General features: G+C 46.3%; 1 protein-coding gene, 1 long non-coding RNA gene and 1 pseudogene across 2 annotated transcripts; 2 read left to right on the plus strand and 1 right to left on the minus strand.

Moving 5' to 3' along the window:
- The first annotated feature begins 13539 nt into the window (after positions 1–13539).
- On the plus strand, positions 13540–20283 carry LOC146342876 (uncharacterized). The gene is made up of 4 exons (XR_014784150.1): positions 13540–13683; positions 15366–15443; positions 16074–16218; positions 19369–20283. It is a non-coding gene; the product is annotated as an uncharacterized LOC146342876 (long non-coding RNA).
- Positions 20284–28619: 8336 nt separating this feature from the next.
- On the plus strand, positions 28620–32231 carry LOC146342877 (Ig heavy chain V region 914 pseudogene; annotated as a pseudogene).
- Positions 32232–44166: 11935 nt separating this feature from the next.
- LOC146342878 (vomeronasal type-2 receptor 26-like) lies at positions 44167–58048 on the minus strand. The gene is made up of 6 exons (XM_084808055.1): positions 57783–58048; positions 53660–53951; positions 51473–52339; positions 50786–51013; positions 46763–46889; positions 44167–45068 (listed from the first exon to the last, which is right to left on the minus strand). Exons 1-6 carry the CDS (start codon positions 58046–58048, stop codon positions 44167–44169), a joined length of 2682 nt encoding a protein of 893 aa, XP_084664181.1.
- Positions 58049–72089: the final 14041 nt, after the last annotated feature.

Here is a 72089-nt window from a genome sequence, read left to right on the forward strand (position 1 = left end):
CGCCCTGGACATTCTTCTCCATTGGGAAACACAGCTCCGTATTCCAGGCTACCTGCCTGGACCCCCTAAGCTATCCTGTTCTCCTCAGGCAACGTGGAGGTCACCCAGCCCCACCTTAAAGGTAAAATTCAGCTGCCACTCCTTTCACTTTCCGTATGTGGAATGGGAGTGGAGTCAGCTTGTCCTTCACCCTAGGCAGCAAAATGCATTAAGTCAGCCCTTTCAAGTGCACTTTTTCATTCACGAGGGAATTGTTGGGAATATTGCAACCTGATCTGCAACAGAGCTGTGCATCATGGACCCCCCACCCCAATCCACTTTGGATGCGGCTTCAGATCCTCAGAAGCGACCCCTACCAGCCTCTTACTGGTTTGGACCCGGTCCATTCCGACTCGGATAGGAAAGCGAAGCAAGATTTGGATATCCTGACCACCGATTTTTGGCGTCTTCCCTCTGATTTGCATAGGAGAACACAAATGGGTATAACGTTTTTAATTTTTAGGATACACGTATGATATTTGGGGAACTCTTGACACCCCAGAGAGGAGGCCCCCTGCAAATTTTCAAACAGTTTGGGAAAGCGGGTTTTGTGTGTGTGTGTATGCTACATGGAGTTATATATGATGTTTCCCACAGAAACCTCAAAGCAAAGAGCTGTAACTTCTCCCTGTTTCCACACGCGCACATGACACCTGGGTCCCTCCCAGCCCCCCTCGAGGGCATTGCACCCCCAAACCCGAGGCAGATTGGCCCAGTGCCTTCTGTGCTAGGTGCAGGTGAAAATTGAGTTTTTCCAGGAAAAAAATCCCAAAACAGCGAACTGTCACTTCTCCTCACTTCTGTATATCTACCTGTTTCCTCCACCACTCTCTTTGATTGGAGACTGCTGGTGTTGGTACTGGCTGAGAGTTCCTATTCGCGAACGCACACTCCCTCCCCCTTCTGTTTTCACCTTCCCTCCTTCCCATGTCTGCTCACCTCCCCCCTCCCTCCTCTTCCTCCTCATGCCCCTCCACATGAGATTTCAAAATTTGCCCGATTTTGTGCAAACTGTAGTTCTATCTGAAATTTTGTGCAAATCAGCATCTGTGTGTGTGTGTGTGTGTTTACCCCCTGAACACACACACACACACACACACACACACATACAACATACACACATACATATTAGCGGAAAACCACAAGCTGGCCCGACATGTCATGAAATTAGGGATGGCAGAGAATTCCGCCACGGATCTCAGTGAGGCCGAATGCCATTGCATTCTCCCCCCCCAAATCTGTTGCAGAATGGCATGCCACACACCCACCACTCCGCGGATCCCCCCCGGGATGAGACTTACCTGGGGCAGATCTTCCGGGGGGTGGTGTCTCCGGCGGCCATGTTGGTGGCAGCAGCGGCGGCGGCTGGTCTTCCAACCGGCTGCCGCCGCCACCATTTGCAGTCTTGTCTAGGGATGTACAAAAGTTCTGCCACAGATCTCGGGGATGCCGAATGCCAGAGCATTCAGCCCCCTGAAATCGGTGGTGGAATGGCTCGCCCCCCGCCCCCCCCCGGTATGGGACTTACCTTGGGCTGATCTTCCTGGTGGCGGCAGCTCCGGTGAAGGCTCCGGCGGCGGTTCGGCGGCGGCGGCCAGTCTTCCGACTGGCTGCCACTGCCTCCATTTTCAGGCTAAAAACCCAAACAAAACAAAAAAAGTGATAGGCTATGTAAAGATTTACGTAGCCTATCATGGCTAGATTTTAAAAAAACACCGTGATAGGCTACGTAAATGTTTACATAGCCTATCACGGCTGACTTAAAAAAAACAAAAACAAAAAACGCTATTTTCATTCCCCTTATTTTCTCCGTCTTAGTCTATGTAAATGTTTATGTAGACTAAGATGTGCCAAAATAAGGAACGCAAATGGTGGCAGCCATGGCCGCCGCCATTTGCGTCCCTGCTAGCCAGCGGCCGGATGTCCGGCTGCTGGTGGAGCCGGCTGGTGGCTCCGCAGAACCGCTGCGGAGAACAGCCGGCCGGCCAGGATTCCAGGGGGGAGGAATGGAGCGCCTCGCCCCAGGTGAGGATTCCGGGGGGAGGGATGGAATGCCTCCCCCCCCACCATCAGCATAATCCCCAAAAGGTAAGTGATTTTCATATATCCCTAGTCTTGTCGGGGTTTTTTTTTTTTTACAAGACGTGATAGGCTACGTAAAGACTTAAAAAAAAAAAATGTGTACGCAAATGGACCCAGCTACGGTCGCTGCCATTTGCGTTCCTTATTTTTGTCTGTCTTAGTCTACGTAAATATTTACATAGACTAAGACGGCGAAAATAAGGGGAACGCAAATAGCGTAGTGGACGCTATTTGCGTTCCCCCTTATTTTGGCCATCTTAGTCTACGTAAATATTTACATAGACTAAGATGGCCAAAAATAAGGAACGCAAATTGCTGCGGCCATAGCCGCTGACATTTGCGTACGTGTGTTTTTTTGTGTTTTTTTAAGCCAGACATAATAGGCTATGTAAGTCTTTACGTAGCCTATCACGGCTGACTACAGGGACGCAAACGGCGGCGGCTACGGCTGCCGCCACTTGTGTCCCTGCTAGCCAGCGGCCGGATGTCCGGCTGCTGGTGGAGCTGGCCAGCGGCTCTGCGGAATCCCCATGGAGCGGAGCTGGCCAGCCAGGATTCCTGGGGGAGGGACGGAGCGCCTCCCACCCACAGCGGAACCCGGCGGAGCCAGGTAAGGGGAGTTTCGTACATCCCTACTGATGAAATGACATGGGCAAGCTGAGGGATGTGTGTGCCGGAGTCCGGGGGCTGAGCTAGTGAAAAGCCACCGAGTTCTACCCCACCCACAGATTCCTCTGAGTTCTCTAGGTACGAACCCTGCTTTTGAAACTGTAAGCGGTGCCTCTGTATTGCAATGCAAGGAGGTGTGAATTAACCATTTTTCCTTCACTTAAAGGAAGGTGTGGTCTCTTTTTATTGAGAGAACCTTCTGTGTGCGTGTGGACTGGTATACACTCATTCTGCTTTGCCTTTCTCTGCTAAATTGCCGTTCTAACAAGAGGTGGAAATACCATATAAAACCCAACAAGCATGAAATGTCTCATTTCAATGTCTGAGCTGAGATTCCAGGAATGCTGAGTTCTTTTCTTTATCAGAAATAATATTCACCGTGGATCCTTTGTGTTTGTACATTTTTAATACAAGCCTTCATGTATTCAAGCAGAAGAATAAAGTTCAGCCCCTCCAGCCCTCCGCACTACATCCCAGTCGGCCACCTAACGTCCTCCAAGCGGTCTCTGCTGCGGTTGCCTAATGTGAGATTGGCAGCCACAACCAAGAGGACCTTTTCCTTTGCTGCCCCTCAGTTGTGGAATGACCTGCCTGTTGAAATGTTCCTCCTGACCTCTTTGTAGGTTTTAAGCAGTCTTAAATGGCTCCATTATTCCGGCAGGCCTTCCCTTTTTTGGACTCTTGTTCCTTTTGCCATCTTTTGTATAATGTTTTTCAGTTGTGTTGTTTTATTGTTGGATTTTTTTAAAAAATAATGTTTTTAGTTCAAAGTTGTTTTAGATATATGTTGTTTGTATATACTGACCTTATGCTTTTATGTAAACGGTTTTAAACTTTGCATACTGTACTTTAATGTTTTCACTTTTGTTAACCATCCAGAGAGCTTCAGCTGTGGAGCAGTTTAGAAAGGTAAGAAACAACAACAATAATAGCTATACCCTCCAAATTTGCGGGTATATCTATGGAAATTGTGATTTGCACAAAATGGCGGCCATAAATAGTGCAAGTAGCAGTATGGAACGTGTGTCCCTCCTGATATTGTTTCAATCCCAGTCCCATCAGCCACAGCCAAAATGGCCAATGGTCTGAGTGATGGGAGCTGTAGTCCACTACATCAAGGGTAGACATACCCATGACTGACACTATATTGATTAGATACCTTTTGCTTTGCTATTGCATGGCTGAAGCTGGACGGGATGTATACCATGGATGTAGAAATGGCAGGGATGTACAAAAGTCACTTACCTTTTCGAAGGGTGACATTCATTGGGGGGGGAGGTGCTATGTCCCTCCCCCCAAAATTCTGGCCACTGGCTAGCGGACATCCGGCTGCTGGCTAGCAGGGATGCAAATGGCGGTGGCCATAGCCGCCGCCGTTTGCGTCCCTGCAGTCAGCCGTGATAGACTACGTAAATGTTTATGTAGACTAAGACCTGCCAAAATAAGGAACGCAAGTGGTGGCACCCATGGGCGCCACCATTTGCGTACGTGCATTTTTTTCTTTTAAATCAGCCGTGATAGGCTACATAAACATTTATGTAGCCTATCACAGTGTTTTTTTAAAAATCTAGCCGTGATAGGTACGTAAATCTTTATGTAGCCTATCACGTTTTTTTTTTTTTAAACTGGAAATGGTGGCAGTGCCGGTTGGAAGACCGGCCGCCGCAGCCGTCGCCGCCGAACCGCCACCAGAGCCGCTGCCAGAGCCACCACCTCCAGGAAGATCCGCCCAAGGTAAGTCCCGTCCCGGGGGGGGGCGGGGGGGCAGACCGTTCCGCCACCGATTTCGGGGGGCCGAATGCGCTGGCTTTCAGCCTCCCCGAGATCTGTGGTGGAATTCTCTGACATCCCTAAGAAATGGTGCAGTTAGGGGTGGACGAAAGTCACTTACCTTTTCTCGCAGCTTGTGAATCGTCACGTAGCCTATCACGGGTGACTTTAAAAAAAAAAAAGCGCGTACGCGAATGGCGGCCCCCATAGGGAGCCGCCATTCGCGTTCCTTATTTAGTTGCTGTAGTCTACGTAAATGTTTACATAGACTACGGTGAAAATAAGGGCAACGCAAATAGCGTTGCCCTTATTTTCGCCGTAGTCTACGTAAACATTGATGTAGACTACAGCGACCAAATAAGGAAGGGGAATGGCGGCTCCCTATGTGGGCCGCCATTATCCGTACACACTTTTTTCTTTTTTTTTTAAAGTCACCCGTGATAGGCTACGTGACGATTCACGTAGCCTATCACGGCTAACTTTGCAAATCTAGCCGTGATAGGCTACGTGTATCGTCACGTAGCCTATCAGGGGACGGTTTTTTTTTTTTTTTCTTTCATTGCAATGGCAGGGGCGGCAGCCGGTTGAAAGACCGGCTGCCGCTCCCGCCCCGCTCGAACACTGGATGAACCGCCAGCTGGACCCGCTGCCCGGGAGGGACATTCAGGGAAGGTAAGTCCCATCCTGGGGGGGGGGGCAGGGGTGGGGGGGTGCAGAGGATTTCTCCCCGAAACTTGTTTGGGGGGCCGAACACGTTGGCGCTCGGCCCCCCGAAGTTTTGGGGAGAAATTCTCCGCCATCCCTAGGTGCAGTTGAACAAATCTGCTGATCTTTCTTTATGCATGAAATCTCGAATACAAAGTCATACTGCAACATACATAACGACTTTCAATGGTAATTAGATGGCAAGACAGAGCCAGTGTCACAATAGTACTCAAACTTCAAATGTATATTTCATTTACTGGATATTCAGTGCACTGCACTGCATTGGCTTCCATTGAAGAGGGCAGAAAAACAGAACACGATGATGAGATGGGCAGAGGCACAGAGAACATGTGGGATTGCTGCTCTCAAGTGAAGCCACACAGAGATGATCTCTCTTCAGTTTGAGGCTGTGATTGTCCTATATCGTCATGCCTGTGGAATCATGCCAAATGTTTCTGGTGTGGCCTCCTTTCAAGGGAGGTTCAAGGGAACCTTTCAAGGGAAGCTGTCCAATGAATTTAAAATAAGTAATAGAAACTGTAGGGCCTGAAAAGTACTGCAGTATAATGTTGTGCTTCAAAAATCTAATGAAGTTTCTCTTGTAAGATTTTCCCTTATATACAATAAGATATGCAAATAGTGGGACAGTCCATTCTTTAAACTCCTCCATCTACTTCCCCTGTACTCAAGTTGATCTTGCAGAGGGATCCATCCCTGGTAACCACCAGCTAACCTGCAGGAGAGTTTCCCTTCAACATCCAACAGAAATGCTTCTTTGGATACACTTATTTTTCACCTTCTCCATTTTCAAAGGTATTTCATTCCTCTGCAATTACTGACCCTTAACAGGAGGAAGCCGTTATATTTATTTAGTTATTATTTAGTTATTTATTTCATTTCTATACCGCCCAATAGCCGAAGCTCTCTTATAAGCCACCCCAGTATTTCTAATATAAGTTGTCTCACTTCTTAGGTGTCCAGTCAGACATTTCTCTGGTGGAATCTGGAGGGGCTATCAAAAGGCCTGAAGAGTCCATTCAATGACATGTACAACCTCAGGATTCAACATGGGTAGCTACTGGATAATCTGGTTCCGCCAGGCTGCTGGAAAGGGACTGGAGTGGTTCTCAATGGTTTATGGGAGCACCACATATTATGCCAACTCTGTGAAAGGCCGATTCACCACCTCCATGGATACTTCAAAACAACAGGCCTATCTGCAGATGGGAGGACTGAGAGTTGAAGACACTGCCATGTATTACTGTGCAAGACACAGTGACAGAAAGTGGAGCTGAGCTTGAAAAAAACCACACAGAGGCCCGCACAGAGGGGAAGAATCTGGTGGTTCACAGGACAGGAGCATCTGTTCAGATTTCAGTTGAGCAACTGAGCACATCGCATTGGAAACCCCAAATGGACATCTGAGGTAGTTTCAGAATTTGTTTACACAGCCCATTTGTTCCTTGGCTAATAGAAATTCACGGTGAATAATGATATTTTCAGTGGGGGCAGCCATCTTTCTTTCTTTCTTTCTTTCTTTCTTTCTTTCTTTCTTTCTTTCTTTCTTGTAAACAAGGCTTCCGGTGGGAACAATGCTGCTGTGTGACTTAAGGTCATTCCTATTGGGCCATTCTCAGTAAGGAATATTTTGTGGATGCTCCTGCTTTTTTTTTTTGCTTTTTTTTTTTGTCAAATGAAAAAAAAAAAATGACTACAACTCTTTGTGGATTCCTGCCTGTTTGGTAAGTCCACCACAGAAAATATAAGAAATTTCTAAATACACCTGCACCACACACAAACACACACACAAACACACACACACACACACACACACACACTCCCTCTCTTTTGGATTTCCTCTGTTGACTTCTTTGGCTGTTCCTCACTCCCCAAAACACCTGGAAAGGAAGTGTTGGACAAATATCTCAGCTGAGCACTACTATAGATCAAAGGTACTCCATGACTGAAGCAAAGGGAGTCACAAGATATAGAAGATGGTCATAGATTCCCAAGGTTTGACATTTGCACTCTCTGGAAGAACTCTCTGTGCATTATTGTAATATGTTTTACCTGGGGCTGCCTTTAAAGATAAAGTCAGCATGAGAGATGTAACCGGCGGGGGGGGGGGTAGTATTTCTACTAGCAATTTACTCTGAGCTGGCTGCATGTTGAGTTCATTAGGGATAGATGATGTCATGGCCATCCAGCAGCCACCCTGGAGCTTATCAGGGAAAAACAAAAATGGGATTTCCTGAGACTGCTTAAAGTCCAATACTTTTCCTCAAGTCAGCTCCTCCTGGTATACTTGCTGAGTCCCCCAGTCCCCACATTTACCTTGGGTATGCTAGCCCTGCTGAGAGGTGTGCCTTTCACTGTCACCCTGTTCAAGGGGTGTTTCCTCCCATTGTGCTGAATGAGGCTTGCCCTCTTAATGCCCACAGAATGTACATCATGCCCCCCTCAACTGACAAAGCACTGTGCAATCTCGAGGCTTTGATTCACCTTTGTGTGGTTTATTGCCTTAGGAAGAAACTACTCCCACCCTTCGTTATAGAGATCTTGCAGGTTAAAATGGGGGCTGGTCTCTGCCTTTGTGTTTAACTGCTCACTTTCCCAGCACAAGCATATGTGTGTCTACCCGGACGTAACTCCCATTCTGTTCAGTGAGTCCTGCTCCTGAAATGCAGGTGCATCTGGACTTTCAGGGGAAAGGAGAAAGGGGGGAGGGGGGAGCCTCTCTTATTGGTTGAGCAGGCCCTGCCAGTCAGATGACATTCACTCCAACCTCCACCCCCAGCAGGAAGTATGTTCTGTGAAGCAATTTTTAGTGCTCCAGAGAACCTGCTCATGGAGCCTTGATCTCAGCAGAGCTGAGTCCTTAAAAAAAAAAAAAAAATCCAGTACTTCTCCATTACCTTCTCCTCCCATTGTTGTAGAAACAGGACCAGGGACCAGGCATTATGATCATACTATGCTTGTCCTTTCTCCTTATATCTGTGTCCCGAATGACACTGTTCACACCCAGCTGTTGGTTCTGCAGCCTGTTTGGTCACAGTGAAGAACAGCTTGGACCATGAAAGGAGTTTGAAACTTCAGGCAGACATATACTCACGTGTTCCACTGGCACTTGGCATTGAAAACTCCATCTCCCTTTCAACCAAACACACATCGATATGGAATGCTGGGACTTATTTTTCTGTTTGCCATCAGATTGCAATAAATGATGAGTAGAAAGATGGATGAACAGAGATTCAAATCAATCCGCTCATTGTGTGTCAGTACAATTTTTTATGAAATCCCAAATGAAAATATTTCTACCCCCCCATATCAATAGCTTTTAGGAATGCATACAATCAATCAAATAATAATAATTCTGCTATTTTGTATGATCTATGGATTTGTGAATCATCCTTTAAAATACGTTGCATAGTATTCGGTGCTCCGCATAATCATAGAGAGACACTCTAGATGTTTCCAGGAGAATGATGGACCCAGATCATCCAGGTCTGATCTATGTTGAATCCTGAGGTAGTACTTGTGAGTTGAATGGACCCTTCAGGCCTTTTCACACCCCTCCAGATTCTACCAGACAAATGTTGACTGGAAACCTACGAAGTGAGACAAGTGACACTATAATTGCTGCTGTGGATGATAATGGCTTCCTGACAAGTGTCAGTAATTGCACCCTAGCAGAGGAATGAAGAACCATTGAAGATGGAGAAGGTCAACGTCTAATGAATCCAAAGAAACATCAATTAAAACCACATTAATCCAAACATTTGGTTGGTGATTACAAGGCATGGATCCCGCTGCACGATGTACATTGACACAGAGCAGAGGGAAGCAACATTTGTGGGTTCCGAGGCTCATTGTAGGGATGTTGGAGAATTTCGCCATGGATTCAAGGGAGGCTGAATGCCAGCGCATGTTTAGAGCTACGAGCTACATGAGAGCTAGAGGAGGGGGGTAGAAGGGTAACAGGGTATAAACACCTGTGGCCCATTCTACTTTGATGCCCCAACCCCCTCCTCCTACCGTATCTCCTTCTGCCACAAGTCACTGGAATAGTGGTGCCTCCTCCATAGGTCCCCACATTAGAGTCTCCTAGGAACATCCTTACCACCGTAAAATACCCACACACTCTCCACAGCCACCCACCATTCAAATAATGAATCAACCAGTCAACTAATCACTCATCCAACAATCACTCCCAACCAAACTAATACAGTCACACTTTGTCATTCTGGTTGTAACCAGCTGCTGGGCACAGTTAGGACATCAGGCTTGTTACCCAACCAAATAAAGTAGAGAACAGGTAAAGTGCTATTTCCTAGCCATGGAACCGTCCTCCATTGGTTCATGCACATTCTATCTTACCTGGAAGGTGGCAAAGCAGTTCTCCCTCGCTAGGGATGTACGAAAATCACTTACCTTTCGGGGATTATGCTGATGGTGTGGGGGGAGGCGTTCCGTCCCTCCCCCCAGAATCCTCGCCGGGGGGGAGGCGCTCCGTTCCTCCCCCCCCCCAGAATCCTGGCCGGCCGGCTGTGCTCCACAGCGATTCTGCGGAGCCGCCGGCCGGCTCTGCCAGCAGCCAGACATCCGGCCGCTGGCTAGCAGGGACGCAAATGGTGGCGGCCGTAGCCGCCGCCGTTTGCGTCCCTGTAGTCAGCCGTGATAGGCTACGTAAATGTTTACGTAGCCTATCACGGCTGAGTAAAAAAAACCAACGTGCGTACACAAATAGCGACGGCTATGGCTGCCGCCATTTGTGTTCCTTATTTTGGCACGTCTTAGTCTACGTAAACATTTACGTAGACTAAGACGGCGAAAATAAGGGGAACGCAAATAGCGTAGATGCTACGCTATTTGCGTTCCTCTTATTTTTGCCATCTTAGTCTACGTAAATGTTTACGTAGACTAAGACGTGCCAAAATAAGGAACACAAATGGCGGCAGCCATAGCCGCCGCTATTTGCGTACGCACGTTGGTTTTTTTTACTCAGCCGTGATAGGCTACGTAAACATTTACGTAGCCTATCATGGTGGTTTTTTAAAAATCTACCTGTGATAGGCTACGTAAATCTTTACGTAGCCTATGACTTTTTTTTTTAAGTGAAATGGTGGCAGCTGCAGCTGGTCGGAAGACCGGCTGTCGCCGCTGCCGAACCACCGCCGGAGCCACCGCCGGAGCTGCCGCTGCCAGGAAGATCAGCCCCAGGTAAGTCTTGTCCCGGGGGAGCAGGGGGGGCAGACCGTTCCGCCATCGATTTCAGGGGGCCGAATGCGCTGGCATTCGGCCTCCCCGAGATCTGTGGCGGACTTCTCTGACATCCCTATCCCCCACACCCCCTGGCTCTCACCCTGGGTAAGCCCCATTTCAAGCTCCCACAGGCTCCCACCCTGGGAAGAGAAGTAGTTGTGGGATATGAAGCCTCTAACCCCTGTCTCTCAGGGTGGGCAACAATAACATAAGAAGAACTACTGTTAGCAGAGGGTCGCTGCTGTCACTCAGGGACACCTCACTTCACACAGCTCACTACACACAGCACAGGCAATCAACAGATGACCAAGATGTAAGTAATTGAAAAGGAAGAGAAGATGGAAGGCACCTTCACCCTCATGGCAAACCAAAGGGGCAAACCAAAGGGGCACATCCCCTTTGGTTTCGCCCCCTTCAGTGGCAGCCCACCACCTCATAGCAGGGCATATTTTAAGTCTCCATGATGCCTGGAGGTCTCGAGGCTCAGAGATAGCACTCTGCTCCAGTTGGCTGGAGAAAACTTCGGCAGGTGTTCCTGCTCACTCTGCAATCAGCGCAGGCTGATGCAAGGCAGGACACTGGGGGGGGGGCGGTTACAGGCAGCAAGCAACCAGCCAGCTGTAAATGGTGGACAATCCGCTCCCCGCAGTTCTTTCCTCTCACCAGTCCAGCAGTGCAGAGTGGCCAGAATATTGCAACCTCATCTGCAACAGAGCTGTGCATGGACCCCCCAATCCACTTTGGATGCCGCTTCGGATCCTGAGAAGCGACCCCTACCAGCCTCTTACTGGTTTGAACCTGCTCCATTCCGACTCGGATCAGAAAGCAAAGCAAGATTTGGATATCCAGATCACCCATTTTTGGCGTCTTCCCATTGATTTGCTTGGACAGAACTGGACAGAACGTTTTTAGTTTTTAGGATACAGGTATGATAGTTGTGGACCTCTTGACCCACCTGGAGAGGAGGGCCCCTGCACAATTTCAGACAGCTTGGCAAAGTAGGTTTTTTTGTGTTACACCGAGTTATATATGATGTTTCCCACAGAAACTCTCAAAGCAAAGAGCTGTAACTTCTCCGTTTCCACACACACACATGACACCTTGGCCCCTCCCAGCCCCCCTCAAGGGCATCGTAGCCCAGTGCCTTCTGTACTAGGTGCAGGTGAAAACTGAGTTTTTCCAGGAAAAAAACCCAAAACAAAGAACTGTCGCTTCTCCTCACTTTTGTATATCTACCCCCTTCCTCCACCACTCCCTCTGATTGGAAACTACTGGCAAGACACACAGTGTGGAAAGTGTAGGAGAGGCAGGACAAAAGCTTCACTTCCTGAAAAGAGGCATGAGTCATTCATGGGTTTGTCAGCAACAGCTTGAAAATTCCACAATGCCGGCGCCAGCTCGTCTGGCTGGGGGGGGGGATATTGCAGGCGGGTGGGGAGAGGTGACGTTGCTGCCAGTCATCGGTGCACCCCCTGGGGAACAGTCACGGAATGTTCTGAATTTGGAGGGGCACAGGGACCCCATTTTCTATCCGATGGATCCCTCTTATTCTGGCTCTACTCCCCTGACTTCAAGAATGTTTGGCACTAAGCCAACAGAGATAACTCCCATCCCAGCTACTTTGCTGGCCACAAGTGGCCTAACTTTGGGATCTCGCCAGACTAGGGATGTCAGAGAATTCTGCCACGGACTGAAATGGGATCGAATTCCCTTCAGTCTGTGCCACAGAAACCTCTGTGGAACAGCACCACAAGGTCCTGTGGAGCCAGCAGGCATGCAGCTTTTTTTTGTCATCCGCACAGCCTTGCGAAATTTTCATAAATAAAAACTCAAGGTAGGATTTTTCGATAATAAATACGTAAGTTTTTTTTTTAAAGAATTATGCTCACCACCTTGTTTGTGGGTGTTCTTTTTCAATTGAAATCCTCAGTCTCAGTTTACTTTCAGCCAAAAGACTTCCTCCTCCTCGGGGCTTCCCAAAACAAGGTTGCCCTAGGTGTGCCTGAGCGATGCACTCTTTGTTTAAAGCAACGCTGTCTGAAAGAAAGAAAAAACCTTTTAAAATGACCATGCCAGTCCTGGAGCCCTGCACGAGGTATTATTCCCCCTGCTAGGCTTTCTATTTCCACATCCAGCATTGTTGTTGACATTGTGAAGCTAAAATGGAGAGGAGAACCAACTCTGTGCATGTCTACTCAGAAGTAAGTCTTACTGAGTTCAATGCGACTTACTCCTACACATGTCAGCACCCCACTTGCCCCCAGCCCAGCTTTGTATTTCCACATCCAGCTCATTAGCAAACCTCCTGTTAGTTATCTCACTGGGTGACTTTGGGCTGGACTCTAACCACTACATCATACTTCTGTTATATGAAACTCATGAAGAAAAAGAGACAGTATAATGGAAAGTTCTTTCTGAATCAGTCACACTTCACTTGTGCAAATGCAGCATGAAGGGAAAGATCAGCACCCTTCTCTTTGTTTGAATAAAAAGCACACTCTGCACATGCTCACGGAATGGACAAAATGAGGAATAAACATAGCAGGGAATATGAAGAACTATATTCTTCCATTATGTGTGTGTGGAGGGTGGGAATCTCCCCCAATCCAGCTGTTCACTGGAACCCCCCCTCCACTCACCCAAGGGTCTTCTGAGATAACCAACAGGAAGTCTGATAATGAGCTGGATGTGGAGATACAAAGCTGAGCTGGGGGCAAGTGGGGTGCTGACATGTGTAGGTGTAAGTTGCATTGAACTCAATAAGACTTACTTCTGTGTAGACATGCACAGAGTTGGTTCTCCTCTCCATTTTAGCCTCACAGTGTCACCAACAAGGCTGGATGTGGAAATAGAAAGCCTAGCAGGGGGAATAATACCTTGTGCAGGGCTCAAGACTGGCATGGTCATTTTAAAAGGTTCTTTCTTTCTTTCTTTCTTTCTTTCTTTCTTTCTTTCTTTCTTTCAACAGTGTTGCTTTAAACAAAGAGTGCATTGCTCAGGCACACCTGGGGCAGCCTTGTTTTGGGAAGCCCCGAGGAGGAGGAAGTGTTTTGGCTGAAAGTAATTACTGCACATCTCAGGGCAGGGGAAAAAAATACGTAAATATCTATGAAAAATAGCCTTTCTTATGGATGTTATGCAGAATTACAGCTGTCGGTACGGATTTCATAATTTCATAATTTTTGGAGCGGAAAAAAGAGGAGAATTCCGGGGGCTTGCGAACAATGGTATGGAGCACTGGCCGCAAACTGCGGAAATCAAGCAGCACGGATGGTACACAATTCGTACATCCCTATGCCAGACGCTTATCTATGAGCCTCAAGCTGAACAGTATCAAACAGATAACTGCCTGGCCCTGGGAACTAATGGGAAGAGAAGCTTTGCTAACCACTGCAACCATCAACTGGAAGTCTAGACGTGAGACAGAATGATTTGTTGTGCAGCACTAACTCCTCGAACTAGACATGTGCTTCTCTGTTTCCACTACAGGAAGCACAGGTGGTGGCGGTGACTGGCATTGCCTTTTATCACCTTAGGCTGGTCCATCATCTGTGACTCATCTAGGGAAAGTGGAGCTGGCCTCAGTCAGGCATGAGCTAGAGATACCCGGAGTAGACTTCTGTTACCTGCTCTACCTGGGGCTGCCTTTGAAGATGAGCCCAAAATTTCAGCTGGTGCAGAATGAATCTGCTTTTCTTCTTCATGGATCTCATGACTCGAAACGTATTACACTGATTATGTACCAGTTGTGTCACTTGCGCATTTCTAGGTTTAATTCAAAGCCTTGGTTTGGGCCTTTAAAGCCCTGAACAATATGTGAACAGGTTATCTGAAGAACTGCTTGTGCCCATATGAACCATCTCATGCTTTGACACCAGTATCAGAGGGTCTGCTTGTTGGCCTGTCCTTAACATCTGTTAGATTGGTGGGCACTAGGGATGGACGGACCTCCCTGCGCCTGCCCCGCACTGCATTCGCCAAACTTTAGCTCTGATCCGACCCAGGCGATTGGTCCAGGGCGAGCGGCTGGGCGGTTCAAAGGATGCTCAGGAGCAGCAAGTGGGCATCTGCTCCCTCCTCAAGCATCATTTGCAACTAAGATGGCAGCTCAGACTTTTCATAAGTATCCCATGTATGCAAATGGAGCCTTAAAGGGGCAATGTCTGCAACATATCAGTTCACCCATATGAATCAGCTCGTGCTTTTCAATGATATCAGAGGCCATGCTTGCTGCCCTGCCCCTACCATCAGTTAGAGTGATGGACACTAGGAACAGGGCCTCCTTGGCGGTGTCCCAAATTTAGGAAACTCTGCCCCAAAGGATATGCAGTTGCGCCCTCAGGAAAGATATGCAAAGGGTTGTAAACGTGCTGTGGTTTTACATATGTTTCATTGCTATGGCTCCAAAAGCGTGTGTGTGTGTGTGTGTGTGTGTGTGTGTGTGCATGGAAGCCCCCCACCCACACTCCACCACCACCACTACCCCAGAATCAATTTTCTGTTTAATATGTTGTGTTTAGTGCTTTCCATGTTCACTCAAGTTCCAAAATGCGTGGAGCATGTCATTTAGGCAAAATGGATATGGTGTGATGTCCTACATTATGGTGAGTTCCAGCCTCATGGCTACCTTGAAGCTGGATCACTGTCAGAGGAAGGGTGGTGGAGGTTCCAATCTGGTCCTGGATTTTCCTAGTGCTGATCATTTAAAATTGCTGATAGATAGATGGTGGATATAGATGTAGATACAGATAACGATACATACGTAAAACAGATTAAGAACAGAATAGTTTTTGAAACATATTCTTTGAGCTAAAAGTGTTGGCTTCCTCCCTCATCAGGAGCTGTACTGTTAAAGGGATACCAGGAGTGGCGGTCTGGAATGCCTGGAGATGAGAATTCCTTCGGAGAACACAGAGGTACGATTGGTAAAATGCTGACAATTGTCGTCTGGATTAAGGCCATTGGACTAAGGATTCTGAATCTGTAGATCCAGAGGGTTTCCCTTTTGTCAAGCATGCCAGTGTCTTTTGTTTGTTCTCTTGGAAGCAGTTGTACCTCGGAGAGACAATGTGCAGGAGAGCTGGAACGTCTTGCAAACCCCACTCTAGATTTTTTGTTAGAATCACAGGTTTATGGTTATGGAATTTTGCTGCTAGGTCCGTCATCGTTTTCCCCAAGATATTGCATATGACATCCATTTTTCTCCCCCCCCTTTTTTATATTCAAGAAATAAATCACATTAGCGGAAGTGCATATTCCTGATTGTCAAACATCTTTATCTGCAGCCTGAACTAACACTTTATGGAAATTTGGGGGGGGGGGGTCTGAATGTGATGCATGGTGGATATTTAATGGCTTCCGTTAAACAAGCCACGTTGTTGCTTTGCTGTTGTGCGGCTTTACACTTATCTCTTGACCTAGATATAGAGACACAGAAAGAGATATATAGATCTGTGTGTGTGCTGTCTGTTCATATGTTTCTATTTAAATGCTATTTATAATATATATGATATTGTATCTTCAAGGTTTTTAATTTTTGTTAACAGCCTTGAGAGCTTCGGCTATTGGGCAGTATAAATATGCCATAAATGAAATGAAATAAAGACCGATATGCAGTAATGTGCAGTCAGAAGACACAGCCAACTACTACAGTGCAAGACAGAAGACAAAGTGATGTGAAGCCAGTTTGGGGTAATTTAAAAAAATGATCATAATGATAAGGCCTTCTGTTATCTGAGCAGAGGGGGATAAATCCTAAAGGTGGCAATCATGTACCACTGAATAGGGATGAAGTAGAAAATGCTCAGAAACTGAAAGCAGCAGAAACCACAAGTGGTGGAAGAAAACGGAAGTGGAAACTGAATTGACCACAGATAGCAGATGTTTAGGAATTATATGTTCAATAGAGAAAGGCACCTCACTGTATGCAGTTAACCCTTAATCTGACTTAAGCTGTTGCACAGTTGAAAAGAATGCCATTCAAGGAAATTGTGGCACTGGTTCATTCCTGATGGAGTCCATGGCTCCATCCCCATCAATTAGTGTGTGTGTGTGTGTGTGTGTGTCTGTGTGTGTGTGTGTGTGTGCATGAGAGCATGCAGTGGTGCTTGGTGCACATCTGGGCACCCAGGTTAGAAGGCAGTGCAACGAATGTTAGGTGGGGTCAAAGGTTCTTCTCTACCAAAAGCACCCATTACAGAGAACGGGTCTACTGAGGCACGGTAACTTAAAGATCATGGGTCTGAAACAAAGGTTGGGGTTGTATCCCTGACCCAGTAAATAATACAAATGCACTCATCTCTGAACCCACATGAGTCTGCTAGAGGAGCTGGGCACTGCAGAATGGGAAATTGAAGTGCCCAAAGTCACTTTAAAATAATGAGTGGAAAGCAAAGGTTTGGGGATAGAAGTCTGGGCCATACAAGAAATCAAAGGACTTCCTCTAAGTCAGATTTCTCTGCTTCACAAACAAGCCTTTAGAATAATAGAGGGAACTGCAATGACCTTAATATCATGAATACAAAGCAGGGGAGAGATCCATGGGGGGGACACCTCCCTGAGATTACATTTTTTTTGCTCCAGCAGCAATCCCTACTGCACGAAAAGGCAAATTCAAGAAGTGAAAATGGCAGGGTTGGGGGGCATAGGAAAAACTGGTTTAGAAATACACCCTCACTTTCCTCCTCTTTCTCTGTGACATCAGCCCACCCACACAGTCAGACACCTCCCCAACACAAAAGCAAACACAGGGAAATACATAGCATATGGTGTGACCCGGATGCCCTCCTCTTTGCTCCTCAGCTGATTGCCTCCCCCTCCCCTGCAGATTGGGGCCTGGAACAGCTGTTGAGCACTCCATGCCCAGGGCCAACCAGCTGGGCAGCACAGGGAGGCAAACAGCAGGATGGCACACACTGTGATCCCTTCACACACATCCTTTCCCTGCTGCGCCTTGAATTGGCACATGGAACAGCTGAGAAGCTCTCCTATCGACATGCTTCTCAGCTGCTCCAAGCACCACCAAACTGCACCTGCCCCATTGTGCACCTCCCACCCTGCTCCCCATTGCCGATTAGGCAGAGAGAGATTGAGGTGGGGGGGAGAGGAGAAGCATAGAACCAGCCTCCCTCCAGATTAGGGATGAACGAAAGTCCCTTACCTGTCCTCGAAGCTTGCTTCGTGGTGGGGGGGAGGCACTTCGCTTCTCCCCTCGAAGTTCATGTGAGGGGGGGGAAGCGCCCCATCCCTCGCCGGCGAAATTCAGGCCGGGTAGAAGCGCCCCGTCTACCCGGCCGCAAAAAAACAAACAAACACCCCTGTGATAGGCTACGTAACGATTTACGTAGCCTATTACAGCTAGATTTCCAAAGTCAGCCATGATAGGCTACGTTAATCATCATGTAGCCTATCACGGGTGACTTTGAAAAAAAAAAAGCGCGTACGCAAATGGATACGCTGCCATTTGCGTTCCTTATTTGGTCCCTGTAGTCTACGTAAAGATTTACGTAGACTACGGCGAAAATGAGAGCAACGCAAATAGCTGACTTTGGAGATCTAGCCGTGATAGGCTATGTTAATCGTTATGTAGCCTATCACAGGGTTTTGTTTTGTTTTTTACTTCCCTTGTGATGGCCGCGGCGGCAGCCGGTCGAAAGACCGGCTGCCGTTCCTGTCCCTGACGAAGACCCGATGAACCGCCGCCGGGACCCGCCACCGGGAGGGACATTCGTGAAAGGTAAGTCCCATCCTGGGGGGTGGCGGGGGGGTGGCGGAGAATTTCACTGCCGATTTCGGGGGGCCGAATGCGTTGGCACTCAGCCCCCCAAGTTTTGGGGAGAAATTCTCCCCCATCCCTACTCCTGATCCAAACATGTCTCATACTGGCATTTTACCACCTGAACCTCCACTAGTGCCACATGCCACCCTCAGGGGCTGAAGGTTGCCCACCCCTGATTTAGAGGCAAAGAGGATGGAACCTTGTGGAGATCCTTCATACTTTTTCCTTGCCCAGAACTCCACACCTTGCGCCACAACCAGTAAAAAGGCAATTCCAGATGCCAGTTGAACAAATGTGCAGATTCTTGTATTCAGGAATCATTTCGTACATGAGTACAGTGCAATATGTAGGGCCTCTTCAAGTGTTTACCTGAAAATCTAAAGCTATTGACATTGTCCACACGCATACACACACACACATTCTATGGATTATATTTCTTTTGAATTCATTTCATTCCTTGATTACATTTCCACACTGCACAATAACCAAAGCTGTCTGGGTTGTCTACAAAGTTTAAAAACCTCAAAATACAAGATATACAGAATAAAAACCATCTCCTTAGGATCTTAAGCATACAGCACAACACCGAGACACACATATATCTCAGCAATTTTAAACAAGAATAATAAAAAAGTCTTCCCATTGTAGAGGGCAGGGAAACTCAGCATGATTATGTTATGGGCACAAGCTGGGCATGTGGGACTGCTTTTCTCACCCATACTTGTGCAGTTTGAGACTCTGTCCTATATTCGTAGCATGTGTGGCATTATGCAAATGTTTCTAGCGTGGCCTTCTTTAAAGGGAAGTTACAGGACAGCGGTGGAGTATTCAAAAGCCTCCGTAGAATTGTACTCACTTTCAGGCCCTTGCAGTTGGTGGCAACAATCAGGCATGGACCTCAGGCTTGTGATCAGTTTCCTATTGACCTTCCCTGCATGTAAGAAAAAAAAACCTCCCATTTCCCTTCTGTACACATTTCAATGACATTTCGCTGTAATTTCTCCATGTTTCTTCTTCATTTTTAAATTTTTGTCTTCCTTAATGCTCTTTTTCTGTCTGTGCAGGCATTTCATCCCAAATTACCCTCACAGAGTCTGGTGGGGGTGTGAAGAGGCCAGGGGAGACCCTCCAACTGACCTGCAAGGTGTCTGGATTTTCACTCACAAACAACGATGTCAGCTGGGTCCGTCAGCCTCCAGCAAAGGGACTGGAGTGGGCTGGAGCTATCTGGAGCGATGGAAGCAACAGCTATAACAGTGCCCTCCGAAATCGGATCGCCATCACGAGAGACACCTCGACAAGCCAGGTGTTCCTGCGACTGAGTGCCCTGGTGTCCGAAGACACGGCCATGTATTACTGTGCGAGAGACACAGTGAGGAATGTGTAGGAGAGGTAGTACAAAAACTTCCTGAAAAAGAGGCATGAGTCACTCATGGGTTTGTGTGCAGCAGCTTGAGATGGGATCATTGGTCCTTGTTTCTTTCCTCAGGCACAGAGGCACACAGTTCATGGTGCTACATTCATGGTGGTGTGAAAGGTAGAACTGGAAACAGAGAAATGCATCCTGGGATCCTCCAAGGGTTTAGACGGGGTTATTTTTGCAAGCTCTGAATGCTTCTTCCCAGGCAATATCCAGGCTTGGTGCTTCCCAGTCTTGATGCAAACACCCCACCTAGTTGTTGTTTTTAAAGCAGTAGTAGTCAGAGATGTATTCATAATGCAACGCTCAATGTCCCTCAAGTACGGGGGAAACAAAAGGCTGTCTTCAGTTCCCCTCAATGTAACTAATGTCTCCCACACACATCGAGGTTCCAGACTAGTTGTGACATGTTTCTGCATAGCTGCAGGCAGAAGCGGATTTCTTTCTTCGGCCTGCTACCCTTTTTCGATGGATTGATCTTTGGACCGTCTGCATGGAAAGCATCTGTTCCTCCTCTGAGTTGTGAAAGAATTAAAAGCTGTCTATGAGTTAGCCTCTCCCTCTTCTTCTTGCGTTGCTGCTTTCTTTGTGATTGGTGATTGACAAGTGACACTATAATTGCTGCTGTGGATGATAATGGCTTCCTGACAAATGTCAGGATTTGCACCCTAGGCAGAGGAATGAAGAACCATTGAAGATGGAGAAGGTCAATGTCTAATGAATCCAAAGAAACATCAATTAAAACCACATTAATCCAAACATTTGGTTGGCGATTACAAGGCATGGATCCTGCTGCACGATGAACATTGACACAGAGCAGAGGGAAGCAACATTTGTGGGATCCCGGGCACACTGTAGGGATGTTGGAGAAATTCGCATGGATTCCAGGGAGGCCGAATGCCAGGGCATTCCCGGAATCCATGGTGGAATGAAGCCACCCACCCCACCACCCCGCGAAATGGGCCTGGAACGGAGCCTACCTTTGTCAGCCATTCCGGTGCTCCACGAATGGCGGCCGTGTCTGCGGCTGCCATTAACCTGTTTTGAATGGCCATGATAGGCTACGTAAGTAATTACGGAGCGGAGCAGAGCCAGCCGGGGAGTATTCCGGCAGGAGGGACAGAGCGCCTCCCCCCCAGCGCGGATTGCCTGGCATGGAGCCAGGTAAGAGTTTCGTACATCCCTAGCTCATTGGGAATGCTGAAGAAGCATCACGAGGACCACCACAAAATGACTGCTGTGGGGATGTGGCCATTCTCAGAATGAATGCAGCAGAAACAAACCCAGGACACCCGAATAGTTAAAGTTCGGAAGGATTCATTCATTTATTTATTTAATCATATATTGCATTTATATCCTACCTTTTTTCCTCTTGCAAGGAACCCAAGGTGGATGACATTACACTCTGCCTCTCCATTTTACCCTCCCAAAAACAACCCTGTGAGGTGGGTTCAGCTGAGAGTCTATTTATCCTCCCAGTGTGACCCAGTGAGCTTCCATGACCAGGTGGGCATTAGAAACTGGATCTCCCAGCTCCCAGTCCAACACTCTTGCTACTACGCTTTATTAAATAAATGTTAAACTTGGGTATCACTCCAGGAGAGAGCGGAGGACAGGAAGGCCTGGCGTGCTATGGTCCATGGGGTCACGAAGAGTCGGACATGACTGAACGACTGAACAACAACAACAAGAACAAACTTGGGTATAAATATAAGCTAAAGGAAAGCATTAGTTATGGGATACCCGCCCCCTGCCTCCTCCTGCCCACTGTCAAATATACGCACATCAAGGCTGCAGATTCACTGCCTCACAACAGATCCAAGGAAAATAAGAGTGTTTGGCATGATTGGAAGAGAAAAGATGCTCTCTCGCTCACTCGTTCAAGGCAAAGCGGGATCGGCCTCACTGATTTATTGGGGTGGTGGTATGGAATTACCGCTCCTCTCTCTCTCTCTCTCTCTCTCTCTCTCTCAATCTCTCAATCTCTCTCTCTCTCTCTCTCCAAAACACAGACACACACACACAGGCAGCAGTAAAAAGAAGCATCACTTGCAGACCAGAGAAACATGCACCATCCAGATCCCCTGCACTGCTCCCACTGCCTCTGCCTAGCGTCACTTCTCTCAACGGGAGGACAGCCTTCCTTGTACCCACCTGTTTATCTAGATCTGAACAGATGAACAAACACCAGGACCGGGAATCCTGCAAGCCTGCTCTGGCTGCCTCCCTCTGTCTGCCCATCTCAGTGCTCAGAACAGGCACTGCACCCTGCTGCTGTTGAACCAGCAGTAAAATCTACCAAACTCTGCTCTCTGCACCGCTCACCGGGCTGAGGGGCTCTTTATTTTTGCCTATAAAATAGCGCTGTGCACAAATGGTCTCTCCAATCTCTCCAGCCTACTGGTGACAGGGAAATCATGGGCAGCCAGCAGGGTGCAATTGCGCTGAATTTCTCCAGATGGAAGAGAACTTCTCCAACAGTTTAATCAAGGTCAGGTTCACCAATGGCAGGGGTTAGAGCAGAGCTCCTTCCTTCCTTCCTTCCTTCCTTCCTTCCCTCCCTCCCTCCCTCCCTCCCTCCCTCCCTCCTTCCTTCCTTCCTTGCAGGTTCTTGGTTTTTTGTGGTGCTACTGCAAGTGGCAAAGGCATCAACTGTTTTGCCCACCTGGCCCCCATTAAACAATCAGCTAGGGACTGGGGGTGCATGATGGGGAACAGGTCTGCATGTGTGTATGTGTGTGTTTGTGTGTAAGAGAGAGGGAGAGAGAGAGGGAGAGAGAAGGGTGGGAGAGAGGAGAAGCACAGAACCAGCCTTCCTCCTGATCCAATCATGTCCAGTGCTGACATTTTACCCCCTGAACTTCCACTTTGTGCCACATGCCACCCTCAAGGGCCAAAGGTTGCCCACTCCTGCTTTAGAGGCAAGGCCGATGGAACCATGTGGAGATCCCTCATGCTCTTTTGCTACCCGTAACACCACTCCCTGGGCGACAGCCAGTAATAAAAAGGCAATTCAAGATGCCAGTAGAACAAATGTGCTGATTCTTCTATTCAGGGGTCCCATCATGTAAGGGTACAATGCAATACATAGGGCCCTCTTCCAGTGTTTCCATGAAAAAACAGAGCCATTGCCATAAAGAACACACACACACACTCAATGGATTATACTACTTTTGAATTCTTTTCATTCCTTAATTACATTTCTATACTGTACAATGGACTGTACCAAAGCTCTCTGAGTGGTTTTGTTCTTGTTGTTCAGTCGTTCAGTCATGCCCGACTCTTCTTGACAACATGGACCATAGCACGCCAGGCCTTCCTGTCCTGCGCTCTCTCCTGGAGTGTGCTAAAGTCCATATTCATTGCATCAGTGATGCTATCTAGCCATCTCATCCTCTGCCGTCCCCTTCTCCTTTTGCCTTCAAACTTTCCCACCATCAGGGTCTTTTCCAGAGAGTTTTCTCTTCGCATTTGGTGGCCAAAATATTTCAGCTTCAGCTTCAGTATCTGTCCTTCCAATGAGCACTCAGGGTTGATTTCCTTTAGGATGGACTGATTGGACCACCTTGCAGTCCAGGGGACTCGTAAGAGTCTTCTGCAGCACCACAGTTCGAAAGCATCAATTCTTCGGCGCTCAGCCTTCCTTATAGTCCAGCTCTCACAGCCATACATTACTACTGGGAAAACCATAGCTTTGATTAGACGAACCTTTGTCAGCAAGGTGATGTCTCTGCTTCTTACAATGCTGTCTAGGTGTGCCATAGCTTTCTTCCTATGGAGCAAACATCTTTTAATTTCACGGCTACAGTCACCATCTGTGGTGATCTTGGAGCCCAATAAAATAAAATCTGTCACTGCTTCCATGTCTTCCCCTTCCATATGCCAGGAAGTGATGGGGCCAGATGCCATGATCTTAGTTTTTTTAATGTTGAATTTCAAACCAGCTTTTGCACTCTCCACTTTCACACTCAACAAGAGGCTCTTTAGATCCTCTTTGCTTTCTGCCATTAGGGTGGTATCATCTGCGTATCTGAGGTTGTTGATAATTCTCCCGGCAATCTTAATTCTGACCTGTGATTCATCCAACCCAGCGTTTCTCATGATGTACTCTGCATATAAGTTAAATAAGCAGGGCGACAATATGCAGCCTTGTCGTACTCCTTTGCCAATCTGGAACCAATTGGTTGTTCCATCTCTGGTTCTTACTGTTGCTTCTTGACCTTCATACAGGTTTCTCAGGAGACAGGTAAGGTGGTCTGGTACTCCCATCTCTTTCAGAATTTTCCACAGTTTGTTGTGATCCACACAATCAAAGGCTTTAGCATAATCAATGAAGCAGAAATAGACATTTTTCTGGAATTCTCTTGCTTTCTCCATGATCCAGCAAATGTTCGCAATTTGATCTCTAGTTCCTCTGCCTCTTCGAAACCCCGCTTGTACTTCCGGTAGTTCTCGGTTCGCATACTGCTGAAGCCTAGCTTGTAGGATTTTGAGCATCACCTTGCTGGCATGTGAAATGAGCGCAATTGTGCGGTAGTTTGAACACTCTTTGGTGGTGCCCTTCTTTGGAACTGGAATGTAAATTGACCTTTTCCAGTCTTGTGGCCACTGCTGAGTGTTCCAAATTTGTTGGAATATTGAGTGCAGCACTTTAACAACATCATCTTCTCGGATTTTAAATAGCTGAGCTGGAATACTGTCATCTCCGCTAGCTTTGTTGTTAGTCATGCTTCCTAAGGCCCGCTTGACTTCACTCTCGAGGATGTCCGGCTCAAGTTCAGTGACCACACTATCATGGATATCAGGGACATTAAGATCTTTCCTGTATAGTTCTTCTGTGTATTCTTGCCACCTCTTCTTAATCTCATCTGCTTCTGTTAGGTCCCTGCCTTCTTTGTCCTTTATCATGCCTGTCTTTGCACAAAACGTTCCCTTCAGATCTCCGATTTTCTTGAAGAGATCTCTAGTGTTTCCCATTCTGTTGTTTTCCTCCATTTCCTTGCATTGTTCATTTAAGAAGGCCTTCTTGTCTCTCCTTGCTATTCTCTGGAACTCTGCATTCAGTTGGATATATCTTCCCCTTTCTCCCTTGCTTTTTGCTTCCCTTCTTTCCTCAGCTACTTGTAAAGCTTCATCAGACACTACAGCCACTTTGCTTTCTTGCATTTCTTTTTCTTTGGGATGGATTTCGTTGCTGCCTCCTGAACAGTCTTACAGATCTCCGTCCATAGTTCCTCAGACACTCTGTCTATCAGGTCTAATCCCTTAAACCTATTTGTCACCTCCACTGTATATTCATCAGGGGTATGACTTAGGTCATACCTGAATGGTTTTGTGGTTTTCCCTACGTTCTTCAATTTAAGCTGAAATTTTGCAAGAAGCAGCTCATGATCTGAGCCACAGTCAGCTCCAGGTCTTGTTTTTACTGACTGTATAGAGCTTCTCCATCTTTGGCTGCAATGGACATAATCAATCTGATTTCGATATTGACCTTCTGGTGATGTCTATGTGTAGAGTCGCCTGTTGTGCTGTTGGAAAAGAGTGTTTGCTATGATCAGCGTGTTCTCTTGGCAAACCTCTATTAGCCTTTGTCCTGCTTCATTTTGTACACCAAGGCCATGTTTGCCTGTTTTCCCAATGATTTCTTGACTTCCTTCTTTCGCATTCCAATCCCCTATGATGAAGAGGACATCTTTTTTTTGTGTTAATTCTAGAAGGTGTTGTAGGTCTTCATAGAACTGATCAACCTCCCCTTCTTTGGCATCAGTGTTTGGGGCATAGACTTGAATTACGGTGATGTTGAATGGTTTGCTTTGGATTCGTACTGAGATCATTCTATCATTTTTGAGATTGTACCCCAGTACTGCTTTTCCCACCCTTTTGTTGACTATGAGTGCTACTCCATTTCTTCTAAGGGATTCTTGCCCACAGTAGTAGATATAATGGTCACCTAAATTAAATTTGCCCATGCTTGTCCATTTTAGTTCACTGATTCCCAAGACGTCGATGTTCAATCTTTCCATCTCATGTTTGACCACCTCCAGCTTACCTTGATTCATTGATCTGAAATTCCAGGTTCCTAAACAATATTGTTCTTTACAGCATCAGATTTTCTTTTCACCACCAGACACATCCATAACTGAGTGTCCTTTCGGCTTTGGCCCACCCACTTCACTTTTTCTGGCGCTACTTGGAAATTCCCTCTGCTCTTCCCCAGTAGTATATTGGACACCTGCCGACCTGAGGGTCTCATCTTCTGGTGTCATCTCTTTTAGCCTTGTGATACGTTCCATGGGGTTTTCTTGGCATGAATACTGGAGTGGGTTGCCATTTCCTTCTCCAGTGGACCACATTTTGTCAGAACTCTCTGCCATGACCTGTCCATCTTGGGTGGCCCTGCACGGCATAGCTTATGGCTTCACTGAGTTACGCAAGCCCCTTCGCCACAACAAGGCAGTGATCCTTGAAGGGGTCTGAGCAATTTAAAAAAGAATAAAAACCCTTGAAGCACATTATGCACAGTATAACACCCATTTGCATACAGTTTTAAGCAAACAGCACAACAAAAAGACACACATGTCTCAGCAGTTTTGAACAAAAATTAATAAGAAAAAATGGCTTCCCCTTGTACAGGGCAGGGAAACTGAGCATGATTATGTTATGGGCACAAGCTGGACATGTGGGATGGCTGTTCTCAGTTCAAACCAGTCATAGTTCTTCAGATTGAGACTCTTATATTCGTAGCATGTCTGGCATTATGCAAATGTTTCTAGTGTGGCATTCTTTAAAGGGAAGTTACAGGACAGGGGTGAATAATTGAAGCGCCTCTGCAGAAATCAGCTCAGTTTCAGGCCCTTGCAGTTGGTGGCAGCTATCAGGCATGGAACTCAGGCTTTTCATCACTTTCCTATTGGCTTTCCCTGCATGTAAGAAAAACTGCAATTTCCCCTCTGTAGACAATTCAATGACTTCTCTGTGTAATTTCTCCGTGTTTCTTCTTCAGTTCTTTTTCAAGAAGTTTTGTCATCCTTTCTGTGTCTGTGTTTTTCTTTCTCTGCAAACATTTCCTCCCAAATTACCCTCACAGAGTCTGGTGGGGGTGTGAAGTTGCCAGGGGAGACCCGCCGCCTGACCTGCAAGGTGTCTGGATTTTCTCTCACAAGCTATGGAGTGCACTGGGTCTGTCAGCCTGCAGGAAAGGGACTGGAGTGGCCTGGAGTCATCTGGGGCAGTGGAAGCAGTGCCTATAACAGTGCCCTCCAAATTTGGATTGCCTTCACGAGAGATAGACACCTCCACAAGCCAGGTGTTCCTGCAACTGAATGTCCTGAGATCTGAAGACATGGTCATGTATTACTGTGCAAGAGACACAGTTGGGGAAGTGTAGGAGAGGCAGTACAAAAACTTCACTTCCTGAAAAGAGGCATGAGTCATCCATAGGATTGTTTGCAGCAGCTTGAGATGATATCATTGGTCCTTGTTTCTTTCCTCAGGCACAGAGGCGCACAGTTCATGGTGCTATATTCTTGGTGGTGTAAAAGGTAGAACTGGAAACAGGGAAATGCATCCTGGGATCCTCAAAAGGTTTTAGACTGTATTTTCTAAGGCAAGGGAAGTAATGTATCACTTGTACACTTCCCATAATGAAACTAAGGTGCTAATCCTACCCAAGCTTAGGCTAGCACTTGATGTGATCTCATAGAACTGGGATGTGTGCAGAACGATTAGGATCAAGAAACCACATCCTGATGCAAGTTGATGAACTACCCACAAACATAGATAGCTAATTCCAGTCAGGTGGGGGAATTGCCATTTGGGTAATTGTGCACAGATGCACACAATTCAAAGTGCCACATCATTCCTCATGTACAAAGGTGGAATTTCAAGCATAGAATTGCTTGCAGGATCATCAAATTTTGTGTAATGAAAATGCTAAAATGAGGGAGGAAGCAACAGCTGTCAAGCCTTCTCCCAATGTAACTATAATCCTAATCCTACCATCTGATTTTAGGGTAAACTAGATATGAATTCGTAGATCAAGAATGCACAGATCCCAGTCTGTATCGAGAAAGTATGCCCGGATCACCTTCCCAGGAAACTTTACCCCACTTGGCTAGATAATAGCTGGTTTCGGCAACAAAGTGTGTTGGGGTATTTGTGCAAGGTCTGAATGCTTCTTCCCAGGCACCACAGCCTTGATGCAGATGCCCCACCTGGTTCTAGTTTTTAAAGTAGCAGTTGTCAGAGATGTATTCAAAGTGCAGCGCTCAAAGCAGCAGGGGAAACAAAAGGCTGTCTTCAGTTCCACACAATGTAACTCATGTCTCCCACAAAGGTGAGGGCCAGGCTAGTTGTGACATGGTTCTGCGCAGCTGCAGGCAGGGCAGAAGTCTTTCTCTGGCCTGCTCCCCATCTAAATGGATTGAACTTTGGACCGTCTGCATGGGAAGCATCTGGTCCTCCTCTGAGTTGTGGAGGAACAATGTCTGCAACATATCAGTTCACCCATATGAATCAGCTCGTGCTTTTCAACAATATCAGAGGCCATGCTTGCTGTCCTGCCCCTACCATCAGTTAGAGTGATGGACACAAGGAACAGGGCCTCCTCGGCAGTGTCCCAAATTTAGGAAACTCTTCCCCAAAGGATATGCAGTTTGACCCCCAGGAAATATATGAAAAGGGTTGTAAATGTGCTGTGGTTTTATATATGTTTCATTGCTATGGCTCCAAAAATGTGTGTGTGGGGGGGGGAGGGTGTATGTATGTAAGCCCCCCCACACACACACACACACACACACTCCACTAGCACCACCACACCAAAAAACTTAAAGGTTTGGGAATCCTCCCTCATCAGGAGCTGTGCTGTTAAAGGGATACCAGGAGTGGCGGTCTGGAATGCCTGGAGATGACAATTCCTTCGGAGAACACAGAGGTACGATTGGTAAAATGCTGACAATTGTCCTCTGGATTAAGGCCATTGGACTAAGGATTCTAAGTCTGTAGATACAGCGGGTTTCCCTTTTGTCCAGCATGCCAGTGTCTTTTGTCTGTTCCCTTGGAAGCAGTTGTACCTCAGAGAGACGATGTGCAGGACAGCTGGAATGTCTTGCAGAAGGCTGCTCTAGATTTTTTGTTGAATCACACGTTTGTGGTTACAGAATTTTGCTGCTAGATCCGTTGTCATTTTGCCCAACATATTGCATATGACATCCGTTTTTCTCGCCCCCCCCCCATTTTTACATTCAGTAAATAAATCACATTAGTGGAAGTGCATATTCCTGATTGTCAAACATCTTCTTTATGTGCCGCCTGAACTAACATTATGGAAATTGGGGGGCGGGGGTCTGAATGTGATGCATGGTGGATATTTAATGGCTTCCGTTAAACAAGCCACGTTGTTGCTTTGCTGTTGTGCTGCTTTACACTTATCTCCTGACCTAGATATAGAGTTGCAGAAAGAGATATATAGATGTTTGTGTGCTCTCTGTTCATATCTTTCTATATAAATGCTATTTATAATATATATGATATTGTACATTCAAGGGTTTTAATTTTTGTTAACAGCCTTGAGAGCTTCGGCTATTGGGAGGTATAAATATGCCATAAATGAAATGAAATAAAGTCCGATACGCAGTAATGTGCAGTCAGAAGACACAGCTGACTACTACAGTGCAAGTCAAAGACACAGTGATGTGAAGCCAGTTTGGGGTAATTTAAAAAATGATCGTAAGGATAAGGCCTTCTGTTGTCTGAGCATAGGGGGATAAAACCTGAAGATGGCAATCATGTTCCACTGTCTAGGGATGAAGTAGAAAATGCTCAGAAATTGAAAGCAGCAGAAACCACAAGTGGTGGAAGAAAGCAGAAGTGGAAACCGAATTGACAACGGATAGCAGATGTCTAGGAATTGTATGTTCAATGGAGGAAGACACCTTAGTTGACCCTTAATCTGACTTAAGCTGTTGCACAGTTGAAAAGAAGGCCATTCAAGGAAATTGTGGCAATGGTTCATTCCTGTGGGAGTCCATGGCTCCATCCCCATCAATTAGCGTGTCTGCCTGTGTGTGTGTGCATGTGCGGGTGGGCGGGTGGGCGGGCGCGTGTGCATGAGAGTGTGCAGTGGTGCCTGGTGCACATCTGGGCACCCGGGTTAGAAGGCAGTGCGACAAATGTTAGGTGGGGTCAAAGGTTCTTCTCCACAAAAACAACCCATTACAGAGAACAGGCCAACTGAGGCAAGGTAACTGAAAGATCATGAGTCTGAAACAAAGGTTGGGGTTGTATCCCTGACCCAGAAAATAATACAAATACACTCATCTCTGAACCCACATGTGTCTGCTAGAGGAGGTGGGCACTGCAGAACGGGCAAACTGAAGTGCCCAAAGTAACTTTAAAATAATGAGTGGAAAGCAAAGGTTTGGGGATAGAGGTCTGGGCCATACAAGAAATCAAAAGACTTCCTTTAAGCCAGGTTTCTCTGCTTCACAATCAAGCCTTTAGAATAATAGAGGGCACTGCAATGACTTTAATATCATGAATACAAAGCAGGGGAGAGATCGGGGGGGGGGGGTCACACCTCCCTGAGATTACATTCTTTTTTCTCCAGCAGCAGCCCCTACTGCACGGAAAAGGCAAATTCGAGAAGTGATAATGGCAGGGTTAGGGGCATAGGAAAAACTGATTCGGAAATACACCCTCACTTTCCTCCTCTTTCTCTGTGATATCAACCCACCCACACAGTCAGACACCTCACCCCTCATGCAGGCAAACACAGGGAAATACATAGCATACGGTGTTACCCACATGCCCTCCTCCTTGCTCCTCAGCTGATCGCCACCCCTCTCCTGCAGATCGGGCCTGTAACAGCTGTTGAGCATTCCATTTCCAAGGCCATCCAGCTGAGCAGAAGAGGGAGGCAAACAGCAGGATGGCACACACTGTGATCCCTTCACACACATCTTCTCCCTACTGCCCCTTGAATTGGCACATGGAACAGCTGAGAAGCTCTCCTATCGACATGCTTCTCAGCTGCTCCAAGCACCAAACTGCACCTGCCCCATTGTGCACCTCCCACCGTGCTCCCCATTGCCAATCAGCCACAGAGAGATTGAGATTGAGATTGAGATTGAGAGAGAGAGAGAGAGAGAGAGAGAGAGAGAGAGAGAATGGTGGGAAAGAGAAGAAGCACATAACCAGCCTCCCTCCTGATCCAATCATGTCCCGTGCTGGCATTTTACCCCCTGAACCTCCACTAGTGCCACATGCCACCCTCAGGGGCCGAAGGTTGACCACCCCTGATTTAGAGGCAAAGAGGATGGAAATTTGTAGATATCCCTTATACTATTTCCTTGCCCAGAACTCCACACCTTGTGCCAAAACCAGTGAAAAGGCAATTCCAGGTGCCAGTTGAACAAATGTGCAGATTCATGTATTCAGGAATCATTTTGTTCAAGAGTACAGTGCAATATCTAGGGCCTCTTCAAGCGTTTACCTGAAAATCTAAAGCCATTGACATTGTGCACGCACACACACACACACACACACACATTCCATGGATTATACTTCTTTTGAATTCATTTCATTCCTTGATTACATTTCCATACTGCACAATAACCAAAGCTGTCTGGATTGTTTACAAAGTTTAAAAACCTCGAAATACAATATATACAATATAAAAACCATCTCCACAGGATCTTAAGCAAACAGCACAACACAGAGACACACATGTATCTCTGCAATTTTAAACACGAATAATAAAAAAGACTTCCCATTGTAGAGGGTAGGGAAACTGAGCAAGATTATGTCATGGGCACAAGTTGGGCATATGGGTCTGCTTTTCTCACCCGTACTTGTGCAGTTTGAGACTCTGTCCTATATTCGTACCATTTCTGGCATTATGCAAATGTTTCTAGTGTGGCCTTCTTTAAAGGGAAGTTACAGGACAGGGATGGATAATTCAAAAGCCTCCGTAGAATTCCACTCACTGTCAGGCCCTTGCAGTTGGTGGCAACGATCAGGCATGGACCTCAGGCTTGTGATCAGTTTCCTATTGACCTTCCCTGCATGTAAGAAAAACTCCCATTTCCCTTCTGTACACATTTCAATGATGGTTCCCTGAATTTTTTCCATGTTTCTTCTTCTTTTAATTTTTTTCATCCTTAATGGTCCTTTTCTGTCTGTGCAGTCATTTCCTCCCAAATTACCCTCACAGAGTCTGGTGGGGGTGTGAAGAGGCCAGGGGAGACCCTCCGCCTGACCTGCAAGGTGTCTGGATTTTCGCTCACAAGCAACCATGTCAGCTGGGTCCGTCAGCCTCCAGGAGAGGGACTGGAGTGGGCTGGAGCTATCTGGAGCAGTGGAAGCACTTACTACAACAGTGCCCTCCGAAATCGGATCACCATCACGAGAGACACCTCGACAAGCCAGGTGTTCCTGCAACTGAGTGCCCTGGTGTCCGAAGACACGGCCATGTATTACTGTGCGAGAGACACAGTGAGGAATGTGTAGGAGAGGTAGTACAAAAACTTCCTGAAAAAGAGGCATGAGTCACTCATGGGTTTGTGTGCAGCAGCTTGAGATGAGATCATTGGTCCTTGTTTCTTTCCTCAGGCACAGAGTCACACAGTTCATGGTGCTACATTCTTGATGGTGTGAAAGGTAGAACTGGAAACAGAGAAATGCATCCTGGGATCCTCCAACCTTTTAGACGGGGTTATTCTTGCAAGCTGTGAAGAGAAAACTCTCTGGAAAAGACCCTGATGCTGGGAAAGACTGAAGGCAAAAGGAGAAGGGGACGGCAGAGGATGAGATGGCTAGATAGCATCACCGATGCAATGAATATGAACTTGAGCACACTCCGGGAGAGAGCGCAGGACAGGAAGGCCTGGCTTGCTATGGTCCATGGGGTCACGAAGAGTCGGACATGACTGAACGACTGAACAACAACAACAACAACAATTCTTGCAAGCTCTGCATGCTTCTTCCCAGGCAACACAGTCTTGAAGCAAACACCCCACCTATGTAGTTGTTGTTTTTAAAGCAGGAGTAGTCAGAGATGTATTCAAAGTGAAACGCTCAAGTAGGGGGGAAGCAAAAGGCTGTCTTCTGTTCTCCTCCGCCGTGGTCCAGACTAGTTGTGACTAGGGATGTACGAAAGTCACTTACCTGGTCTCGCAGTTTTTTCGCGGTGGGGGGGAGGCTTCCCGCCTCGCCCGGCCGAAATTCAGGCTGGGGAGAAGCGCCCCGTCTCCCCGGCCATGAACTTCAAAAGAAGAAGAAGAAGAAAAGCCCCGTGATAGGCTACGTAACGATTTACGTAGCCTGTCATGGCTAGATCTGCAAAGTCAGCCATGATAGGCTACGTTAATCGTCACGTAGCCTATCACGGGTGACTTAAAAAAAAAAAAGCGCGTACGCTAGTGGCGGCCCCCATAGGGAGCCGCCATTCGCGTTCCTTATTTGGTCCCTGTAGTCTACGTAAAGATTTACGTAGACTACGGTGAAAATAAGGGCAACGCTATTTGCCAATGCTCTTGAAGGAAAAGTATTAATCATTAATAAAGACACAATTAATTGGAGCTTTAATCAAGTGTGGATTCTATGGTATTGAATAGTCACAATGGGCACACTATTAAGATAATGTGTGAAGTGGGAGCTAGAATCAGGAATATCCTTTGCTTCCTAAATTGACCATGACATGGGTGGTTAGGCTCTGTAAAGAAGTCATTGTGATATATCACATGGAAGAGATACAAAGTTCCAAAATATCTGAGCTTTTCATAATATTTTAGAACAGTTACATATTTGTACATGTGAATCTTATTCACATAAGTGAGTGATCACTGCTTTATTTGTGTGTGAGTTAATGATTTTTTCTAAAAAAAAATGTTTCTAATGTCTTCCATCCTAAATGTTCTTCATCTTATTGGATAGATCCTCCCCCTTTCTGTCTGTAGTGACTCCTGCAACCCAGGTTATCAAAAGAGAAATAGGGAAGGGGAGAAATTTTGCTGTTATGATTGTACTCCATGTGCAGAAGGGAAGATTTCAAACCAAACAGGTAGGTGACGTGATGCATCAAATATTCTAACACATAGGGTTAATACCATAATACCATTCAGGATGAGGGAGCTCTCACAGTGCCAGGGAGCTCTAGGAATCAGACATTAAGAATCAGGCATGTATCTGTATCATTCTGACAAATCTATAACAGTTTCAAACCAGGTTGATAATTGGGTCTGTTTTACAGAAATGATTCCATCTCTGGAACCAGATAGAAAAAAGGGGGGAAGAGATAATTTCAGACATAATATTTTTCAATGGAGGTCAATTCAAACATTTATCTACAAGTCCTTCTAAAATATGTGCTCCCTTTCTTCTCAATAAGTTACAGGTGTGGTTCTCTCTTAACAGTATTGGGGGGGAATCAATCAGGAATTACTGATATTCCACTATTGATCATTGCTACACCCTTGCTACACTCTGATGCCATCCCTGCAATTCTGTGCTACCTGCCTGTACTCCTGAACGAGAATAGAGCATTAGTTACACTGAGGGAAGTGTAACTTACTCTAAGTTACACTTGGACAGCAGCCTAAGAGATGTGTTGTTGTTGTTGTTTTAAAGGAGCCCTGCTTCCAATTTTCTGTTTCTAATTCTAGCTTTTTAAAAAAGGAACAGTGTTGCACTATCAACAATGTGAGACGCCATGTGTTTGAAGAAACAGAACGTATAAAGAAAAGTGTCTTGTTTCCAGCTGTTGCGCACAAACCCATAAATGACTAATGCCTGGTTTTCAGGAAGAGTAGTGATTGAACTGCCTCTGCAAAGCAGCTTTTTACTGTGTATCTCACACAGTGGTACATGGCTGTATCTTCAGGCTTCAGGCTGGTCAGCTGCAGAGACACCTGGTTTTTTGAGGTGTCTCTTGTGATGGTGATCCGGTTTTTGAGTGCACGGCTATAGTAAACAGCACCATTGCCCCAGACACCTCCAGTCCATTCCAATCCCTTTGCTGATGGCTGATGGACCCAATGCACCCCTTCACTTCTGACAGAAAATCCAGACACTGTACAGATCAGTTGGAGAGTCTCTCCTGGCCTCTTCACAGCACCACCTGACTCTGTAATAGTAATCTGGGAGGAAATGCCTGCATTCATAGAAAGAGGGCATGGAAAAGGACAAGAAATTAAGAAGAAGCTTGACAAAAGTGCACAGAAATCACTTGACATGTCAACTTATGGGGAAAATTGGATTCCCCCCCCCCTCTTACATGCAGGGACGATCATTAGAAAACTGATCAAGAGCCTCATCATTTCCATGACTAACTCGCAGGGCCTGAAACTGAGCTTAATTCTTTCATGGCCTTTGAATTCTTCAACTTCAACCAGTGACTTCCCTCTAAAGAAGGCATGCCAGTAACATTTGCATGATGCCACAAATCCTAGCATATAAGGCAATCAAAGTCTGAAACTAAAGAGTAGGAAAGGCTTGCTGACTTCAACTGACAACAGTGAAGCTACACGTCCTCCCTACGTCTGCTCATAATGTCATCATTTTCAATTAGTTCCTCTTTGGTTTCATGGGAAACCAGTGTAGCACAGAACATGAAATATCCAAAGAGCACTATATGAATGTGTTTATAGGGATGTTGGAGGAATCCAGCTTGGGGCTCTGTAAAGGAAGGCCAGATCTCTAGGCTCAATCATCCCCCCTTGATGCACAGCCCTCCTGTCACTCCAGACCAGCTCAGCTTGGCCTGCAAGCACACCCAACCCCCTCCCTTCCCTGAGGAGGAGACAGTAGCTCCTGAATTTAGCACTGACCCAGAAAAGAAATAGCAGCAGCAATGATTCTGAGGTAGATGTTTATTCATGCATAAGGAGTAAGGGAATGAAAAGAGAGGCAAGGAAAAGTACAATTTAGAATTTCCCCAAATATCAACCCCCCATTTGGAAACCCAACACAGACTAAAACAAAAAAAAGCCTACTTAACCCTAGTCTACTCACACCTCTGAGTAGGATCCTTAGTTAATGCCAGTGCCCCAACACCTTCCACCTGGACCAGATGGAAACCAATAGACAAAGAAGAGTGGCTATAGGGCTCTATTTATCCCATCCCAAACCCAGTCCTTCACCCTTTCATCCCCCCTCCCTCCCCTCAGGGAGGATGAGCTGGACTTTTTCACACCTCCCCAGCTGTGCTGGCCTCTTGGCAGGCTAAGTTGTTTTACAGCCTTGAGCTCCTGATAAGGTCTCTGCCCTGGTGCCTTCGATCCTAGTATGCCCACATCTCTTCCTCCCTGCAGGTGTCTGGCTTGTAAATCTGGCCAGATGCCACGCTCTTTCCTAATTCCTACCCTAAAACACTAAAACACCATCTGAAACTATGCAAGGTAAAATCAACTATTTCCCACCACCACTTTGGTCCTATAAGGCCTTCTCCTTGACAGGCTTGAGCTTGACAATTTGTTGCCAGCTCGCCCCCCCCCCCATGCCAGCTCATGGACCCCCGAGCTTGCCCATCTCGGCATGTTCCCAGCTTGTATGCGAGCTGTGATTTTGCACAAAATTGTGGGAAAGCCTTTAGGGAAATCGGCATTTTGCGTAAAAGGACGACCATACATCGCACAATTTACCTGATACTGCAGACGTAAATGGTCTAATTAAACATTTACGCCTGCAATTTTGCAAGAATCATGCTATTTATAGCTGCCATTTTATGCAAAATGGCAATTTCCATAAAGGCTTACCTGCGATTTTGTGTAAAATGGCGGCTCACGGGAAAGTGGGACACCACATGGCGCTCACCAGGCACTCACAGACCATCTGGCGGCTTGCCACGTACACCTGTCAGGGTTGGGCAAGTGGTGGGGGTTTGGCAAACGATGCACGAGGTGGGCACGGGGCAGTTCACCCATCTCTAATTATGACTCTTACGGCAATGGCTCAACTGTGTATGGAATCAGATTTGAAAAGAGACTTGTGCATTGCATTTTTACTTTACATCATAGGCTTCACATGCAGAAAGGTAAGCACATTGGTTCAACTGGCATCTTGATCTTCTGGAATTGCAATCATTCAAAAAGAACTTATCCAGAAAAAAAATGTGCCATCAGAAAATACACAGAAACCCATTGGATTGCTTACACTTGGGGGAGGAGGGTATAGTAGGGATTCTTCTTTCCCTCCCCTCATCATTTTTTAAAATTGCTTTTCTAACTAATTTGATAAAATTACATATTACTCATTATAAACATGCAAACAATCAGTAATAACCAATCACTGGGTGAATTGCGTACAAATGACCAATGATGTTTTACACTCATTTAGTGGTTCCAGTGTACATGCAAAAGTTAGGTGTCTCAGGACACTAGCCAAGGATTTTTTGTCAAGGATGCCATTATTGTAATGGATAGTGTGATCCGCCAGGATGCTCAGAAGGGCTGAATTACCTCAGTTTCTGTATCCTCTACATGTGACTTGTATTTAATGAAGGCAGAACACACCACCAAGTCATTTGCCTAACACCATCAGTGCTGCAAATGCACCATTTTAGCATAGGCAGAAACCTCATGTGGTAGCCGTAGTTGACATGAAGAGCATCAAGCCCACATCGGGGTTGGACTCGATGGTCTTGTAGGCCCCTCCCAACCCTACTATTCTATGACTATTCCATGAACTCCTCCCAGCATCCACCCATAATGTCATCATGCTCAATTCCGCTGGACTCTGCAGAGACGTTAACTTATAGCAGGGTTGGGATCACTTTTTTGGGGTTGAGGGATCCGTTCACTCATTGGGGGGGAAAGGGGGGAGTTGATTGTGGTCTGTGAGACAAAGCCAGTGGTTGGCAGCACCACAGCCAGAGAGAGGCGTGTCACCCCTCTTCTTTTTCCCATCACCTCCTTTTCTTTCTTTCCCTCTCCCACCGCACTCCACATTTCTCTCTCTCCATCTCCCTTCCTTACCAGCATGCTGCCATGGAAGGGACAGGAGGCTGTTCCCAAAGGCCCTCCCCGCTGCAGAGGGGCCCATGAAATTAGGCTGTGGGCTATAGGCCACATGAGGCCTTATAACCATGGGTTGCTCATCCCTGCCTTATATGCATCATGTATGGAACCATCAGCACATTTATCCAGCTGGAAGCTGAATGAACTGCAAGCTGCCTGTTTAGCTGTTGTGGCAGAAAAGGGAGATTTACAGCTTAGCAAAAGACATGCGAGATGGCCATGAAGTTTCCACCTGCATGCCTAGAAATGGTCCTCTGGATGTGATTAAATAAAACAAGACAAGAACATCATAAAAGGGGAAAGCGATGCTATCAGGATCAGTCCTCATCATATCAAGGTAGGGCTGGGAAAACTCTCCATCTGTAACCATGTCCAAATAGAGTTCCTGCTTCAGATACAAAAGTATAAATGTTTTTGCCCCAATAGTATTTTCCCCAAAGCATTTGTGGGTGATCATCCACCAACTGCTGCCACTTCAGATATCGCCTCACTGTCCCCTGACCAGGAGAGCGTTCCCAACTTACACAGGGCAGAGAAGGGGACACAGCATTAGTAGAAGGGGCTCTAGTTGCATGGCAAAGATTCCTTGTCTGCTGATGATCACATTGGAACTATAAATCACAGCATCCCTGATGGCATGGATAGGTGATGGTACTTGAATCAATTTCCACCCATGGAGTTTGGTGGTAATTGATAAAATAGAGTCACTTTCCAAGGGGGGATGGTGGTAGATGTAGTCCCAGTAAACTCTTTTGTGGGAAAGGAAACTCCTCAAGGATCTGGGTGACCCTTTGCTACTTATGCAGCCACAAACTCCTCATTCTACCACACAGAGGAACTTGCTTATACAGCTTCCCCTTGGCAAGAGCATGTGACATTGCGACTCCTGCTCCTGAAAACAGATACCCTGATGGAAGGATGCTTGTTCATGCTAACAGTGGGGGGTGATCTCAAGGACCTGCTTCCATGCTTAATATCAGACTGGAAAACAAAAGAAGACCCGAACCTCATTTCCATGCATGAATGTGCAGCTCTGCCAGAGGCCTGCACTTTGAACAAAGGGGTTCCTCTGCTGCCAGATTTTCGGGGCGTGGGGGTGGGGGGGAGATCCACTGATATGACAGCTATAGCAGCACTGGACCCCAGATTATAACCCCATGTAGTCTGGTGGAATATTACTTATGAATAGGGATGGAATCTTACACTGTCGGAGACTAGAAATGTTGCATAAATGGCCCCTCTACAGCCACCAACTATGCAACATGAGCTTCCCGGAAAAGCCTAAGCTGCCACGGTTGCACAAAATGGTGGCTCACTACAAGGGCGAATGGCCCTGCAGCTTCATTGGGTGCTCACCAGGTTGTCCAGAAGCTCACGCAGTGCCCGGTATGGGCAGGCGGTGGCTCAGCGAGTGCCCGGTAAAGCTGGATGCAGGTGAGTCCTGCCATCCCTACAGATGAGATGTTCATAAAAAATGGGCATCTTCAACTCAGAACAATGATTCCACATCTCCTCCCTGCATCTCCCCATAACCTCATCAGGCTCAGTTTCTCTGGCCTCTGCAAGTATAGCAGTGTAGTATTTTTAATATCGAAAAAGGTGTATGTGAATTAAAAGTATTATTTAAAAAGTATAATTAAAACTATAACGATTAGTAGTGTGCCAAAAATGTTGAGCCTGTCATTTTTGGCAATTTGTATGGGTGTGCCTGTCGGGGCTGGGGGTGGGTCAGGGTATGGGCAAAATTAATATCCCAGTAGCTGGGGGGGGGAAGAATTTCAAATAATTTTCTCACTGGGGAAGGGGAGAGGTTCCATTTACTTTTAAAAAGCTCCATCCTCTATTCCAGTGTTGCAGGCATTGTTATAGAGTGTTTTTTAAGCTGGAAATGCTTCCTAGAATGCCCAGGAGACCACGTGATGTTGCACAGTTTCCTGAGTGTACAGGAGTTGCTGCCCAGCTAAAAGCAAAGAGCCCAGCACTGCTGTGAATGGGGCTTTTAGGGCTTCCCCTGGAATGAAACATCTCTGTTGTTGTTTTCTTCCAAGAGTATCTCCTTGGATATGCTACAAAAAATCAGCACAAACACTCTTCCATCTTCTACATATTTCTGCATTCACGTGTACAACAAAGACAACTATAGGGGTTAATTTTAACTGTGTAATTCAGTCACAGCTAAAGGAGATTCAAAAACTTAGGTCCCGTTTCAGACAGGTTCCTAAACTCTGGCCCACAGAGAAATACCTGGCTCAGGGTTTTCCTCCCGCTTTTTGGATTGAACACCACATCTCAGTTATAAACAAAGGAGCACAGACAGGTTACATTTTACAGCATTTACTGACAAAAAGCAAACATATCCAAGATAATTGTGGAAATAAGATGGTACTGTACTGCTAGATAACAGAAGATAGAGCACACAGTGAAAACTTGACATACGAGATTACAGAAATACCATGTATACATTACTAGTTACAGTATTTTGCTAGCAGAGGTCAGTGAGAACATCTAATATCTTCCTTTGACTTATATAGTTTGACACTAGGACATGATGTTTGATGTGATTGGATACTACACCTTTTACTCCTACCTCTTCCCATCTGCCCACACCTTCCCTTCATATCATATTTATCACCCCCTTCACCTAGTGACCTCTCTCCACTGACTCCCCCTACACACCAACTTTGCTCAATGAAGGCGAAGGGATTGCACTCTTGCTATATTTATATACTCCGGACTTAACCACAAGAGGGTCACATCCCTGATGTACTCAGTAGGTTCCTCTGTTTAGGACTGGGGTGCAGAACCTCAGGCCTGGGGGCAAAATCTAGGCCTCTGGGTTCCCCAGATGGCCATGCCCACTTCCCCTGGCCCCATCCCCTTTTCCTAACCACTGACTGTTTGGTCATTTCCTGGATTTTATTTTAATTTTTTTGCAGTTTTTTCCCATTCTAGAAGGTTGAAATGCTTCTCCCAGAAGGCCAATAACTGGCAGTAAGAATTTAAAGATAGAATTCCTGTCCTTCCCTTAGGAATGGGGAATCTCCAGCACTTTGGCTGATTTGGCCCACTAGACTAATCCATTTGGTGCATGGGGCCTTGGCATAACCCCCCTCCCCTGCTCCATCAGGGCTAACAGAGAGAGGTATCCCTGCTGTTATCTTCAAGGATTGAAGGGAGATAATAGTGGGGATCCCTCTGTGCAGCATGTCCCCTCCCATACAGCCTCATGGGGCCCATGGGAGGGATGGCTGTGGGGGTCATCCGGCTCCTCAACCAAGCCAAGTGCCCCATTCCTGCCTTACTGCAACCTGTTGTCTTGCTAAGCTACTGCAGACATTGATTAGCAGGCTTTTCATAACTTTATATGCCTTAAATGCCTTATATTTCTATTTCTGTACTAAACTCATTCTATGCTACATGGGGTGGGGGGGGGATATATTTATCTAATACATCAATTTCACCGACGATAACACTCATGCACTAGGAAACATGAATTCAAATGCACACATACCACATTCTCCCATCAGACTTAGGTCAGTTTCTGGTGAAACTGATTTGTTTACCTTAAGAATTCAACTGCTTTGTGAATTTGAATGCAGGGTGCTCAGAAACCTGGCAATCTCCTGCTTGCTCTCACCCACTCCAGATAAAGCAGGATGATGCAGTCATGGATGTGGGTTAGGATTCATCCTTGCATTCGAAACATGGGAAGCTAAGGAGAAAAACCTTCAACCTGACTAAGTTTGAAGTTTGGGACCTTACGTTTCTTAAAAATGATGATCACCAATCCTAAAAATGGAATTGCATTTTGTAAATATATTCATAGAATCATAGAATAGTAGTGTTGGAAGGGGCCTACAAGGCCATCAAGTTCAACTCCCTGCTCAATGCAGGAATCCAAGTCAGAGCATCCCTGACAGATGCTTGTCCAGCCTCGTCTTGAATGCCTCCAGTGTGGGAGAGCCCACTACCTCCCCAAGTAATTGATTCCATTTTCGTGTTGCTCTAACAGTCAGGAAGTTTTTCCTGATGTTCAGCCGGACTCTGGCTTCCTGTAACTTGAGCCCATTATTCCGTGTCCTAACTGTATATTCTGTGGCTTTCTCCAGGATCTCCTGTTACTTTTGCTTTGATTCCAAAGTTGGCCAAAGGACTACCTACTAGGCTGCTGCCTCCCCCAAGCAACATCATCCCTTTCATAAAGGAGTAAAGATCTCGAGGAGAAATTCACATACCAAACCACAGTAACTCTACCCTGAGATTTTCTTCACCATGTCTAGTCGGGTGACTGCACATCTGTACGTGAAGTCCAACATGGCTGTAAATGAGACTAACAGCCTGGATGTAGTATTTCTAGAAAGATTTGTGTCAGATGCAGAATCTCAGATGACTATGCAGATACAAAGATATAGTGTGGTTGCTATTTGGTATGAGGAGTCTGAACAATTGCATAAATAGCAGGATTTGGAGGAATTCCTAGATCTCTAAATGACTAGATCAGGTTGGAATTAGGGCTGTGAATGGACCCCCTGATATGACTCAGAGGCTGCTTTGGGGCTTCCGAGGCAGGCCCAATTCAGCTTAGACTGATTCGGGGGCGAGGGGACTCACTTCGGCTTATGAAGCTGAAGCAGGATTCAGACATCCGAATCCTGCTTCACCCTCAACATGCTGCCCAGCCCTTAGCTCCTTACCTGTGCCCTTGCTCTGTGGGGGGGAGGGGGGGTCACTGGGGAAGCCACTGCTGCCAGTGCCACTAGGGAAGCTGCTGTTGCCACCAGCAGCCATCTTGTTGTTCTGGAGGGGGAACTCAAAGGAGCAGCCTACCAGGGATTCTAAGCGTCAGTTGGTCTCCGTTTGGAGAAATGCGCAGCAAGTCTCTGAACTTAAGGAGTAGGAAGGGAGACTCCCCCCCTTTCCCATGGGGCATCGGGGCACAGCTGTTGTCATAGCGTCAAGTGGGCTGAGCACCTCCTCTCAGTGCCTGCAACCTCTCGCTTGTCTCTGTGCCTGCACCTTGCATCTAGAAGCTCAAGATATCCCTCCCTCTCCATGCAAGGGTCACTGTCGCTCCCAGGAATGTGCCAGGGGGGCTCTCCCTCCAGCTGCACCTCTGAAAAATGAGCGGGTTACTCTCCCACAGAATGTGTCTCTTCCTCAGAATCAGAGCTGCTTTGGGACTCTATGGGTTCAGATCCAACCCTGGCATTCACCACAGAGAGGTGTCCTTCATGTCCACTGATTCAATTTGGAGCTCAGGCTAGGGATGGCGGAGAATTTCTCCCCGAAACTTCGGAGGGCCGAGCGCCAACGTGTTCAGCCCCCCGAACAAGTTTCAGGGAGAAATTCTTCACCCCCCCCACACACACCCCCCCCCAGGACAGGACTTACCTTTGGTGAATGTCCCTCCCGGCGGCGGGTCCGGCCGGTAGTTCGGCGGGTCTTCGTCCGGGGCGGGAGCGGCAGCCGGTCTTTTGACCGGCTGCCACCGCCACCATTCCAATAAAAGAAAAAAAACAACGCCCCTGTGATAGGCTACGTGACGATTAACGTAGCCTATCATGGCTAGATTTGCAAAGTCAGCCATGATAGGCTACGTAAATCGTCACGTACCCTATCACGGGCGACTTAAAAAAAAAAAAAAAAAGCAGGTACGGATAATGGGGGCCCCATAGGGAACCGCCATTCCCGTTCCTTATTTGGTCGCTGTACTCTACGTAAAGATTACGTAGACTAAGGCGAAAATAAGGGCAACGCTATTTGCGTTGCCCTTATTTTCGCCGTAATCTACATAAAGATTTACGTAGACTACAGCGACCAAATAAGGAACGCGAATGGCAGCTCCCTATGGGGGCCGCCATTTGCATACGCGCTTTTTTTTTTTTAAGTCACCCGTGATAGGCTACGTGACGATTTACGTAGCCTATCATGGCTGACTTTGCAGATCTAGCTGTGATAAGCTACGTTAATCGTCACGTAGCCTATCACGGGGGCGTTTTTTTTTTTAACTTTTTAGTTCGCGGGCGGGCGAGGCGAGGCGCCTCCCCCCCAGCCCGAATTTCGGCCGGGTGAGGCGGGAAGCCTCCCCCCCCGGCCTGACCTTCACGGGGGGAGCAGCGAAGCGCCTCCCCCCCACTGCGAAAAGCTTCGAGGACAGGTAAGGGACTTTCATGCACCCCTAGCTCAGGCTTCAGGCCAAAGCAGTGCACAGCCCTAGTAAGCATGTCAAAAGGAAAAGGTAAGGCCAGGTCAGTGGTAAAGGTCTTGATGTCCCACCTCTACCTCTGATGATACACAGAGATGATATGTGAAAAGGAATTGAATGATTGACATGTATTTTATCTTAAGCTGGTAACTCATAAGACTAATCTTACTATCTCCATGCATTGGACACCATGGAATGAATGCATTTAATTGGGCAGTTTGATGCTTTAATTCTTTCTCCTAATGAGCTGCTCCCTGTTGTTCAGCTCAGGCTTGAAAAGAATAATGTAACATTTGGGGGGAAAGATGCAGCCTAACAATCCAGCACTGGAGGCTAAGATGGAAAAGATCTCCACAGCTACCATGTATTTGCCCTTGGTGCTTAGGTAGGCCGGAACAAAGGACAACCAAACACTGCAAAACATCAGCATGCTGAAGGTGATAAACTTGGCTTCATTAAAACTGTCAGGCAACTTCCTGGCAAGGAAAGCCACCAAAAAGCTAATGATGGACAGAAGTCCAATGTAGCCCAGGACAAGATAAAACATGAGGGCAGACCCTGCATTACATTGCACAGTGATTTCCTCCTTCACTGAGTGCATGTCTAAATCTGGGAATGGGGGAGAGGTTCTGAGCCACACAGCACAAATGCCAGCTTGAATGAGGGAGCAAGAAAGGAGAATGAATGTGGCCAGCCTTTGGCCAACCCACTTCCTGATTCCGGACCCTGGCTTGGTGGCCATGAAAGCTACAACCACAGTGATGGTTTTGGCCAAGACACAAGAAACAGCCACTGAGAAAATCAAACCAAAAATTGGTTGTTGGAAAAGGCAGCTCAGTTTCCCGGGCTGTCCAAGGAATAACAGAGAAGAGAGGAAGCAGAGCAGGAGAGAGATGAGGAGAGTGTAGGTGAGGCCCCGGTTGTTGGCTTTGACTATGGGGGTATCTCTGTGCTTAATAAAAGTTTGTAGCACCAAGGCTGACACCAAGGAAAAAGAAAGAGCAACTGAAGCTAAACTTTTCCCCAATGGTTCTTCATAGGACAGGAAGCTTACCACTTTAGGGATGCATTGATCTCGATCCCTATTTGGATATTGATCTTCTGAGCATTCAAAACAGTCATCAGTGTCTGAAAATAGAAAGAAAGAGGGGTCATCACAATGGAAAATTATATCCAAGTTCCACAACTCGCTTAAATATTGGAGTTCCTGCTTCTGCTGACTATTATCTTGTCGTTTCACATTTGGAGCTTTCATTGTAAAAAAGATACCTTGGTATACCAGAGGTATACTTCCCAATCTCTCCTTGTACTGAATTTATCTCTTGAATCTCCCTTACTGAACTTCCTCATCCTACATTCTCCATCTGGTTCCAGAGTCTGAATAATTACTGTGATACGATTTTCCACCTGATTTGGAAGTGCAGAAAAAATTGTCAACACAGTGGAAGATGGTTTCCATTTCTAGGAGCTAGTGGTGAACAACAATTGCTCTTTTCTGTGCCTAGACCTCTGATTGGGCCTCTTGCTTTAAGCAGCCAGGTATACTTCTTGTTTTCTGATTATTTCTCACAGGCAGATAACTGTTTGAGATGGTCTGGTACAACTGGATCGCCCACTATGTACCTTCTGCTAGACTTCAAGGTCTACCACTGAGTATGGGAGGGAGTGTCTGGAATGGACATATAACTATCCATACTGGCTAGTTACCACTGGCTAGTTCTAATGGTTTTGATCTGCATGAGTGTCCAAACTTTCTCAAAGTAACTGGAGGAGGGATGTCAGTGAAATCTGCAATGGAACCAAATGAGTTTGGATGTTTATGAATCTGACCCACGCATTCCGCGACAGACTGGCTTTTCCCCCGTTGAGTGGATTCCACAGACTTGCAGACTGTTTTTCTAACCCTCAGGGATTTTGCACAAATATCATCTTAGAAAAATGTGCAAAAAAACCCCTGGCTGAATATGTGCATTTCCCCAATAGGCAAAAGTGTGAAAATGCACATTTTAGGGGGATTTGCACATTTTGTGGGAAATTTGTGCATTTTTTGCACATGCAAATTTGCACACATTTGGGAAGAAAATCCAATTCTATCAAGGGGTGGATGATGGGATGAAAGGTGCCGGGCAACCTGCAAAATACAGATGAAATGGATTTTATACAATGCATACATCCCTAAACTGGGATATGGCCATAGCATAAGTGGGATTAATATGATCATCATAATATATACGAGTCCCTGAGACACTCCGGGGCAGGGTGGAATCTCAGTGCAGGCTGATCCAGAAAAGGTGCTGCATACCAGGCTGTTATTAGAGTCCATCTGTCGCCATTCTGAGGGGGTTTCTGGCAACTGGAAGTATGTACGCAGTGGAAGATGGTGTCTTCAGTTTCAGTGGGGCTGTGAATCCATTCTCTGTTTCAGTCAGAACTCAAAAGGAGCTATCAAAGGTGCTGAACCCTATCCCTAAAATTGGTTTGCCAGCTTGGCTAGCTCCTTTATAGCTGTGGCATGTTATGTCCTAAACCCATAATGCATTCATAGCCCCACATAAGTCAGAGCCACCAGGTTCCACTGGATGTAAGACTTATAATCTTGCTCTGTTGTTTCTTCCTACAATTATTGCCCTGCAGTGTTTTGCTTTTTTGATGTACTAGTTTGTTCCTGTTTAAATTTTAGCCTTCACGAGTGTTCATTGTTTCTGAATACTAATGAAAACTGTTGCCTCTTGGCAACACACACACTGGCAGCTCCTTCTTCCAAAATTGTTTTATGTTATTAACCCTATTTACTGGAATATTTGGTGCATCACATCACCTACCTGTTTGTTTTGAAATCTTCCCATCTGGACATGGATGACAATCATAGCAACAAAACTTCTCCCCTTCCTTTTTTCTCTTCTGATAACCAGGTTTGCAGGAGTCACTACAGACAGAAAGGGGCAGGACCTATCCATAAATAAATATGAGGAATGTTTCAGGACAGTGTCATTTATAAGAATGAGATCCTTCGACATCTGGCTGACACTTCTGTATATAGGGTATGTACAGACAATCCTACTGCTGACATTGCCAGGTATATAAATAGCATCCTGGTGGAGGGTTTAAGCACAAAGTACATGAACTGACTTTTTTGAGAAAACAGAACACTTTCAAACTGGATAAACTGTAGTTTGACATTTAATCATGTCAAATAACTTGCAAGGGAGCATAAAAGAACACTTTTTTATGGACAATGCCATGATCTCTTTCAGAAGAACTAGAAATATTAGAAACAACATGCTGGTGAGAAGCGAATGCAGGGAACATATTGAAAGTCCATCCAATCTTGTAGCAGGTGCAAACATGCCCAGGGGACATCACCCATGTGGACACTGCAGCTATTGTAGATAAACATCCAAAGTTACTGTATTTGTACATCTGTCTAAACAAAAATACATACACTTTAAAGCAGCTCATCCCTTGCCACAGCAACATGAGTTTCATGAACTGAAACTCAATCCAGACAAGACGGAGGTACTGATAGTGGGTGGTTCGTCTGCCCGGCTAGGTGATATTCAACTTGTTCTGGAGGGGGTTGCACTCCCACTAAAGGATCAGGTTCATAGTTTGGGGGTGCTCTTGGACCCGGAACTGTCACTTAAGGCACAGGTGAACTCAGTGGCACAGAATTCAATGGCCTGGATGGAGCACTTTTTTTCACCTTAGGCAGGTATACCAATTATGACCTTATCTGGACAGAGATAGCCTAGCTACAGTTCTCCATGCTCTGATAACCTCTCGTCTGGATGACTGCAATCCATTATATTTGGGGCTGCCTTTGAAAATGGTCCGAAAACTTCAATATAGTCCAAAACAGGACAGCAAGATTGTTAACAGGGACTGGCCAATGAGATCACATTACACCAGGAGTTTTCCAGCTGCACTGGCTGCCAGTCCATTTCCGGGCCTGTTTCAAAATGCTGCTATTAACATTCAAAGCCCTTAACAGCTTGGGGCCAGGTTATCCAAAGGATTGCCTCCCCCCCCCAGATGTGCCTGCCTGGACCCTAAGATCATCTTCTGGGGTCCCTCTCTGTTAACCCCTGCCAAAGGAAATGAGGCAGGTGACTACCAGCCTTTTCCACTGTGGCACCCCAACTGTGAAGTGAGCTCCCTAGAGAGGTTCGCCTGGCACCTACATTATATTCCTTTCTGCGCCAGGTGAAGACCTTTTTATTCTCGCAGTATTTTAGCACCCAGCCGGTGACTCTGCAAAGTTGCCATGGAGTGTAACTGGCCGGATTAGGATTTCGGGGGGAGGTGCGGAGCGTCTCCCCCCCACCGCAAATCACCCTGTCGAAAAGGTAAGTGACTTTCGTTTATCCCTAGCAGTTCCTCAGAATCCTCATGGAGTGGAGCTGCTCCGGAGGATTCCGGGGGGGAACAGATCATCTCCCCCCAGGCAGATTCCCTGCTGGAACAGATGGTGGGGAATCTGTTCCATTCATTCGTAGGGATGTACAAAACACTTACCTGGTTTCATCCAGGGACATCCACGGTGGGGGGGAGGTGCTCTGTCCTTCCCCCCTGAAATCCTCGATGGGGGGGAGGCAATCCATTCCTCCCCCCCGGAATCCTGCCTGGCTGGCACTGCTCCGCGGCCAGGCCACGGAGCCGCCGGCTGGGCCAACCCGCAGCGGGGCCTCCAGCCGCTGCTGCAGACGCAAATCGCGTCCTGAGTAGGGGATGCCATTTGTGTCCCTATGGTAGCCCGTGACAGGCTACATAAATATTTACGTAGCCTATCATGGCTAAAGCAGGGACGCAGATGGCATCCCCCACGCCATTTGCGTTCCCGTTTTATCTGTGATAGGCCACGTAAACATTTATGTAGCCTATGTCGGCTAAAACGGGAACGCAAATGGTGTCCCCTATGTCCCTAAAGCAGGGACGCAAATGGCATCCCCTCCGCCATTTGCATCCGCAGCAGCCCGGCAGCAGCTGGAGCCATCGCCACCACTACCGCCGGAGCTGCAGCCGCAGCTGCAGCCAGGTAGGCTCCATTTTGCGGGGCTTTCGCAGGTTGGTGGGGCGGGTTGCTCCTTTCTGCCATGGATTCCAGGGGGCCGAATTCACTGGAATTCACCCCCTCCCCTGGGATCCCTGGCAGAATTCTCTAACATCCCTAATCTGTACATCCCTAATTCCTGACTGACTGGAATAGGAAAACTGTGCATTGCAGAATGGAGAAGGCTGCATTCTGTGAATGAGTCCAGACGCTTTAGTGGTATCCTGACCAATTGGAGGGAGTTTCATAGGTAGTTGCTTCTGGCTGTTGCTGCTCCTGCCTCTGTTTCCCCAGTCCTGAAATACTCCCACCATCCGATGCACACACACAGAAAAAACACATGCACACACAGGAAACTGGCTAATATTTATGAATGGAGAAAGTAAACTAATGTGTTATTCTGAAATGGCACACTTGGATGATTTTGAATGAAGGAACCAGAGGCTTCTTTTTATGACTGGTGAAAGTGAAGTAATGTGCTATTTTGAAGGGGAAAAACTAGGGGTGCACGAAAGTCACTTACCTGGTCTCACAGCTTGCTTCGTGGTGGGGGGGAGGTGCTTCGCTGCTCCCCCCGAAGTTCCGGCCCGGGGGGGGAGGCTTCCCTCCTCGCCCGGCCGAAATTCAGGCCGGGGAGGAGGCTTCCCGCCTCGCCCGGCCGAAATTCAGGCCAGGAAGGATGTGCCTCGCCTCGCCCGGCCGCGAAATAAAAAGTTTTTTTAAAAAAACGCCCCCGTGATAGGCTATGTGACGATTTACGTAGCCTATCACAGCTAGATCTGCAAAGTCAGCCATGATAGGCTACGTCAATCGTCACGTAGCCTATCACAGGTGACTTAAAAAAAAAGAAAAAAGCACGTACGCAAATGGCGGACCCCATAGGGAGCCGCCATTCGCGTTCCTTATTTGGTCGCTGTAGTCTACGTAAATCTTTACGTAGACTACGGCGAAAATAAGGGCAACACAAATAGCGTAATCTACGTCTACATAATCCTGAGACTATTCTCTCTTTCATGGATTCTTACCCGCTTTTGTACTTCACTTTCACCTCATTCCCCAAAACTAAATCATGGATGGCCAAGAATGAATCATGAACCTATCTATTACAATGAATTCAGGTATTTGCAATGTTTATGCTGCAGCTCCCTTAGTTTTGGGGATGTGATAGGTCTGTGGCTATGGCCTCATTACATAGCCTAGTCACCCCTGAGAGGGTCAGTTCAGTCATGCAAGCATATTTATGACTTCTGTCTCATAATGATGTCCCACCATAGGGATGTATGAGGATTTCATTTGTGGGTGAAGTCTCAATGGATTTTACCGGTTCAGTCCTGGCAAATTTCATTCTGTTTCCTCGTGCTAGCATTTACTCGATCCATATTGAGTCGATCCAATATGCAGATTTTGGATCTTGTTTTAATGGTGATGGAAATCAGTGGAAATGGGATCACTTTTTTAATTTGGGTTTTTAAATTTGTACTAACAGGGAGTGAACTATCTATCTATCATCATCACCATCTGTCTATCTATCTATCTGTCTATCTGTCTATCTGTCTGTCTGTCTATCTATCTATCTATCCATCCATCCATCCATCCATCCATCCATCTATCATCTATATCTTGCAGAGGTCCACCTATGTACTATATATTCCGATTGTAAGCTTCCTTGACTTTTTCATCCTCTCCACAAATACTTCGTTTAGACCAGCAGAGCCATATTCTGTACTTGTCAAATAACTTGTCAGTTTCATCCACTGCTGTGACCCTCCCCACTTCAATGCTGTAGAATCCACACCTGATTATAGCCCCTATGCCAAACAATCATGTCCTCATTAATGATGAATACTTTCCCTTCCAGAGCACTGGGATCTACCCATCCAATTTTCACTTTAAGGAATGACTTGTTTGGGAATATAACCAAGTTTATTATATCAAATCCACCGTCCATTTCCTTGTTATCATTCAAAGACACTATTTCTCCAGCAGAGTTGTTAAATGAACTGCCTTGAAGAAATGGATGGAGCTAGTTCAAAGAGAAAAAAAAATAAATGAGAGAATAAAATCTTGTGGAGTGCTTGACATGAAAAATCAGACCTTAACCTGCTAATATGGGGTTGTATCCAGACTTAGATGCAGTTAAAGTAGGCCTTCTAAAACCAATGGGACAAGTTGGGCAGGACTAACTCCTCCAATTGGTTTCACCAAGTCTCCTTTAATCATGACGATTGCTGGATTCCACCCATTGTTTTATGCAGATTTATCTAACAAACTTCCAGTCTGAAACATGGTTTTCAGTGACAGACTGACAAAAAAAGACTGTTTCTTAGTTTTGCAGGCTTCATAGACAAAGAAATGTGGGCCCATAATGAATAATGCATGTGACCTCACTCACTAATAATTTGGGGAACATAAAGTTAGACACTCTCTAACTTTGGGCTAATCTGTTAATGGGAATGATGAGATTTCACTGTGGAGGTGTCACCTGCCAAGGCTGCAGATCCTGAAGTTCACTTTGTTTGCCACCCGCCATTTTTCTGCGATTCGATCTAGATGAGTACAAGGCATGTAAAGCATGTGCCACAGCATAGACAGCATTATAAATGCTGTAGCTGTGGCCGGTCATGCGCATTTCAAAAGAATGTCCATGAAGGCTCTCCAGCCGCTCCTCCCCAGTACATCTTCCAGAGACCTTGTATGGCACCCTGGGATCTGGGAAAGAGCAGCCAAATGCTTGCTCCAATAATTCTTCAAGAAAATCATCTGCTTTTTTCCAATCAGGTTTTATGGACTGTAGATATTTCTGGAACCCAACAGGTTCATTTGAGTGAACTGAGAAGTAAATGGCACCATGGAACACTTGCAAATCTGAGTCCCGGCTTATGCCTCCTAGTATAAAATCAATCCGGGCTGTTACAATCCACACCTTTCCAACAAACGTATTTTCCTTGTGTTCAGGAACTCCTTTACCATATATAAAGTGCCACAGATGCATAAATGTATACGTTTCACCATAGATTATAAATATTTTGGATTTCCTAAAATTGATAAATTCATACAGATTATAGGCCCTCATATTTGATACTTTTGCAGAATGAAAATGGTCATGGCTGGGGATTCTTTCTGTGAAGTCAGAACAGATTCCTTTCTGAGAAAGCAATGGTTCCAAGGCCTGCAAGAAATGTTCTCCACTATCATTGTCTACCACAAAGAGCCCAACCCACGTCCATCCAAAATGCTTAAGCAGGCTGATCATTCCCATATATTGATGGGCTTCATTTGGAGCCATGCGATAAAAGGAAGGGAGCTGCATCATCTCATACTCTGTTGGGGTCATTGAACCATATGTGAGCTGAAATAAGAACCACAACAACAACAGCAACAACAGCAACACTATTGTGAAGTGTATGTATGTGAGCGAAATGCTAAATTCAATAAATCATCAGATAACCTTTCTGTAACACACACAGGGAGCGATAAGTTATGAATCTATCCACAGTAATTGTTCCCATATTAAAAAAGAGATTTCTTTTATTTATTTAATTTTAGGACATTTATATGCATGCTTTTCACCCTTAATGGCATATAAACAATGAAAGTGTAGTTTCCTGACTCTGCTACCCAGAAAGATGGTTCAGCAAACTGGCAGTTGTGAGGGGTGTGGCAATTCCACATGCACAATATGTACATAGTAAAGGTTTGTATATATATACGGTGGCTGGTATGTATCTGGAATGATTGACAGGTGAGTGTGAGGCGGGGTTTGGCAGAGTGTGGGCAGGAATGGAAGAAAGGGGGAGTGGCTGAGTGAGAGTGGAATGCAGTGTGATCGGATGAGCGCTTCTGCAGAAAAAGGTGGGGTGAGTGCTTCCAGGGAGTCAGATAAGTCTGGGAGAAAGATAGATTGGGAACAGCTAGATAAGTCTGAGATGAGATTGGGAGAGAGGAGTGAGAACATCTAGTGAGATAGTCTGTGGGTTAGAGAGTGTGTTCGACAGTGTGAGAGAGGGTGTGAGAGGTTTTGAACACAGAAGTAAAAGCCAGAGTTATATTGTGCAATTTATAGTGTTGCGTTATTTTAAACGTCATTCCTGATATCCTTTCCTCATCCCAACCCAGTTCCTATTTCCTATCCTGTTGTAAACCTCCTTTGTTTTCAGTTATTATATTGTGCAATTTATAGTGTTGCGTTATTTTAATCATCATTCCTGATATGCTTTCCTCATCCCAACCCAGTTCCTATTTCCAATCCTGTTGTAAACCTCCTTTGTTTTCAGTTTTAAATGACAGTTTCCATTTTATTTATTAAGAAGGGTTTCATGGAATAGCCCCCACATGCTGGGTGCTTGGTCTGTGCTACAAAAAAGAAAGAAAGCAGCTCAAAAAAGGTTACTGGTGGCAGCAATTGAGAGAGTGGTGAAGCATCACAATACACAAACAGAGGGTTGTGGGTGAGAGCCTAAAGGTGGCAGTGTGAGGAGAGACACTGACCAAAGCACCTGACCTGGTGACTAGAAGTAGGACCATGAGGTGGTCAAAAAGGTGTCAGGTCCTCACAAGGGGCAATTGTCCTTCAGAGTCCTATCTCTTTTCTGTCCACCTTTCCTGCTACCACAACTACTCCATCGCTAGCCTGTAAAGGTGTTGATTGATCCCCATGCAATGTTCTTACCTGTGGAATCTTGTAGATACTTAATATTTTTGCCATGTACAGTGAAGTATCAAAGCCAAGTGCCCCAATGACAGCTATTAGTTTTTTGTGGGTATCACATTCATAGTTGGGGACAAATTGATATGATTTGAAGAGGAGCTCCAGGGTGGTGCGATAGGTCATCTGTGCATCATTGTAACTGTCATAGATGTGGAATCCAAGCATGACATTCAGTAAGACCTTAGGATTCTTGTTGATCTCATTGACAGCAAAACCCAAGGACAAAGTGTGCTGGTAGAACTTCGTTACCACTCTGAAAATAAAGATAAACAGTCCTTCACTGGAACATTCTACAACACACAAAGTTGTATCACAGTCTTGGCCTGTTCTGCTCCATTTCAGTTGCATGATTTTAAGAATAGCCTTCTATTTCTTACTCTGAAATAATACTAGGGATGTAAGAACTCACCGTAGCTCGTTTCTCTGGGTGCTTGTCGAAGCGGCACCCACACTCACCCCCTTGCTCACCCCCCCCACCCCCACGCTCAAGCCACCCACAAGCTCAGCGAGTTCCCCGGGCTCACAGCAATCCCGTTCGGTGAGCGCCCACCATTTTTGCGCCTTTGATTGCTATGTAAAACAGGAAGTTAAAAAATGTGCATATTTAAATATGCGCAATCTGGAGCTGGAAAAGCTAAATACATGCAATATCAGAGGTATAATCCCTCTAATATTGCACTTATTTAGCTTCCCCAGCTCAACTTCTTGTTTTACGCAGCAATCAAAGGCGCGAAAATGGCGAGCGCTCACCGAACAGGATTGTGGTGAGTCCTAGAGAGCGTGAGCGGGCATGAGCGGGCGCAAGCGGGGGGTGAGAAAGGACAGCGTCTCAGTGGGCACAGTCTGGAGGTCGCTGGCAGGGGGAGCCCGACGAGTTCCCAGACCAAGTCGGTGCCCGTGACATTCCTAAATAATATATAGCTCTCTTTCTTAAGTGTAAATCCATTTCCTCATACGTTACTCCAACACCTCACTGTATCTCTCTGCCCCCACACCTGCTGCTTGAGGCAGCTGTCATACTCTACCTTATGGTAGGGCCTGCTCTAACCAAGGAATAACCGTTTTACTAGATCATCATCACTATAATGCAGTTGGGAAAAGGGATGCTGGAGAAATTCGAGACGGACTAAAATGAGCTAGGATTTCTAAGAATCCGACCTGTGGAATCTGCTGTGGAGTGACCCCCTCAGGCTGCGCAGAGTCCGTGGACAATCAGCTGATTTTTTTTTTTTACTTTCTTGAAATTTACACATATATATTTATAGGAAAATATGCACGTTTCTGCTGAAGAGAAGTTGAATGGAATGGGGGACAATACGCTAAATGTTATGCACCAAGTTAAATTTAAATTATGTAAATATTTACGTAATTATTTGCGTATTTTTCTGCATGACGGAAAAAATATTCACATCTCTCTGTGGGTGGATAATGGAACAAAAGGTGCCTGACAATCCATGGGACACAGGCAGAGTGGATTGTACACACTCTGTACATTCCCAGCCCTAGCCTGCTGTACCATGGACCTGGGTGAGGCACACTTCCCCCTCTTCCCTCATCCAGGTTTCTGTGAAAGATGCCACATCAGCAGATTTTACATAGTCTGTGCATCCCTAGTTCCAGCACAGAGTTCTGATGCATTTCCTGAAATCATTTCCCCCTTTCTGGTATTCTTGAAAGTGCATCTGTTTCATAAATCTCCTACATACGTGTATTTACTGTCAGGGTAGGGAATTTGTGGAGATCCAGGTATCGTTGGGCTATAACTTCCTACATTTTAGACCACTGGCTATGCTGGCTGGGGCTGATGGGAATTGGATTGTAACAATATCTGGAGAGACACAGAAACTCCTCCAACCATGCTTCACTATCTGTGCAGCAAATCCATGTAGCATTGCAGATGGTCACATAAAATAATGCTGGTGCCCTTGTTCCAGTTTTCCTTCAACCATAAAACCAGGTGACTAGATGATAGATAGATAGATAGATAGATAGATAGATAGATAGATAGATAGATAGATGTCAATATTAAGAACACATTAAGAGGGCAACATGCAGTTTTGAGCAAAAAAGGATTATGAGAACACCATGAAAAAAGAGAGAAAGCAGTGCAGAAAATCTAATTTGAAGCCAAGCTATACAAACATGAGCTTGCATCTTGCCTACAGTGCACTAGAAGAGATTAGAATGAGAGATAAAAGTGCCATGAAGAGGGAAGGGCAGGAGAGAGGATATAGAGGATATAGAGAGTCATCCGAGAGAGGAAAAAGGGTGCAGAAGTTAACCTAGTGAGAAAAAGGTGTGGATTTGTGACACAACCAAAAAGAGAAGGATGGCTGAATCAAGGAAAAGTCATACTAAGTACCACGTTCTATAACCTAAATCTATTGTGGGAGATTTACATTAAACATAAATGTATGTTTAATCTAGATAAATGTATGCTGAGAAATTAGTGACTCTCATTCTGTACTTCAATTATGTCCCAGGGAATTCTGTTCTGTTTCCAGGTCACTGACATGCATTTAAAAAAGCAAAAATAACACACAACGATAATACTCAGCAAATCTGCTACCAACTGGAACATCACAGCATTTGGCAATAACATTTATCACTTGGAGAAACAATTAGAGCCTGCAATAAAATATTGCAATGTATCCTCACCTAGCAGGAGTGTTCCAGTTCAGTCAGTCAGCTGTGCCTTCCTCAAGGATACTATAAGCTGTAAGAATCTCAGGCAGGGCATTCCAATCCACCCCCACCCCTCCGGCTTTCCATTTTTCTTTTCCATGATATCTGACATTCCATGCCAAGTGAACATACACAGTCCTTGTTGGGCTTTGGTGTGCCCCCCCTTAGAATTTGTGTTTTTAAGATTATGTGCACTTCTGGAAACCTTGGTGTTCTCCCTAGCATGCTGTTTCCTCCCTTCTTTTTCTGAGTAACACAATTTTGGCTCCTTTTCTGTCAGTATACTTCTCTGTTAAAGAGAATTTTTATTATTATTAAAGGGGGAATTTTATTAAATGGGTCAAATTAATATATACAAATCCTACTGCCAATGTGCATGTAAATGGATCTCGTTCAGATAATTCGAATCTACAGAGAAGCATCCATTAGGGTTGTCTGCTACCTCCTCTCCTTTTTGAATTATCAGTAGAACCTCTTGCTGAAATTATCTGGACCTGGGCAAAATTGAAGGGAATGAAATTTGGAAAAGAAGAGTGTAAAATTAATTTATATGATGATATTGCATTGTTATTACAGGATCCTGCAAGGGTGTTTGAGGAGCTTTTAGATTGGCTTTAAAACATTGGCCAAGTACTGGAGTATAACATCAATTTATATAAATCAGAATAGATAGGTATTAATTTAGAAAAGAGAGTGAAGGGCAATCTAGCTAAAATATATTCAATCCCATGGGGAGATTCCTGTATCATATATCTCAGTATATGGATTACACCTAACTTGGAAGACCTCTTTGGTTATAATCATAATAACTTGTTAAAAGACATTAATATCGATCTTGAAAAATTGTCATGGAGCAAGATGTCTTGAGTTGGGAAAATATCAACAGTTAACATGATTGCACTGTCAAGAATTTCAACCAGTCCCAGGTCATTATCCAGTAGTGACATCTATACTGAGGACTAATTTAAGACAGTGTGTGTGTTTTCCTCCATGCCATTATCAATACTGTTGCCTTTTTTCCTCATTTTTCCCCATTTCATGATCTTTTGAAACTTCTACAAGAGGTGACTGTTCCTATAGGTCTTCCTTGCACTGAATATTTCCACTGAATTCTGTTTACATTGCAAATGATCACAGTACATACAAGTTACATGCATCCAAATAAGGTACAAAGAAAGAAAACACTCCCCAAATACATATACACCTCCCCCCAACACACATAGGAAGAAGAAGTCATATATAAGCAAGGTAGAATAGATACGCATGTTAACCATTGAGGATGAATGTGCCTAGAACAATATCTATATTTCTTAAGCATTATGTTCTATTTTCAGTACTTAGGAATTCTAATCTGGCCAAATTCACATGATGTAGGGAGGATAAAATAAGAATTCCTTACATTCTAAATTCAGAGAACTGCTGCCAAGGAAGTTCCTTAAATGAAAATGCTGGGGAATAGGAACTGATCTGAGAAGCCATCCCACCAATAAGGAAATTCCCTGACTGATATGACTCATATGGAACAGGGGCAGGTTCCATTGTGGGACATTTCTTTGTATCTACTTCACACACCCAATGGAGAAGCAAAAGCAACAGCAGTAACACTGACAGCCCAGCATTCAAGCGGCAAAGCTTCTCTCTAGATGCAACGCCCCCTGCATTCATCTACAGCCTATGCTTGGTATCTGGAGGCTGCCTGGGCCAGCACCTGAATTTGCTGATATAATTCCTAGAGGAAGACTTCTCCAACTTCTCTAGAACAGCAACATGACTACAAATGTATGTCTTACAAAGCCCACACAGATTAGCAAAACACTAATAGAATCTGGCCTAAGAAGTGAAAGAGAAACAACTGTCGGAGATCCAAGAGATGGAGACCTGCCTGCCTCTTGCCCTGAATGGCACAAAGGGAGGAGCTTATGTAACCACTTCCCTCCTTGCTTCATTATTTTTTTTGACCTTCTGAAAATCCACTGCACCATAATCCGGGGGGTGGGGGACAAATTATACTGATTTGGATAATGACAGGGAAGTTTTTTTTTTTTTTCTTGGCTCTGAATGGCAACATAGAAAATATAGAACACAAACGTGTTTTTCAGGTCAGACAACATGGCTTCTTCAATATTTAGTGGGATGAGGAGCAGATGGGTTCCAAAGAGTGAGTCAATGCCAGCAGAAATTTCTGGCTAGAAGATTAAGTCATCACTTTGCCTCGTTTAGTGCTCCATGCTGAAAAGAATGCCACATCCCGGCTCCAATTTTCGGAGTTAGGTGCCAAAGTTTATCAGAGTGATAATAAATGATGGTGCCTCATAACATTTAGTCAACGAACCCAAAAGGAAAGAAGAGCCTCGATTTATTCTGCTATCCTTTCAAGGGACAACTGCATAGGTTTTCCTACCAATGCCACAATATGTGGAGGAAATCCCAAATTTTCCCCACTGCTGTGCCCTCTTTTTAAAAGTTCAGATATTTGGACTTTGCAACTCCCTGCCACAAAGCCACCTCAAGTGTAAAAAACTTGTTGCCTCCATAATTAACCCTCTGTATACTTTATATCCCCTTTCATGGATCACTGCCTTGTTGTGGCGAAGGGGCTTGCGTAACTCAGTGAAGCCATAAGCTATGCCGTGCAGGGCCACCCAAGATGGACAGGTCATGGCAGAGAGTTCTGACAAAATGTGGTCTACTGGAGAAGGAAATGGCAACCCACTCCAGTATTCTTGCCAAGAAAACCCCATGGAACGCATTACAAGGCTAAAAGATATGACACCGGAAGATGAGCCCCTCAGGTCGGAAGGTGTCCAATATACTACTGGGGAAGAGCAGAGGCACTTTCCAAGTAGCGCCAGAAAGAGTGAAGCAGCTGGGCCAAAGCCGAAAGGACACTCAGCTGTGGATGTGCGTGGTGGTGAAAAGAAAACCCAGTGCTGTAAAAAACAATATTGTTTAGGAACCTGGAATGTCAGATCAATGAATCAAGGTAAGCTGGAGGTGGTCAAACATGAGATGGCAAGATTGAGCATCGACATCTTGGGAATCAGTGAACTAAAATGGACAAGCATGGGCAAATTTAATTCAGGTGACCATCATATCTACTACTGTGGGCAAGAATCCCTTAGAAGAAATGGAGTAGCACTCATAGTCAACAAAAGGGTGGGAAAAGCAGTCCTGGGATACAATCTTAAAAATGACAGAATGATCTCAGTACGAATCCAAGGCAAACCATTCAACATCACAGTAATTCAAGTCTATGCCCCAACCACTGAGGCCAAAGAAGCTGAGGTTGATCAGTTCTATGAAGACCTACAACACCTTCTAGAACTAACACCCAAAAAAGATGTCCTCTTCATCATAGGGGATTGGAATGCTAAAGTAGGAAGTCAAGAAATAGGCAAGCATGGCCTTGGTGAACAAAATGAAGCATGACAAAGGCTAATAAAGTTTTGCCAAGAGAACACGCTGATCATAGCAAACACTCTTTTCCAACAGCACAAGAGGCGACTCTACACATGGACATCACCAGATGGTAAAAATCAAAATCAGATTGATTATGTCCTTTGCAGCCAAAGATAGAGAAGCTCTATACAGTCAGTAAAAAGAAGACCTGGAGCTGACTGTGTTTCAGATCATGAGCTGCTTCTTGCAAAATTTCAGCTTAAATTGAAGAACGTAGGGAAAACCACTAAACCAATCAGGTATGACTGAAATCATACCCCTGATGAATATACAGTGGAGGTGAGGAATAGATTTCAGGGATTAGACCTGATAGACAGAGTGCCTGAGGAACTATGTACGGCGGTCCGTAACATTGTTCAGGAGACAGCAACTCAATCCGTCCCAAAGAAAAAGAAGTGCAAGAAAGCAAAGTGGCTGTCTGGTGAGGCTTTACAAGTAGCTGAGGAAAGAAGGGAAGTGAAAAGCAAGGGAGAAAGGGGAAGATATATCCAACTGAATGCAGAGTTCCAGAGAATAGCAAGGAGAGACAAGAAGGCCTTCTTAAATGAACAATGTGTTGTTGCTCCCTGATAGCCATGATAGTGCGGTCACTGAACTTGAGCCAGACATCCTCAAGCGTGAAGTCAAGTGGGCCTTAGGAAGCATGACTAACAACAAAGCTAGTGGAGATGACAGTATTCCAGCTGAGCTATTTAAAATCCTAAAAGATGATGTTGTTAAAGTGCTGCACTCAATATGCCAACACATTTGGAACACTCAACTGTGGCCACAAGACTGGAAAAGGTCAGTTTACATTCGAATTCCAAAGAAGGACAATGCCAAAGAGTGCCTGAGGAACTGTGGACGGAGGTCTGTAACAATGTTCTGGAGGCAGCAACTCAATCCATCCCAAAGAGAAAGAAATGCATGAAAGCAAACTGGCTGGCTGAGGAGGCTTTACAATGAACAATGCAAAGAAATCGAGGAAAACAACAGAATGGGAAAGACTAGAGATCTCTTCAAGAAAATCGGAGATCTCAAGGGAACGTTTTGTGCAAAGACGGGCATGATAAAGGACAAAGAAGGCAGGGACCTAACAGAAGCAGATGAGATTAAGAAGAGGTGGCAAGAATACACAGAAGAACTATACAGGGAAGATCTTAATGTCCCTGATAGCCAGGATAGTGCGGTCACCGAACTTGAGCCGGACACCCTAGAGAGTGAAGTCAAGTGGGCCTTAGGAAGCATTCCTAACAACAAAGCTAGTGGAGATGACAGTATTCCAGCTCAGCTATTTAAAATCCTAAAAGATGATGCTGTTAAAGTGCTGCACTCAATATGCCAACAAATTTGGAACACTCAACAGTGGCCACAAGACTGGAAAAGGTCAGTTTACATTCCAATTCCAAAGAAGGGCAATGCCAAAGAGTGTTCCAACTACTGTACAACTGCGCTCATTTCACATGCCAGAAAGGTGATGATCAAAATCCTACAAGCTAGGCTTCAGCAATATGCGAACCGAGAACTACTGGAAATACAAGCTGGGTTTTGAAGAGGCAGAGGAATTAGAGATCAAATCGCCAACTTTTGCTGGATCATGGAGAAAGCAAGAGAATTCCAGAAAAACGTCTATTTCTGCTTCATTGACTATGCTAAAGCCTTTAATTGTGTGGATCACAACAAACTGCGGCAAATTCTGAAAGAGATGGGGGTACCAGACCACCTTACCTGTCTCCTGAGAAACCTGTATGAGTGTCAAGAAGCAACAGTAAGAACCAGACATGGAACAACCAGTTGGTTCAAAATTGGGAAAGGAGTATGACAAGGCTGCATACTGTCGCCCTGCTTATTTAACTTATATGCAGAGTACATCATGAGAAATGCCGGGATGGATGAATCACAGGTCGGAATTAAGATTGCCCAGAGAATTATCAACAACCTCAGATATGCAGACGATACCACGCTAATGGCAGAAAGTGAAGAGGATCTAAAGAGCCTCTTGTTGAGGGTGAAAGAGGAGAGTGCAAAAGCTGGTTTGAAACTCAACATTAAAAAAACTAAGATCATGGCATCTGGCCCCATCTCTTCCTGGCATATGGAAGGGGAAGAAATGGAAGCAGTGACAGATTTTATTTTCTTGGGCTCCAAGATCACCACAGATGGTGACTGTAGCCATGAAATTAAAAGATGCTTGCTCCTTGGGAGGAAAGCTATGGCCAACCTAGACAGTATAGTAAGAAGCAGAGACATCACCTTTCTGACAAAGGTCCATCTAATCCAAGCTATGGGTTTCCCAGTAGTAACATCTGGCTGTGAGAGCTGGACTATAAGGAAGGCTGAGCACCGAAGAATTGATGCTTTCAAACTGTGGTGCTGGAGAAGACTCTTACGAGTCCCCTGGACTGCAAGGAGGTCAAATCAGTCCATCCTAAAGGAAATCAACCCTGACTGCTCATTGGAAGGACAGATAATGAAGCTGAAGCTGAAATTCTTGGGCTGAAAGAGGTTCTGCAGCTTTCCACGATGCACCTTAAATACCAAGAGCTAACAGGGAGTGGGATCCCTGCTGTTATCTTCAAATACTGATGGGAGATAAAGGTGGGGGTTCCTCTGTGCAGGGTGTCCCCTCCCAGTTGGGATGGGCACTGGCACACAGCCTCATGGGGCCCATGGGAGGGATGGCTGTGGGGGTCATCCGGCTCGTCAACCAAGCCAAGTGCCCCATTCCTGCCTTATTGTAACCTCTTGTCTTGCTAAGCTGCTGCAGGCATTGATTTTCAGGCTTTTCATAACCTACGCCTTATATTTCTATTTCCACACTAAACTCAGTCTATGCGACACGGGGCGGGGGTAGGAGTATATATTTGTCTAACACATGAATTCCATGGACGATAATGCACATACACTAGAAAACATGAATTCAAATGCACACAAGCCACATTCTCCCACCAGACCTAGGTCAGTTTCTGGTGAAACAGATCAGTTTACCTTAAGAATTTGACTGCTTTGTTAATTTGAGTTCAGGGTAATAAGGAACCTGGCAATCTTCGGCTTGCTCTCACCCACTCCAGATAAAGCAGGAAGATGCAATCAAGGATGTGGGTTAAGATTCATCACCACATTCAAGATATGGGAAGCTGAAGAGAAAAAAATCTCCAACCTGACTAAACTGGGACTTTAAGTTTCTTTAAAAAGATGGTCATCAATCCTAAAAGATGGATTGCACTTTGTAAGTATATTCCATGGCTTTCTCCAGGATCTCCTGTTCCTTTTGCTTTGATTCCACTTCCAGAGTGGGCCAAAGGACCTACTAGGCTGCTGTCTCAGCCAAGCAACATCATCGCTTTCACAAAGGAGTAAAGATCTCGAAGAGGAATTCCTGTACTGAACTGCGGTAACTCTACCCTGAGATTTTCTTCACCATGTCTTGTAGGGTGACTGTACATCTGTACATGAAGGCCATCATGGCTGTAAATGATACAAATGGCCTGAATGTAGTATTTTTAGAAAGATTTTTATCAGATGCACAATCTCAGATGAATACACAGATCCAGAAATGTAGTCTGGTTGCTATTTGGTATGTAAATGATGAGCAGTTACCTAAATAGCAGGATTTCGGGGAATCTCTAAATGACTAGATCAGGTAACAAGGTGAAAAGTAAAAGTAAAGTCAGATCATAGGGATGTATGAAACCCCCTTACCTGGAGTCTGCTGGGGGTTATGTCAGAGGGGAGTCGATCTGGTCATCCCCCCCAGAATCCTCCCCGGCCGGCTCCTCTCTGCGGCAACCACATCTGCAATAAAGCTATGCATGGAGCTCCCCCCCAATCCTCTTCGGTATATGAAGTTTCGGTTGTATATGATGTTTCCCACACTGCTGGCAAGACACATGGTGAGGAAAGTGTAGGAGAGGCAGGACAAAAACTTCACTTCCTGAAAAGAGGAGAGATGAGGTTGCTGCCAGTCATCGGTGGATCCCCTGTGGCACCCTCATGTGGGGATGTCAGAGAATTCCACCACGGATTGTGGGGAGGCTGAATGGCAGTGCATTCAGCCCCCCGAAATCGGTGGCATAACGGTCTGCCCCCCCACCCCCCCGGGACAGGACTTACCTTGGGCAGATCTTCCGGGTGGCGGCGGCTTCGGCGGCGGTTTGGCGGTGGTTTGGCGGCGGCGGTGGCAGCGTGGCAGCAGCTGGTCTTCCGACCGGCTGCTGCTGCCGCCATTTCCAGTTAAAAAAAAAAAAATGTGATAGGCTACGTAAAGATTTACATAGCCTATCATGGCTGATTTAAAAACAAAAAAACAAAATGCGTGTACGAAAATGGCGGCACCAATGGGCGCTGCCATTTGCATTGCTTATTTTGGCACGTCTTAGTCTACGTAAATATTTACGTAGACTAAGGCAGCAAAAATAAGGGGAACGCAAATAGCGTAGATGCTACGCTATTTGCGTTCCCCTTATTTTCCCCATCTTAGTCTACGTAAATTTTTACGTAGACTAAGACGGGACAAAATAAGGAACACAAATGGCGACGTCCATGGGCGCCGCCATTTGCGTACGCCCTTTTTTTTCTTTTAAATCAGCCATGATAGGCTAAGTAAACATTTACGTAGCCTATCACGGCTGAGTGCAGGGACGCAAACGGCGGCGGCTACAGCCGCTGCCATTTGCGTCCCTGCTAGCCAGCGGCCAGATGTCAGGCCACTGGCAGGGCTGGCCGGCGGCTCCGCAGAATCCCTGCGGAGCGGAGCCAGCCAGCCAGAATGTCGAGGTGAGGGACGGAGCGCCTCCCCCACAGCATCAGCATAATCCGCAAACAGGTAAGTGACTTTCGTACATCCCTACCACGCAAGGGTCTGAATTGGGAGGCGTGCAGGGCCCCCATTTTCTATCCGATGGATCCCTCCTATTCTGGCTCTGCTTCTACTCTCCTGACTTCAATAATGTTTGGCATTATCCAACAGAGATAACTCCCATCGCAGCTACTCTGCTGACCACAAGTGGCCTAACTCTGGGATCTCGCCAGACGCTTATCTATGAGCCTCGAGCTGAACAGTCTCAAACAGATAACTGGCCCTGGGAACTAATGGGAAGCTTTGCTAACCACTGTAACCATGAGTTATCCTCTCCCTGTTCTTCTTGTGTTGCTGCTTTCTTTTTGATTGGTGTCCTAGTGTTGTTCCCATGTGCTCCTCTTGATTGCTCAATGACTGGGCCAGCCCCACCATAAGGCAGAGCAAGGCAGCTAGCTTTGGTGGGAGGTGCTCAGCGGTGTGGATGGGGTAGCAGAGGCAGCCCGCTGGCCATTCTCTTCCATTGGGAAACAGAGCTCCGTATTCCAGGCTACCTGCCCGGATCCCCTAAACTATCCTGTTCTCTTCAGGCAAGGTGGAAGTCGCCCAGCCCCACCTTAAAAGTAAGATTCAGCTGCCACTCCTTTCACTTTCTGTATGTGGAATGGGAGTGGAGTCAGCTTGTCCTTCACCATAGGCAGCAAAATGCATTAACTCACCTCTTTCAAGTGCACTTTTTCATCCATGAGAGAATTGTTGGGAATATTGCAACCTCATCTGCAACAGAGCTGTGCATGGACCCCCTAATCCACTTCGGATGCTGCTTCGGATCCTCAGAAGCAACGCCTACCAGCCTCTTAATGGTTTGGACCTGCTCCATTTTGACTCGGATCGTAAAGCGAAGCAAGATTTGGATATCCAGATCACCCATTTTTGGCGTCTTCCTGTTGATTTGCTTGGGAAAACCCAACTGGGAAGAATGTTTTTAGTTTTTAGGATACAGGTATGATATTTGGGGACCTCTTGACCCCCCTGGAAAGGAGGGCCTCTGCACAATTTCAAACAGTTTGATAAAGTGGGTATTTTTGTGCTACATGGAGATATATATGATGTTTCCACAGAAACCTCAAAGCAAAGAGCTGCTACTTCTCCCTGTTTCCACATATGCACATGACACCTTGGCCCCTTCCAGCCCCCCTCGAGGGCATCGCACCTCCAACCCCAGGCAGATTGGCCCAGTGCCTTCTGTGCTAGGTGTAGGTGAAAACTGAGTCTTTCCAGGAAAAAAATCCCAAAACAGCAAAGTGTCACTTCTCCTCACTTCTGTATATCTACCCATTTCCTCCACCACTCTCTCTGTTTGGAAACTGCTGGCATTGGTTCTGGCTGAGAGTAGGGATGGCAGAGAATTCTGCCATGGATCACGGTGATGAGACTCACCTGGGGCGGATCTTCTGGGTGGCGGCGGCTCCGGCGGCGGCCGCGGCGGCTGGTTTTCCGACCAGCTGCCGGCGCCACCATTTCCACAATCGTAAAAAAAAAGGTGAAGAAAAAGAAAGACGTGATAGGCTACGTAAAGATTTACGTAGCCTATCATGACTAGGTTTAAAAAAAAAATGACGTGATAGGCTATGTAAATCTTTACGTAGCCTATCATGGCTGGGTGGGTTAAAAAAAAAACGCATACGCAAATGGTGGCGGCTACAGCCACCGCCATTTGTATTTCTTATTTTTGCCCTCTTAATCTACATAAATATTTATGTAGACTATGATGGCGAAAATCAAGGAGAACGCAAATAACGTAGTGGGCGCTATTTGCGTCCCTTTTTGATTCGCCGTTTTAGCCTATGTAAATATTTACGTAGGCTAAAACGGCGAGTCAAAAATCGACGCATATAGCGCCTGCTACGCTATTTGCGTTCCCCTTGATTTTCGCCATCATAGTCTACCTAAATATTTACGTAGATTAAGAGGGCAAAAATAAGGAACGGAAATGGCGGCGGCCGTAGCCGCCACATTTGTGTACACGGTTTTGTTTTTTTAAAACCCACCCAGCCATGATAGGTTCCGTAAAGATTTACGTAGCCTATCACGTTGTGTGTTTTTTTTAAAAAAAACTAGTCATGATAGGCTACGTAAATCTTTACGTAGCCTATCACATCTTTCTTTCTTTCTTTTTCTTACTTTCTTTTTTTTTTTACAAGAGTGGAAATGGCGGTGGCGACAGCCAGTCGGAAGACCGGCCGCCTCAGCTGCCACCACCGAAGCCACCGCCGGAGCCTCTGCTGCCACCCAGAAGATCTGCCCCAGGTGAGTCTCATCCCAGGGGGGATCTGTGGGGGGGGTGGGGGGTGGCAGGCCATTCCGCCACGGAGTTTGGGGGGCAAATGCACTGGCATTCGGCCTCACCGTGATCCGTGGCGGAATTCTCTGCCATCCGTAGATCCCAGGATTGCTGAGTTCTTTTCTTTATCAGAAATGATATTCACTTTGGATCCTTTGTATCTGCACATTTTTAATACAAGCCTTCATGTATTCAGGTGTTGCCAATCAGGTAGAGAGAAATTGAGAGAGAGATTGAGAGAGATTGAGAGAGAAAGAGAGAAGGTTGGGAGAGAGGAGAAGCACATAACCAGCCTCCCTCCAGATCCAATCATGTCCAGTGCTGTCATTTTACTCCCTGAACATCCACTAGTGCCACATGCCACCCTCAGGTACCGAAAGTTGCCAACCCACGATTGAGAGGCAAAGAGGACGGAACCTTGTGGATATCCCTCATAACTTTTTCTTGCCCATAACTCTGTCAGGGTGGAAACTGAGCCCATAGAACCTCAGAGCAGCTCTGATTCTGAGGAAGAACAGCAATCCGTGGGAGAGGAGCGCGCTCATCTCTCACAAGAACAACAGCTGGCAGAGATTTCTCCTGCCAGCATGCCTGGGATAGATTGCAACCCTGGCAGTGAGAGGGCGCTGGAGGGGGGCCTGCTGGATGTTTGGCGCAGATGCAGGGAGCGATGACAGATGGAGGGCACAGAAAGGAGGTGCTCCGCTTGTTTGGCGCTAAAACAACGCTCGCGTCCCGGGGACCCAAGGGAAAGAGAAGGATCTCTCCCTAGCCCATAAGTTCAGAGTCTTCCCGCAGTTCTCCTTCAAACAGGGACCAACTGCCTTACCTGGAGCTTAGGCTACTCTGCTATCCCCAGTGCAGTTCCTTTATTAGTCCCTAGTGATTAGTGTCTGTAAAAGTCATAAAGTAATAAATAGGGATGGCGGAGAATTTCTCCCCGAAACTTCGGGGGGCCGAGTGCCAACGTGTTCGGCCCCCCGAACAAGTTTCGGGGAGAAATCCTCCGCACCCCCCCACCCCCCGCACCCCCCCGGGACGGGACTTACCTTTTGCGAATGTCCCTCCCGGTGGCTGGTCCGGCCGGCGGTTCGGCGGGTGTTCGAGCGAGGTGGGAGCGGCAGCCGGTCTTTCGACCGGCTGCCGCCGCCGCCATTGTAATGAAAGAAAAAAAAACAAAACGCCCCCTGATAGGCTACGTGACGATTCACTTAGCCTATCACAGCTAGATTTGCAAAGTCAGCCGTGATAGGCTACGTGAATCGTCACGTAGCCTATCACAGGTGACTTAAAAAAAAAAAAAAAGACTGTACAGATAATGGCGGCCCCCATAGGGAGCCACCATTCCCATTCCTTATTTTGTGGCTGTAGTCTACGTAAATGTTTACGTAGACTACGGCGAAAATAAGGGCAATGCTATTTGCCTTGCCCTTATTTTCGCCGTAGTCTACGTAAAGATTTACATAGACTACAGCGACTAAATAAGGAACGCGAATGGCGGCTCCCTATGGGGGCCGCCATTCGCGTACGCGCTTTTTTTTTTTTTTTAAAGTCACCCGAGATAGGCTACGTGATGATTGACGTAGCCTATCATGGCTGACTTTGCAGATCTAGCCGTGATAGGCTACGTGAATCGTCACGTAGCCTATCAGGGGGCATTTTTTTTTTAAACTTTCGCGTTTGCGGCCGGGCGAGGCAGGAAGCCTCCTCCCCGGCCTGAATTTCGGCCGGGCGAGGCGGGAAGCCTGCCCCCCAGCCTGAACTTCAAGGGGGGAGCAGCGAAGCGCCTCCCCCCCACCGCGAACGGCCTTCAACGACAGGTAAGTGACTTTCATCCACCCCTAGTAATAAAGGAATAAAACCTTGGAAAGAATCCTCATCGTCTGTGTCCTGAGGTGGCTATTGGAGGGGACTGCAAGAGGCAGCTAGGGCACTCCTGAAAAATTCCACACCTTGTGCCACAACCAGTAAAAAGACAGTTCCAGATGCCAGTTAAACAAATGTGTGGATTGTTGTATTCTGGAATCATTTCGTGCAAGGGTACAATGCAATATCTAGGGCCTCTTCAGGTGTTTACCCGAAAATATGAAGCCATTGACATTGTGCGCAAATATATATATATATATATATATATATATATATATATATATATAAATATATATATACATACACACACACACACACACACACACACTCAATGGATTATACTTCTTTTAAATTCATTTCATTCCTTTATTACATTTACAAAATAATATATATATAAAGTATAAAAACCATCTCCATAGGATCTTAAGCAAACAGCACAACACAGAGACACACATATATCTCCACAATTTTAAACAAGAATAATAATAAAAAAAGACTTCCCAGGGAAACTGGGCATGATTATGTTATGGGCACAAGCTGGGCATGTGGGACTGCTTTTCTCACCTGTACTTGTGCAGTTTGAGATTCTGTCCTATATTCGTAGCATTTCTGGCATTATGCAAATGTTTCTAGTGTGCCCTTCTTTAAAGGGAAGTTACAGGAGAGGCATGGATAATTCAAAAGCCTCCGTAGAATTCCCCTCACTTTCAGGCCCTTGCAGTTGGTGGCAACAATCAGGCATGGACCTCTGGCTGGTGATCAGTTTCCTATTGACCTTCCCTGCATGTAAGAAAAACTCCAATTTCCCCCGTGCAGACAATTATTATTATTATTATTATTATTATTATTATTATTATTATTATTATTATTATATTTATATCCTGCCTTTTCCCCAATACTGGACATTTCACTGACATTTCCCTGTAATTTCACCATGTTTCTTCTTCTTTTAATTCTTGTTTTCCTTAATGGTCTTTTTCTGTCTCTGCAGACATTTCGTCCCAAATTATCCTCCCAGAGAGTAGTGGGGGTGTGAAGAGGCCAGGGGAGAGCCTCCGCCTGACCTGCAAGGTGACTGGATTTTCTCTCACAAGCGCTGCTGTGAGCTGCGTCCGTCAGCCTCCGGGAAAGGGACTGGAGTGGGCTGGAGGTATCTGGAGCGATGGAAGCAAGAGCTATAACAGTGCCCTCCGAAATCGGATCGCCATCACGAGAGACACCTCGACTAGCCAGGTGTTCCTGCAACTGAGTGCCCTGGCATCAGAAGACACGGCCATGTATTACTGTGTGAGAGACACAGTGAGGAGAGTGTAGGAGAGGCAGTTCAAAAACTTAACTTCCTGAAAAGAGGCATGAGTCATCCATGGGTTTGTCAGCAGCAGCTTGAAAATGCCCCAACCCCGGCATTAGCTCATCTGGCTGATGGGGGGGACATTGAGGGCGGGTGGGGAGAGATGACGTGGCTGCCAGTCATCGGTGCACCCCCTGTGCCCCCCTCATGCAAGGAGAGGCTGGAAGATTTGCCTGAAGCTCTGCCCCTCCATCCCCAGCTCTCTCGCTCACGCAGCTGCTGAGTGACAGAGAGAACGTGCTCACCTCTCCTACTTTCCTCGGGGCCTCCGCCTCCTCGGGACGCATCGGATGCAGCACTCGGCCGGCTCGCCCTGTCCTTGTGGCCACCGGCACTTAGGGATGGGGGAGAATTTCTCCCTGAAACTTCGGGGGGGCGAATGCCAACGCATTCGGTCCTCCGAAGGTTGTTCGTGGAGAAATTCTTCCCCCCCGCCCCCTCCCGGGATGGGACTTACCTTTCACGAATGTCGCTCCCGGCGGCGGGTCCTGGCGGCGGTTCGGCATGTCTTCCTCAGGGGCGTGGGCGGCAGCCGGTCTTTCAACCGGCTGCCATCGCTGCCATTACAAGAAAAGTAAAAAAACAAAACAACGCCCCTGTGATAGGTTATGTAACAATTTACGTAGCCTATCATGGCTGACTTTGCAAATCTAGCCGTGATAGGCTACGTAAATCGTTACGTAGTGTATCACGGGGCTTTTATTTTTTTTTTCTTTTCTTTTGAAGTTCGCGGCTGGGGAGACGGGGCTCTTCTCCCTGGCCTGAATTTCGGCCAGGCAAGGCGGGAAGCCTCCCCCCCGGCCTGAACTTCGGGGGGAGAAGCGAAGCGCCTCCCCCCCACCGCGAAGCAAGCTGCGAGACCAGGTAAGTGACTTTCGTACATCCCTACTTGCTGCACCACCAGGGGCACCGGCGCTCACTTCGGCAGCGCATGCGCCCCTCGCCCCTCTCCCACGCCTCCACTAGCTCTCCTGCCATGGGGAACGTGGCTGGCGGCCCTGCAGGTCCCGGCTGGCGGCGGCCAGCATTTGCTGTACCTTTGTGCAGCTGCGCCATCTGCCCTGCGCCGCAGCAGTGGCTGGCTTCGGCTGGCCCCTGCTGGCGGTGGCTGCCAGCACTTCCCGCGCCTTTCTTGAAGCTGCGCTCGTGGCGGCGGCTGGCTCCAGCGCAGCTGGCTCGTCCTTTTCTCTGCCAGTAGGTGCCCTTACTGGGATTGTGAGCATTTGAGGCTTTCGCCTCTGGCCTGCCTCCCGCCGGGGCCCTTCTCGTCCATAAAAGTTGTGTGGTGTAGTGGTTAGAGAATTGCACCGGGCCCTGGGGGCCCCAGGATCTGGTCTCCACTTGGCTATAAGGCTTGCTGGATGGCTTTGGGTCAGTATCTTTCTCTCAACCTTGCCCTTTATCCACATCATGCCTCCTAAGAAGGGATGGGGGGGGCGGAAAAGGAAAGTGTGAAGCCCCATATCCTCCCACATAAAGGCCACAATGCAGGCACGAGTCCAAGGATGATGCGGGCCCAGTCCTGGCCTCAATCCTGTCATGTCTTGAAGCTGCAGAACGTGCTTCTTCGATTGCCCCCCCTCCCACCGCCGGGCCCAGCAATAACACAGCTGCCCAGCCCAAACAAACATGCCAGTGGATGCAACGTTCACTGTTGTTTTCTATTTCATTGCATCTGGGTACCCTAGAAACTTCCACCTCGGCCTCTCAGGTTCACCTTGATGGCACACCACCGCCGGAGGCTGTGCACTCTCCTGCAGCGTCTCTGCTGCCAGTTACGCAGGCAACGTCATCCGCCCGGTTGGATGGGGACCCAGGCACAGCAACCCTGGCTCCAGCTCATCTGGAGGACACGGAGGCCTCCACCTCATCCTCGCAGTCTCACCTTGGCAGCACACCACTGCCAGAG

Source organism: Heloderma suspectum, chromosome 6, assembly GCF_057233095.1.
Source record: "Heloderma suspectum isolate Gila_16-S chromosome 6, 16-S_ref, whole genome shotgun sequence".
Classification (NCBI taxonomy): Eukaryota; Metazoa; Chordata; class Lepidosauria; order Squamata; family Helodermatidae; genus Heloderma; species Heloderma suspectum.

What these genes read in the sequence shown, in the direction of transcription:
- LOC146342878 (XM_084808055.1), bottom strand. Translation starts at nt 58,048, where the DNA reads ATGAATGCAGGGGGCGTTGCATCTAGAGAGAAGCTTTGCCGCTTGAAT. An exon ending in CAGTTCTCTGAATTTAGAAT is followed by an intron (nt 53,952 to 57,782) that starts GTAAGGAATTCT and finishes CTTTATTTTCAG; the next exon opens with AGTGGTAACGAAGTTCTACC. An exon ending in AGGATCTGCAGCCTTGGCAG is followed by an intron (nt 51,014 to 51,472) that starts GTGACACCTCCA and finishes TCTTTGAACTAG; the next exon opens with CTCCATCCATTTCTTCAAGG.